The 60,948-nt window shown below is 35.9% G+C and overlaps 1 protein-coding gene across 1 annotated transcript; it reads right to left on the reverse strand.

The window, feature by feature from the left end:
• Nucleotides 1-26,392: 26,392 nt before the first annotated feature.
• On the reverse strand, nt 26,393-58,846 carry TMEM168 (transmembrane protein 168). The gene is made up of 5 exons (XM_049641709.1): nt 58,602-58,846; nt 52,635-53,891; nt 38,608-38,750; nt 35,774-36,048; nt 26,393-29,541 (listed from the first exon to the last, which is right to left on the reverse strand). The coding sequence occupies exons 2-5, from the start codon at nt 53,760-53,762 to the stop codon at nt 28,994-28,996; spliced, it is 2,094 nt and encodes a 697-aa protein (XP_049497666.1). The 5' UTR covers nt 53,763-53,891; nt 58,602-58,846; the 3' UTR covers nt 26,393-28,993.
• Nucleotides 58,847-60,948: the final 2,102 nt, after the last annotated feature.

Consider the following 60,948-nt stretch of genomic DNA (forward strand, 5'->3'; position numbering starts at 1 on the left):
TAAGCAGAACTACTCTTTGAAAGATAATTCTCAGCCACTCTGGAAAATAGTTTGGCAGTTTCTTAAAAAACTAAACCTAAAACTACCATACAATCTAGCAGTTGCACTCTTGTGCATTTATCTCAGAGAAATAAAAACTCCTCATATAAAAACTTAGGGGCTCCTGGGTAGCTTATTTGGTTAAGGTCCAGCTCTTGATTTCAGCTCAGGTCATGATCCCTGGGTGATGGGATGGAACCCCCTGTCAGGCTCTGCACAGAATGTGGAGTCTGCTTAGGATTCTCTCTCTTCCTCTCTCTCTGCCCTTCCCCTGCTTGCTTGTTCTCTAAATAAATAAATAAATAAATAAATAAATATTTTAAAACTTACAAATGAATGTCTATAACAGCTTTATTCCTAATAACCACAACCTGGGAAATAACCAAATGTTCTTCACTGAGTGGTTAAACTGTGGTACATTCATACCATGGGATACCACTCAGAAATAAGAAGAATGGCTTATTGAGATAGGCAGCAACTTGGATGAATCACCAGGGAATTATACTGAGAAAAAAGCCAATCCCAAAAGGTTACATACTATGTATATGATTCCATTATATGACACTTTTGAAATCACCAGATAAAAATGGAGGATACATTAATGGTGGCTGGGGGAAGTCAGGGGATGGAAGAAGGAGGTGGGGCAGGAGGTACAGTAGCATAGGGAGTGGAGTGTGGTTATAAAAAGACAACACAGGGATCCTTGATGAAAATATTCTGTATCTGTTGATCCATTCACTAGCCAGTGGACATTTGGATTGTTTCCATTCTTTGGCTACTATGAATAATATTGCCATGAATATTAATGTATAGGTCTTTATACTGATAGGTTTCATTTTCTTGGGTAGATACCTGGGACAAAATTGCTACATAATTGTAAGTTAATTAAGGTAATAGTAAGTTACTGTTTAACTTTTGAAGTAATTGCCAAAATGTTTTCCAAAGTGGCTGTGCCATTTTACATTCCAATCAGCAACCTGAAAGGATGCCAGATTCTTCACATTCTTGCTAATACTTGGTATTCATAGTCTTTTTCTTTTTAGTCATTCTGATGGGTGTGGAGTGGTATCTCATTGTGGCTTTACTTCGCATTTTTTTAATGACAAGTTGTTGCATATCCTTGGACTTATTAGCTATTCATATATTTTCTTAATAAAATGTCTGTTCAAACCTTTTGCCCATTTTAAAATTGGGTTACTTATGATTGAGTTTTAAGATTCTTTATATATACTGAATATAAACCCTTTATCAGATATGAGATTTGCACATGTTTTCTACTAATTTGTGGCTTATCTTATTATGATACTTTTTAAAGAGGAAAAGTTTTAGATTTAAAAATTTAAAGTCTAATTTATCAACTGTTTCTTTTGTGAATCATGCTTTGGTTGTTATGTCTAAGATATCTTTTCTGACTCAGTGTCACAAAGACTTTCTCCTATGTTTTCTTTTAGAAGTTTTATATTTGTAGCTCATATATTTAGATCTATGATCCATTTTGAGTTTATTTTTCCGTATAGTGTCAGCTAAGGGTCTAAACTGATATTTTGCCTGTGAATACCCAATTGTTCGTGCATTGTTTCTGAGAAGACTCTTCTTATTGAATTGCTTAGCACTTTGTCAAAAATCAGTTGACTATAAAGGCAAAAGTTTATTTCTAAACTTCCTCATCTGTTGTACTGATCTATTTGTCTATTCTCATATTGACGCCATACTGTTGTGATCACTGTAACTTTACAATGAGCTTTGAAATAAAGTGTAAGGCCTCCCACTTTTTTTCTTTAGAATTGTTTTGGCTATTCTTGGTTCTTTTCATTTACATACAAGTTTAGTATTTACTTGTCCATTCCTACAAAACAAAACAACAAAACAACAAAAACAAAACCTTGCTGAGTTTTTGATAGCGTTGACATTGACTTGATTCAACTCTATAGATAATTTTGGGGAGAATTTCTGTTTTAAAAATTTTCAGTCTTCCAATCTACAAACATGTGTCTCCATTTATTTAGGTCTTTAATTTCTTTTAGCAAAGTTCATAGCATACAGGTATGTGTCCCTTTTGCTAAATTTGTTCCTAAGTATTTTTATCTTACTCTTTTTGATGATACTGTGAATGAATTAATTTTGTTTCCAGATTGTTCATTGCTAGCGTATAGAAATATAATTTTTTTGTGTGCATATTGTATCCTGAAAACTTGCTACACCGATTTATTAGTTTTAGTAGTTTGTGTGTGCATGTGTATAGATTCTTCAGGTTTTTCTACATATAACATGATGTCATTTGCAAATAAAAACAGTTTTACATCTTCCTTTCTAATCTGAATGACTTTAACTTGTCTTCTTACCTTGTTATGATGGCTAAACCTCTGGTACCATGTTAAATATAAGTAGTAAAAATGGATACCCTTCCTTTTTTCCTGATTTCAGGAAGAAAACATTCATTCTTCCTCTGGGAAGTATTATGTTAGCTATCTGGTTGTGTTTTGTTTTTTTGCGTGGGGAGAGTTGTGGGGTTTTGTGTTTTGTTTTGTTTTGTTTGTGATTTAAAGACTAAAATTTTCAGCATTATGTGCTGTCTTATCCTATAAAATTAGGAGGACCTCAAATGGCCTAACCACAACTTCTCCTTCCTGTTCTGTTCCCATGGATAAAGTCCCACAGCTAAACAGTCCTCCTTATCAAACAGAACAGGTGGAGTTCATGCTTATGTCTCAGCTTTCAGTTCCCTGCCAGCCCATGGAATTATTCAAACAAGCCAATCACATTCTCTTGCAGGCACATTGAGGCAACTCACCCTTTTAATACTACAAAGCCTGCCTCTTAATAGCTCCTGGGTATTCACTCTGGTCTCCACTGTGCTGTTTGGCCTTTAATGGCATGGAGTGTCCTCCTCTCTGGGGCAGTGAGCATATGTGACTAATAAACTGCCATTGATGTCATCTGTCAAGACCAGGTGTTGTGTGTTCAGTCATCCCCAGAACCTTAGGGTAAGAATCCCTCCCATACCAATAGGGTGAATAGGAGGCAATTAATACATCTTGTAGACTCCCTCTATCAGGCTAAGGAAGAAATCTACTTGTAGTTTAAGTTTTTATCATGAATTGATGCTGGATTTTGATGAATGACTTTTCTGTCTATTGAGATAAGCATGTGTTTTTGCATTTATTCTATTAATATGCTGTACTACATTAGTTGGGTTTCATTTGTTAACCAAGTTTACATTACTGGGATAAATCCCACTGGTCATCTTTTTTATATGTTGCTAGATTTAATCTCTAGTATTTTGTCAGGAATTTTTGTGTCTGTTTATGCTACCCTATTTTTCTCCTTTCTTGTAAACTCTTTGGTATTGGTATTAAGGTACAATTAACCTCTTTGAATAAGTTTAGAAATTTTCCTTCCTCATTATTTCCCTGCTCATCGTTGCTTTTCTTCTGTTTGTTTTGGGTTTAATTTGCTCTTTGTTCTTCTTAAAGAAGAAATTTACATTATTAATTTTTGACACTTCTTTTTAGATATTGGTAAGTTAGAGCTATATGTTTATTTTTAAGTACTGCCTTAACCACATCCTATACATTTTTAAGTGTGCTTTTTTTTTCATTTGGGTCACAAAAAAATTCTAACTTGCCTTGTGATTTCTTCTTAGCCTCCTAGATTATTTATAAACATGTTATTTAGTTTCCAAGTATTTGGAGATTTCTCATTTATTTGTGCTATTGATTTATAATCAAATTTAATTGAGGTCAGAGGACATACTAGTTCTCCATATGGTCTGTCCTGGAGAGTGTTCCACGTGTACCTGAAATGACTCTGTATTTCTCTGTTGGGTAGAATGTGGGTGGTTATATGCATCTTAGTTTATTACAATCTACACCAGGCTAAATGGATTGATCGTGTTGTTCAGATCTTTTAGATCCATTTTGATTTTTATGTCTATTCGTTCTATCCATTATTGAAAGTGGGGCATTGAAATCTCTATAGTTGTTTGTCTATTTGTCCTTTGGATTTTATCAGTTTTTATTTCTTCTGATTTGAGACTCTTGTTAGGCAAGTATAAATTAAAAATTGCTTTATTTTTATGATATATAGATTCCTTACTGTAAAATATCTTTGTCTCTGGTAAGAATTTTTGAAGTCCATTTTGTCTTAATGTAGCTATTCCAACTACCTTAGTATCCTTTTATTTTCAAATTTTTTTGTCTTGGAATCTGTATTCTGTCTCATAAATCGTATATAACAGGATGGTGCTTTGTATACCCAGCCTGAAAATCTCTGCCTTTTGATTAGAGTGTAATCACAGTAATGTAATTATTGCTTTTGCTGGAAATATGTCTTCATTTTGCAATTTGCCTTCTAGATGTTTTGTGTATTTCTTATTTATATGTTCCTCCTTTGTGGCCTTCTGTGTCAAATATCGTATAGTATGATATTTACATTTCTCTGCCAATTTTTTTAATGATACTTGTGGAGTTATTTTCTTAGTGGTTGTGCTAAAGATTATATATGTCATAATGTATCACTCTCTCTGTCAGGTGAATATAAACTTAATTCTGATAAAATAAAGTAATTTTGCTCCATTGCAGCTTCTTTTCCTTCCTCCTTCTTTGTACTATTATTGTCATAGAGATCAATTTAGTTTATAAACTCAGCAACACAGGGTTATAATTACTGCTTTATACAAGCTTATGTCCTTAAAGTAATTAAAAGAAAAAACATAAATATATACCAAATATAGTCATCCACATATTTACCATTTCCGGTGCTCTTGGTTTCTTTTTGTACAGTCAGATTACCATTCTAAGTAATTCCCTATCAGTAGGAAGGACTTTCTTTATTATTTCTTTTTAGGCAGATATATGTTTTCTCAAACTTTTCTGGGTACAGAATTCTTGACTGGTAATTTTTTTCTCCAGCACTTTGAATATGTTCTTCTACTGTCTTCTTCCCTCCACTGTTAAGGTAACGTTTTTAAAATATATTTTTTAAAAATATAATTTATTGTCAAATTGGCTCACATACAATGCCCAGTGCTCATCCCAACAAGTGGCCTCCTCAATACCCATCACTCACTTTCCCCTCTACCTCACCCCCATTAACTCTCAGTTTGTTCTCTGTATCTAAGAGTCTTTTATGGTTTGCCTCCCTCCTTCTCTATTTGTAACCCCCCTTTCCCTCCCCCCATGGTCTTCTGTTAAGTTTATCAAGATCCACATATGAGTGAAAACATATGATATCTGTCCTTCTCTGACTGACCTATTTCACTTAGCATAATACCCTCCAGTTCCATCCACGTTGCTGCAAATGGCATGAATTTATTCTTTCCATTGGCAAGTAGTATTCCATTGTATATATAAACCACATCTTCTTTATCTATTCATCAGTTGATGGACATTTAGGCTCTTTCTATAATTTGGCTATTGTTGAAAGTGCTGCTATAAACATAGGGGTTCATGTGCCCCACTGCACCAGCACTCCTGTATCCTTGGATAAATTCCTAGTAGTGTTATTGCTATGTCATAGGGTGGTTCTATTTTTAATATTTTGAGGAACCTCCATGCTGATTTCCAGAGCGGCTGTACCAGTTTGCATTCCCACCAACAATGCAAGAGGGTTACCGTTTCTCCACATCCTCACCAGCATCTAGTTTCCCAATTGGTTCATTTTAGGCACTCTGACTCGTGTGAGGCAGTATCTGGTTTTGATTTGTATTTCCCTGACGAGGAGTGACGTTGAGCATCATTTCATGTGTCTGTTGGCCATCTGGATGTCTTCTTTGGAAAATTATCTATTCATGTATTCTGCCCATTTCCTCACTGGATTATTTGATTTTTGGCTGTGGAGTTTGGTGAATTCCTTATAGATTTTGGATACTAACCCTTTACCTGATATGTCATTTGCAGATATCTTTTCCCATTCTGTCAGTTGCCTTTTAGTTTTGTTGATTCTTTCCTTTGCGGTGCAGAAGCTTTTTATCTTGGTGACGTCCCAATAGTTCATTTTTGCGTTTAATTCCGTTGCCTTTGGAGATGTGTCGACAAAGAAAATGCTGCAGCTGAGGTCAAAGAGGTTGTTACCTTCTTTCTCCTCCAGGGTGTTGATGGTTTCCTGTCTCACATTTAGGTCTTTCATCCATTTCGAGTTTATCTTTGTGTATGGTGTACGAAAGTGGTCTAGTTTCATTTTTCTGCATGTTGCTGTTCAGCTCTTCCAGCCACATTTGTTAAAGAGACTGTCTTTTTTTCCATTGGATACTCTTTCCTGCTTTGTCAAAGATTAGATGGCCATACTTTTGTGGGTCCAGTTCTGGGTTGTCTAGTCCATTGGTCTATGTGTCTGTTTTTGTGCCAATACCATACTGTCTTGATGACTATAGCTTTGTAGTAGAGGCTAAAGTCTGGGATTGTGGTGCCTCCTGCTTTGGTTATCTTCTTCAATATTACTTTGGCTATTTGGGGTCTTTTGTGGTTGCATACAAATTTTAGGATTCTTTGTTCTAGCTTTGAGAAGAATGCTGGTGCAATTTTGATTGGAATTGCATTGAATGTGTAGCTGTCTTTGGGTAGTATTGACATTTTAACAGTATTTATGTTTCCAGTCCATGAGCATGGAATGTTTTTCCATTTCTTTGTGTCTTCAATTTCCTTCATAAGCTTTCTATAGTTTTCAGCATATAGATCTTTTACATCTTTGGTTAGGTTTATTCCTGGCTATTTTATGTCTTTTGGTGCAATTGTAAATGGGATCAGTTTCAGGATTCCTCTCTGTTGCTTCATTATTGGTGTATAAAAATGCAACTATTCTATACATTGATTTTGTACCCTGCAAGTTTGCTGAACTTATATATCAGTTCTAGCAGCCTTTTGGTGGAGAGTTTCAGGTTTTCCATGTAGTGTATCATGTCATCTGCAAAAAGTGAAAGTTTGACTTCTTTGCCAATATTTGATGCATTTGATTTCATTTTGTTGTCTGATTGCTGATGCTAGGACTTCCAACACTATGTTAAACAACAGAGGTAAGAGTGGACCTCCCTGTTGTGTTCCCTATCTCAGGGGGAGAGCTATCAGTTTTGCCCCATTGAGGATGATATTAGCTGTGGGCTTTTCATAAATGGCTTTTATGATCTTTAAGCATGTTCCTTCTATTCTGACTTTCTTGAGCACTTTTATTAAGAAAAGATGTTGTATTTTGTCAAATGCTTTTTCTGAATCTATTGACAGGATCATATGTTCTTATCCTTTCTTCTACTAATGTGACATTGATTGATTTGCAAATATTGAACCAGCCCTGCAGCCCAGGAATGAATCCCACTTGATCATGGTGAATAATTCTTTTTATATGTTGTTGAAATCAATTTGCTAGTATCTTGTTGAGAAGTTTTGCATCCATGTTAATCAGGGATGTTGGCCTGTAGCTCTCCTTTTTTGTGGGGTCTCTGTCTGGTTTGGGAATCAAAGTAATACTGGCTTCATAGAATGAGTCCAGAAGTTTTCCTTCCATTTCTATATTTTGGAACATCTTGAGAAGAATAGGTATTAACTCTGCTTTAAATGTCTGGTAGAATTCCCCTGGGAAGGCATCTGGTCCAGGACTCTTATTTGTTGGGAGATTTTTGATAACTGATTCAATTTCCTTAGTAATTATGGGTCTGTTCAAATTTTCTATTTCTTCCTGTTTGAGTTTTGGGGGTGTGTGGGTGTTTAGGAATTTGTCCATTTCTTTCAGGTTGCCCAGTTTATTGGCATATAAATTTTCATAGTATTCTCTGATAATTGCTTATATTTCTGATGAATTGATTGTAATAAATCCATTCCATTCATGATTTTATCTACTTGGGTCCTCTCTCTTTTCTTTTTGAGAAGCCTGGCTAGGTGTTTATCAATTTTGTTTATATTTTCAAAAAGCAAATTTGGCTCCTGCTTTGTGTTTGAACTCAAAATCTGAGTCTTTTGTACCCTAAAATTCTGACCTTTGTATCGTCCTATTTTTGGCACTCTTGGTCTGTGTTTCCTGTTAGTCCTAAAAACTCCTGAGCCTAGGCGATTGTGCCCTCCCATTATACATGGACTAATCTTTGGAAGAAGAGATGAACTTTATGTTACTTATTCATAAAAGAAATGCTATTTCCATGGCTTGCCAGAAAACCTTCATGATAAAATATAATCATTGACTCTTGACATAATTACCTTTTTCTTTATGCAACTAGCCATCTTTCTACCAACCTTTTAGAGCTTTGGTTTTTAAATACTCTGTTAGCAAATTACTAAAGAAACCAGACTTCTGGTTAGGCTTAATTTTTAAGCTGCTAGGACCATTGTCTTCATTTTATTTTCCAAACTATCAAATATAAAAATTAGCCTAGCGGTGTGGGGCTTTTCTGACCCATACATGATTCATGCAGTCATGGGTCTAACACAACGCATTTATACATTCAAAGGATATAAATTACAATCTTTGCAATAAGTACCAAGAGTCAAAAAAATGAATAAAACTATTTTACATGCTTCCTTGTTAAAAGAAACATTTTATTTAAAAAAATGGATATCATGGGAACATCTTTGCATTAATTGCTCAGGAAAAGTATATGAGTGGCTTAGGAGGCGTACTCTTTCATGTAAGTGAACATAATGAGAGACATGGCTGGAATCCATTCTGTCCATTAAGATCAAGTCAGGAGACAGGAGTCACACTAGCCATTTAACTGAATACATGAAGAATACATGAAGAATAAGGTATAAAGTGAATTAAGTGAACAAAAAGCCAAAAAGAGAAAATGAGGAAGCAACTATAGGAAGCAGCTTCCACCTGTAGGCCTAGGTAAACAAAGGGAAAAGGTGGATGTATTAAAACTTAACTTAAAGACTTGGTGAAGAAGCCAAATGGAGCTGAATCTCAGATTTCCAAAGAGTCTCCAGGCAACTGGTCCTGGGTATCTCTGAGGAAGTGTGGTTATAGGAAGTGTTGTTAGGGTTTTGCAAGTGTATGTCATGGGAAGGAAGTGTCGTCTTGGGGTGAGGAGGTGTTTCTGGGTTGATGCTCCAAGGAGCAGAAAGCACACTGAAAGCAAGTGGTTCCTTCTTTCTCCTTCCAACTTACACTCTCCCTCTATCACCTCCCCACACAAACACACACACATCACTACTGCCACCACATAACCACCACATGTACATACCACATACATCTACACACATACCACACACACACACACACACACACACACACACACACTACCAAACATATAAACAAGCCACCATATACACACACACCACACACACATCACCACATACATATCAATCATTGCAAACATACACCACATATACACAAACATCACTACCTACACAGACACACCCACACACTATAGTTGGCAGAGCTTAAGAGGGAGCCAGCTGGCAAAGCAGAAATTTGGCTTGCAAAGTCCCCATTCTGACATCATGTAACACAGTAAAAAGGGTGGATTTGGTGCTGAGCAACAAAAATTTTATAACTGACATATTCATTTAATTCTCAGTAAAACCTTTCCCTTACCTGTCCAGTGTCTTTGTTTCCTATGTGCTTGAGATCACTGGAATATTCCAACATGAAATAATCAAATGTTATTGTGGCTTATGTTTTCCTATAATTTTAACAAAGGTTGAATCAAAGTTGACTAGGACTTTCTATTATTTGGAGGGATTATTAGGAAAAAAGGGAAAGGTTACTTTTCACTTCCATAATTGACCTAATTTTATTGTTTACCACCTCAGATATGTTGGAGATACATGGGGTATAAGTTGTAAGTAAATAAAACAAAGCTGCCGCAACTAATAAAAGAGATTCCCAACAATTTCCTAAGTGTCTAACCTGGGGAGAGAGGTGCAATTTTAATGGTGGCTATTTCAAATTAGATAGCAAGAGATAATGGAAAAAGAAATGACAGTTGGAGCAAACAGACACAACATTTCTTCATTCTCACCTGCATTTGTCATTCAGCTGAGGCCCACCAGCCTAAGCATGGTAGCACCTTCCAATATCTGGATGGAAAAGCCATGTTGGACATATAGGAAATGACAAAGGACGTATGTATCTAAAATAATAGAGCTAAGATATCCTTGAATTAAAAGCAAGGTGGAAATATGGGCCACCTGGGTGGCTCAGTTGGTTAAGCATCTGACTCTTGATTTCATCTCAGGTCTTGATCTCACAGTCAGAGTTCCAGCCCCACACTAGGCTCTGTGCTGGGTGGGAAGACTACTTAAAATACAAAAGCAAAGTGGAAATAATTTTACTATTATAACCCTCAGAGAGTACTGTTGAATAATCTTTGGTACATCAAAAGAAGGACATTTTAATTACTTTTTTCCCTTTGAACAAGATTTTAAAAACTAACAGCAGCTTTGTTAATTTAGGTATGAGAGAATCTTTAAAATTGCTGTAAAAATATATACTGATACGTCTTGTTATGTGATCGTACTTAATATAAAACAGGATGTTTTTACTTATGCTAAGGAAAGCTTGTTACATAAATGCTTTTAAGCATAGAACCCTCCTCCCAGTCATAAAGAAAAATGGTCTATAAATTCCTAAGGATATTGAAACTCATTTGGCTTTAAGAGTTTTGAGGAATATAGGAAATACAGGCTGTACTACATATTTTTCAAGAATGGTGGTTATCAACGTAATATAGTCTTGCAGAAGGGCAGGGCAGGTGAGTATGGGTTCTTTAAAACTTTTCCTAGGTGACTTTGATATTTGCCCTCCCCCCACACACCAGGTTTAAAACCAGTGGAAGAAGGAATCATGGAGGTAGAGAATTGGAATATCAGAAAAGATGTTACACTATACAAAAAGATTTTTCATCTGATGATGCTTATGATTATTTTATTATTTTGCACTATAAACTGTCTTACATAATGATAACCAGAGCGCTAACAGCCACCACCACCAAGAAAGAAAAAGTCATTGATAACTGGGGATTAAAATGTCCTATCAAGGCAGGCAGCCCACTGTGACTGGAATCTGTCACAGGGAATATTAGATTGCACAAAACAGTAGAATGGGAATGAGGACAAAATTTAATTAGGCAAGGGCTTGTCATGCTGAGATAAGGCCAAGGGACCGCGATCACAGCCTGTGGTGCTGCCCTCAGGGTGAGTGCAGGAGACAGTAGACGTGCCAGGAACGGAGAGCTGCTCTGGGAAGGGGCACTTCTCTGGGGACAGGGCCCTGGATACAAGCTCTTGTTTCTAATTTTTCTGTAAAACAGCTAAAAATGTTTGTCCTGCCAGGTCACCAGCCCAGTTGAGGACTTTTCCTTTTCCTGATGAGGTTTGTAATTCTACTCCTGCAATTTCAGATTCCCTGGACTTGGAAAAATAGTCTCTGATCCAACCGGGTTTCCACATTTCTTGACATCATTATCCCATGTTTCTCCTGTATTATCCATGTTAGAAAAAATTATTTATCAGAATAACTTTATGTTACTATCTGTGGTCTCAATTTTTTTTTTTATTTTAACTTAATTTCATTTTTAAGTGAACTTTACTCCCAATATGGGGCTCAAACTTGACCCTGGCCTCTTGACCCCGAGCTCAAGAGTCACATGCTCACCAACTGAGCCAGCCAGTCGCCTCTGGGGTTTTGAGTTTTTAAGGTAAAAGTTTTCATAAGAAACTATTTAAAAGGAATGTAGAAATATATTAAACCCTTGTTATTTTTAGAATATCTGTGGTGTCCTCTGCCCTCATTTGCAAAATGTCCATGTCATGTGTCAATTTAAATGAAGATAATCCACTGTGGTCTGTAGGGTTATTGTGAGGGTTAAATGAGATGATCACAGTCCTGACCAGGAATTCAAATGTCAGAGGCTGAAAGTCTACAGGGTGAGTATTTTGTGAGAGAAGAATCCACTGACAGTGCACTAACCGGGTTTGTGATTGGCTCCATTTTGCAGATTCTTCAAGGTTTCCTGCATATACTAGAATTTCCCCACATATTCTTCTTTGCCTTTAATGAAAGAGAGCATTCTACCCTCAATTTGAACACTTCAGTTAAAGAGCAACAGCTTAGGCCAGTGGTTAGAATCAGGCTTCAGAGCTAGACCACCCAGGTTCAATCACTCCTTTTCCTACTGAGTGACCTATGTAAGTTAGCTTACCTCCCTGTCTCATTTACTCCCCACCAAAATATCGATAATAATAGTACCTCCTTTATAGGATTGTTGAAAAGATTAAATGGGCTAACATATGTCAAGGCTTTCAACAGAGGTTGGCTGTTCGTCAGTGTTAAGCTATTCTCTAGTGGTAAATTCAAAAATATCTCCCAAATCAATCTGGCTTCTGGAAATTTATTTTTAACTTAGTTCCAGTAACGGCAAAGCTAGCCTTAACAGTTTTGCCCGGCAGTAAGAGCAAACTTACAAAACCATGTTTAAAACCTCATTTTCTACTTTTTTTTAAAAAAAATGACTTAAAAAAAATTATTACAAGAAATTCTACAAAGCCCAATGAATTATTAAGTCTGTGGAATTGGCATCTCCATAATCCACTTTGAAAATTAATATATTCAGCTCACTTTAATCTGCTTTGTTCTGACATGCAACAATTTCCAAATCTGTTATCTTTCTACCAGTGACAAATACCTAGTGATGCAGATGGCCTCACTGCGATATTGCCAGAAGAAACCTTGGCTGAAAGACACCATAGAAATACAATCAAAGAAAGCAATGGTATCTTCATTTTCCAAAAGTATCTTCATGATATGTTGCCAATTTTTAAGGTCATTTCAAATAAAATATCAATTATAGCTGCCACATTCAACATTTCATAATTAGTAATTTGTCCCACAAAACAACACTGCTCATCAGTTTTTTTTTTGCTTCTTTGTGAATTATTCTTTGAGATGCTTTATATAGATAATGTAGTATGCATGATGATGTAACTAGTTCATCTTATAAAGCCTAATTTAAAATACATATATAAAGAATGGTAGAAGCTCATATGATGAACATAGGCATTAAAAATCAATTGCTGATATAACTTGGGCATAAAGTTAATGAGGCAGTTCATGTTTTCTGGTAATTTTTCATCTATTGCACGGGATTTTCCGTTAGAAACAGAGTTTAAGGGCCAGTGTGTCATCTGTTTATTTTTTCTAGTGACAACTTTTCTTTCTCCAACTTGTTCTCTTACAATAGTCTTGGGACAAGCTACAGTCACTTCAGCATTATATTATATATTAAAATACAGTGAACAGATCAGTATAGAAGGTATTAGGAAATAAGCAGTAAAAAAGTGAAGAAAATAAAAGTGAATGTACCCGGAAATAAGTGACCTGAAGGAGAATGATCAAAATCTTCCTTTTGTATCATTTGGGCAACAAAGTTCTCATTTTGTGGTAAATAGATGAAGCATTCCTAATTCTGAAAGTGTATAAAAATAGATTGAATACTTTTAAAAAGCAATATGGTTGGACTATAACTGCGGTGTAAAGAATCATAGCCAACATCAGTTTCTTCCTGGGAAGTCATTAAAAGAGAATTGATTAGCAGGTTTGATATTCTTTGGCATAAATTAGATTTTATTTTGGACAAATCTTGGCTGGAAATGAATTTGCAAATTAAAATGTCTTCTAATGTAATTACATTGTCTTCTAGTATAAATCATTTCAGAAATGAAAACTCTAGTTTTAACAAGAAATGAATGCATATTCTTAGCAGAATTAAATGGAGACCCAAATAGAAACCAAAATGCATATGCATTGTGGAGCACAGAATGGAAAAATATAGGATGCATAGCATTTCCAAAATGCTTTGAATATGAGTAGCTGCACACAGGACTATAGCCTAAGTTTGGCACATTTGTTTTAAGGATCTATTTATTTGTAGCTTGAGAAATCTCAGGAATTTGAATTTTTTTAAAGTGGGGTTTGTTGCAAAACTTTTGTCCATCTGTTTCTTCTAGGCAATTAAGAACTTAGGATATATTTAAATAACATGACTAACCTATGTTCATTAAATGGTGGAAATTGTGTCTTTGTGGGAAGTGTGTTGAGGTTGGGATGAACTTGAACTGGTTTGAATCCTGTTTTGTCATTTACTATTTGAGCAACCTCAGGCAATCCTCATCTCTAAAATGGGGATAAAAAAACCCTACCTTGCAGGTTCATGGTGGTGATGAAAAGGATAGGCAAGAGTGGCCTGCTGGTGCTCTGGGCTCCCAAAATATTTAAGAAATGGTGATTTTCAAACTTTACGGGAACTTTGTAAAAAGGAAGTCTTAGAACAAGGCATATTGTTGAACTCAATGACTCTCTTTTCTGTCATACTCCCAGATTCTCTCCTCAAAAGTCTTAAAACAGTAAATGTGGCTTTAAATCTACTTTCTTTCTATATATCATGCCTATTTTATGTTCTGTTTTTCTCCCTTTTTTGCTTTCTTTTAGAGTCAGTGATGGTTTTTACTCCATTTTTTCCTTTTATCAGTCTGAAGATAGTCCTTATTTTATGGGAACAGATTTATGCAACTTTTTACCCTAGAAATTACTAGTTAATTAGTATTTTAACCCTCCCACAGGAAAACACAACCAGTATGTTATTATTTTTGCATATGCTCTTTATTTTAATTTTCTCTGTATTTTATACTGCGCAAGACTTACTATTGCTTAACATAGTGTTCATTTAGATTTACACACTTCTATATGGCTTTCTTTGAAGATTTTATTTTATTTTTGAGAGAGAATGTGCAGCAAGGGACAGAGCGAGAGGGAAAGAGAGAATCTCAAGCAGGCTCAGTCTGACCCGGTTCTCAATCCCATGATCATGAGATTAGGAGCTGAGCCGAAATTAAGAGTTGGACACTTAACTGGCTGAGCCACGCAGGGACCCCTTGACTTTCTTTGAAATTCTTTCCTTCTACAGTTAGTCCTTTAACTGGTATCCTTTTCTTCTGCACCCCCCCCACCGCAAAATATACTTCCTTCCTTCCTGAAGATATTCTGGTAGCAAATTCTCAATTTTTGCCTGTAATGCCCTTACTTCATCTTCAGTCCTGAAGGATATTTTTGCTGGGTATAGATGTTAGTCATTATTTTCTCTCAGCATGTTGATTACATAATTCTTTTGTTCTTTGATTTTTCTTGTTGCTGTTACTGAAATGGACTATTTGTATACATTTTGCCTCTTTAAAGATACAGTCTTTAAAAAAAAATGTAACTACTTTAGATTTCTTTTTTTTTCCCCTGCAATTTTATTATGAAAGTCTAGATGTAGATTTTTTTTTAATTTCAACTTGGGGCACCTGGGTGGCTCAGTAAGTTGAGTATCGACTTCAGCTCAGGTCATAATTTCACAATTCATGAATTTGAGTCCCACATCAGGCTCACTGCTATCAGCCTGTCAGCACAGAGCCCACTTGGGATCCTCTGTCTCCCTCTCTCCCTCCCTGACTTGTGCTCTCCCAAAAATAAATAAATATTTTTAAAAAATAAATAAAATTTCTACTTGATCAAGATCCATCACTGAAATCATTCCTTTTTACATCATAGCTGAAATTATAAGATAATTCCTAGTTAGAAACCCCCTGTTTGCAAAAATCTAGTGTTAACCACAATTTTCTGCAGTCATAATACCCACTGTACTCAAAGAAAACAATTTCTTGGCTTATAAAATAAAGGATCATTGAAATTTTAAAATTTATTTTCCATCTCTCTTCTGAATGACAGAATGTAAATATAACACTTATTAACTTCTCAAGCTTTCCATTCCTATAGGTGGGAGGTTAAAAATGAAGGGTAAGTGGGGCACCTGGGTGGCTCAGTCGTTTGAGCCTTAACTATTGGCTCAGGTCATGATCTCACGGTTCATGGGTTCAAGCCGCATGTCAAGCTTTGTGCTGACAGCGTGGAGCCTACTTCAGATTCTCTGTCTCCCTCTCTCTCTGCCCCTACCCAGCTCACATGCTCTCTGTCTCAAAAATAAATAAACACTAAAAAAATTTAAAGTATGTCCAAAAATGCAAGCAAAGCAATTGAATGGTTTTAATGTACCCCTGTTTTTGACTATGGAAAGCCTATTGGACCTGAAAAATCGCTTTTTAATCTACTGTAGCAAGTGTGACCAGTGGAAGTGTTGGCAATTATGACCCCAAAGTTAAATGGTTGCATTCATGCATTATCCAGAAGCGTCAAATGTAAAGACCTGGGGCAAAGTAGTTCAAGTGCTTCAAAAGCAATCATGGATTTTGTTGAAATTCTTACCTGAAAGCCTTTTTTCTCAGCCAGGAAAAAGCTGTCATTCCTATGGTAGGAATTTCTAAATTTAAGTTCCAGAATAAGCTAAACTGTATCTCTTGGTGGTAACTGTATGCAAGGGGAAGAATCATTTTCTAAAGTCGGCCCAGGTATTCTGTTGAAACATTGTCTTTTTTCAAGAGATAGGGAGAATGGCTCTATGTGAGGAAGGTCTGAGTTCACTCATGTGGTAGAGGTTTTATCCTTCATGGTTCTATAATTCTCTACAAGAGGGATCCCAGGAACCGTGGATTTGAAAAGTGTTTTCAAGTTTCTTATATATATTCTATATCCTTGGAGAAAGTTCTGTGGTTTGGTTGTTACCTAAAATATGCCTTTACCACATATATTAACTGACAAACTCTTTCCAGATATCATTTGACCTGTAAAAAATTAATTTCTATATTTTGTGTTTGGACAATGTAAATAATATTGCCTCAATGCTGGCTTTACTCTAGAATTTGTTTAAAGTACCAGTGAAGCAGGGGTATAAAAAACAAAGTATTTTAAAGAAGTTTGACATATAATAAAAACATTTTTAAATTTCCCTTGTGACTTTGACCCAGGAGTTACTGAAAAGTATGTTACTTTATAGTATTGGGGGATTTTTCTAGATGGCTTTTTATAATTGACTTTTAATTTATTTCTGTTATGGTCATAGAAAATATTTTGACTGCAGTCATTGCATTTTAATGAGACTTGTGTTTTGGTCCAGCATATGGTCTATCTCGGTGAATATTCTGGGTGCACTTGAAAAAAAATGTATACTCTGCAGTTATTGGGTGTACTATTCTGAAAATAGCATTTAAGTCAAATTTTTTAAAAGTGTTGTTCAAATTTTCTGTAACCTTAGTGATTTTCCTCTAGTTATTCTAGCAATTACTGAGAGAGCAGTGTTTAAATCTCCAAATAGGATTATGATCTGTCTTTTTGTTTGTCTCTGTCATTTTACGCTTCATATATTTTGAAACTTTGTTATTAGGTGCATGCACATTTAAGCCCTTTGGATAGGTAGGTCTTTTGATCATGTTGAAATATCTCTATTTCTGAAAATGCTCTTTGATTTCAATTCTGAATTGGCTGATATGAACGTAGTCATACCAGGTTTCTTAGGATTCATATTTGCATCTTTTCATCATCCTTTTTCTTTAAAGCTATTAGTATCTTTGTATTTAACATATATTTCTTGTAAATAGCGTATTGTTGGATCTTGTTTTTCATCTAGTGAAGTGGTTCTCAACCAGGAGAGAATTTGTTCCCCAGGGCAAATTTACACCTATCTGGAGACAATTTTGTTTTTTGTCATAACTGAAGGGAAAGGGGTGATGATACTCGCACCTAGTGGGTAGAAGTTAGGGATGCTATCAAACATCCTGTAATGCACATGGTGCATTACAAAGAATTATGTGGTCCAAAATGTCAATAGAGGTGAGGCTGAGAAATTGATTTAGTTTGACAGTCTCTCACTTTTAATTGAAGAAATTAGTCCATTTACATTTAGTATAATTATCAATAATGTTAACTTTATAATTTTTTTTAATGTTTATTCATTTTTGAGAGAGAGACAGAGTGTGAATGGGGGAGGGGCAGAGAGAGAGGAAGATACAGAATCTGAAGCAGGCTCCAGGCTTTGAGCTCTCAGCACAGAGCCTGATGCGGCGCTCAAGCTCATAGACTGTGAGATCATGACCTCAGCCCAAGTCAGTCGCTTAACTGACTGAACCACCAAGGCGCTCCAATAATGTTAACTTTAAATCTGGTATCTTGGTATTTATTTTCTATTGTCCTATTGGTTCTTTGTTTCTTTGTTCTCCTTTCCTACATTCTTTTGAATTAATCAGTTTCTTTTTTAGTATTCTATCTCCTCTATTAATTTTTTTATTATGCCTCTTTGTTTTAATATAACTATCCTGTTCATCAAAGTTTTTATGTATGTATATATGTATGTATGTATGTATGTATGTATGTATGTATATCAGAATGGGCACATAGTTTCCTGTTTTACTCATTTGGATATAATCTGTTTCTATCATTGTCTATTGTTCAAACTGTCCCACCTCTGGCCATTGGGAGTTACCTTAAACTGACATTTGTGCCTTTTTAACAGCTACCTCTTATTTTTTGAGTATTGATTGCTTTCTGGAACTAACAGATATTCCAGGCTTATCTTGTTCTTTTGCTACTCCAGCAAAAGTTACAAGAAGTAATGTTATTTCACCAAAGAGCCCTGGTTTCTTTTAGTGGAGAATAATATTCAGAAGCCACAATATGGGATATAGGTATATTCATTGCTTTTTGGGCACTGGTAATCTCAAGCTCTCTTACAGACAAAGCTAAGGATTATATGTAGAAAAATATGCATATATAAATGTTTACACATATTTACATCTCTGTTAATTTCTCTATCAACTACTTCCTCTTCCAACCCAAGATCTTAAAGGTTATTATAGTTCTCCACATTTCCATGTTCGCAATTCCATTTTTCAACAGAAAAATATGCTCCTATCATCCTTAATAAATTTTTATATTTGGTAAACCTCTCCTGTGTAGCCTGTCTCCATTATCCTCTCTCCCCTATCCCTGGTGCACCCTTCTTAACACATGCCAGATCACTCATTTTTGAGGTTCTGACATGTTATGATATCCCATGCCAGGGACTGTCCACCCCACCATGAGTGCAATCCAGGTATTTTTTTGTTTCTAATATATTTATCACTCCTAGAATATCTATTTGGTTCTGAAATTTCCTCTTTGCCTATTGTATCCATTATTTCCTATAAATTTCTCAACACACTGTTTTAATTTTTTAAAACATTCTTGTCTTCCAGTAACCTATAAGTGTCTGTTGACTGTGTACTCTTTTTAAAAAATATTTACCTTCTTTTATTGTTTCTATTTTTTTATTATTTTAATTCCAGTAAGATTAATACACAATGTTGTATTAGTTTCAGGCATACAGTATAGTGATTCAACAATTGTATACATCACTCAGTGCTCATCATGATGAGTGTATTCTTAATCTCCTATACCTATTTCACCAGTTCCCCTATCCACCTATTCTGGTAACCATCTGTTGGTTCTGTATAGTTAAGAGTCTGTTTTCTTGTCTTTTTTTTTTCTTTGCTCATTTTTCCTGTTTCTTAAATTTCATGTGAGTAAAATTATATGGTATTTTAAATTGATGTATTTTACTTAGCATTATACCCTCTAGATCCATCCATGTTATTGCAAATAACAAGATTTTATTCCTTTTGTAGATGAATAATATTCCTGTGTTTGTGTGTATGTGTGTGTGTGTGTGTGTGTGTGTGTGTACACAACATCTTCTTTATCCATTCATCTATCAATGGACACTTAGGTTGCTTCCATAATTTGCCTATTGTAAATAATGCTGCTATAAACCCTGGAGCACATATATCTTTTTGAAGCAGTGTTTTCATATTCCTTAGGTAAATACCCAGTAGTGGAATTAGTGGATCATATTGTAGTTCTATTTTTAATTTTCTGAGAAACCTCCATACTGTTTTCCACAGTGGCTGCTCCAGTTTGGATTCCTACCAATAGTGCATGAGAGTTCCTTTTTCTCCACATCCTCTCCAATACTTGTTTCCTGTGTTTTTTATTTTACCATTCTGATAGGTATGAGGTAATATCTCAGTGTGGTTTTGATTTGCATTTCCTTGATGATAACTAATGTTGAGCATTTTTTATGTGTCTGTTGGCCATCCGTATGTTGTCTTTGGAGAATTGTCTATTCATCTGCCCATTTTTAACTAGATTATTTGTCATTTTGGTGTTGAGTTGTATAAGTTCTTTATGTAATTTTGATACTAGCCCTTTATTGGATATGTCAGTTGCAAATATCTTTTCCCATTCAGTAGGTTGCCTTTTTGTTTTGTTGATCATATCTTGTACTGTGCAGAAACTTATTTTGATGTAGTCCCAATAGTTTATTTTTGCTTTTGTTCCCCTTGCCTTAGGAGACACATCAAGAAAATTAATTGTTTTGGCTGATGTCAGAGAAATTACTGCTTGTGCTCTTTTCTAGGATTTTTATGGTTTCAAGTCTCACATTTAGATTTTTAATTCATTTCAAGTTTATTTTTGTGTATGGTGAAAGATAGTGGCCCAGTTTAATTCTTTGTCATGTAGCTCTCCAGTTTTTCCAACATCATTTGTTGAAGAGAGGGTCTTTTTCCCATTGCATATTCTTTCAGGCTTTGGCAAAGATTAATTGACCATATAAATGTGGGTTTATTTCTGGGTTCCCTATCCTGTTCTGTTGATCAATGTGTCTATTTTTGTGCCAGTACAATACTGTCTTGATTACTACAGCTTTGTAGTATATCTTTATATCTGGGATTTTGATACTTTAAGTTTTGTTATTTTTTTTCTATTTTTATTTAAATACTAGTTAGTTAACATACAGTGCAATATTGGTTTCAAGAGTAGAACTCAATGGTTCATGACTTATATACAACACCCAGTACTCATCATAACAAGTGCCCTCCTTAATACCCGTCATCCATCTAGCCCATTCCCCAACCCACCTCCCCTCCAGCAACTCTGTTTGTTCTCTATCATCAAGATACTCTTATGGTTTGTTTCCCTCTTTTTTGTTGTTATTGTTCTTTAAAAAAAATTTTTTTTTACATTTATTATTGAGAGTCAGAGAGAGACAGAGCATGAGCATGGGAGAGGCAGAAAGTGGAGGAGACACAGAATCTGAAGCAGACTCCAGGCTCTGAGCTATTAGCACAGAGCCTGATGCAGGGCTTGAACTCACAAACTGTGAGATCATGACCTGAGCCAAAGTTGGACGCTCAACCAACTGAGCCACCCAGGCACCCTTGTTGTTCTTTTTAAAGATTACTTTGACTATTTGAAGTCTTTTGTGGTTCCATACTTCAGGATTATTTATTCTAGTTCTGTGAACAATGCTGTTAGTATTTTGACAGGTATTACATTAAATGTGTAGATTGTTTTGGGTAGTTTGGACATTTAAACAATAGTTGTTCTCCCAATTCATGTGCATGAAATATCTTTCCATTTATTTGTGTCATCTTCAATTTCTTTCATCAGCATTTTGTAATTGTCAGGTCTTTCACCTCTTTGGTTAAGTGTATTCCTAGGTATTCATTTTGGTGCAATTATAAATGAAACTGTTTTGGTTTTTTTTTAAGGTTTATTTGTTTTGAGAGAGAGAGCACATGTGCATGCGCATGGGTGGGGGAGGGGCAGAGAGAGAGGGAGAGAGAGAATCCCAAGCAGACTCTGTGCTTTCAGCACAGAGCCTGATGTGGGGTTCAGTCCCATAAACCATGAGGTCATGACCTGAGCTGAAATCAAGAATCAGACACTCAACTGACTGAGCCACTCAGATACCCCAAGACTGGTTTCTTAATTTCTCTCTCTGCTACTTCATTATTAGTGTACAGAAATGCAATGGATTTCTATTGATTTTGTATCCTGTGGCCTTACTGAATTCATTTATCAGTTCTAGTAGTTTTTTGGTGGAGTCTTGAGGGTTTTCTATATATGGTATCATGCCATCTGCAAATAGTAAAATTTTTACTTCTTCCTTACCAATTTGGATGCCTTTTATTCCTTTTTATTGTCTGATTGCTGTGGCTAGAACTTCCTGTTGATTGCTTACTCTTGATAATGGATCCAATTCTTCCCCTCTTCCTGTCTTGTAATTTTTAAATATGTATTCTGTATTGTCCATAAAAGTACAGTGGAGAGTAAAGTGTTAATTCGTGTTCGTTGAGGGAGTGCATGCCTTTCATTCACTGGTGATTAGGGTGAGGAACTTATCCTTCAAATTCTCCACAAGTTCAGTTGAGCTAGAGCTTGGCTGCAGCTTTAATTAGACTGAGATCACCTTCAGTTAAGCCCAATCCCTATCTGCCTTATCTGTTTTCTCTGTCAAGAGACTGAGCAACTTGATCATTTTAATGTTTGAACTGGAGTGAGAGTTGTATTTCAGTTTTAGTTTGGATTCAAATGTGGTTCCAGCTCTGGCAATGAAGTGTCATGTGCAAAGCTACATACACTCTCTTTGTTTCTGAGCCCTCCTCCACTGCCAGTTTCTTGGAAAAATTCCAGGGTAAGGGGGCATGCTTGTTGGGTCAAGCTTTTAATGCCCTTTCAGGCCCATTTCACCAGCCCACAATGTTATCAAAAGTTCAGCCAGTTTCCTCTTTTCTGCAGAATCTTTTCTATGGCAGTTCCACTTCTAAATCACCAGCACCCAGACAGTCATTTGCCCCAGGTATAAAAAATGCTTCAGTCTGTATTTACTTATGAAGAACTCCTCTCTCTTTAAGATTTATTTCATCTAGACTTGCTTATATATAGTACTCTGCAATAGCTCCAATAAAGAGTATGTTTATTTTATCTGGAATTTTTCTCATGTTTCCAGTGGATCAGAGTTCTTTTGTATTTTATGTCCTCACCAGAAGTCAATTTCACCATGTTTTAGTGAAAGTGAAATTTATATTCGCTTCAAGTTCAAGATAGTGAACACATGCCTTTATATCATCTCCAGTTCCCATTAAATTAATAGTAAAGGAACAATTAATAGTAAAGGAACATGATAGCATCAAGATGTAGAGAAAGGGAGGGTCTTTCATCAGACCAGTGATTTCGGTACACATTGAGAAGACAAAGAGTGATAGAAGAGTGTGAACCGGGAGGCAGAGAGGAGCAAGCTGTGGCCTAGTAGCCCCACAGAAAATACTTCTGAGGAGGAACCTCTGATCAGTCCGGGTCAACCCCAGAAAGACTTCAGCATCAGAAATTGCTGAGAAATTAAGGAAGGGGCTTAAAAGTGAGGCTGATATTAGTGCAATTAATAATCAAAGGTCTTTATATTGACCAGCTGCCCTTCTTGGGTATACTTATGTGCTTGTAGCCATGTGTTTGGCCCCTTGACAAAATACTCAACAAAGTCAGTCAGAGAAAGACAAATACCGTATGACTTCACTCATATGTGGAATTTAAAAAACAAAACAAGCAAAGGGAAAAAAAAAAATGAGAGACAGAGGTGGGGGGTGAGGAGGGCAGAGGGGAGAGAGTCAAAACAAGAAACAGACTCTTAATTACAGAGAACAATTTGATGGTTATGAGGGTGGGGGTAGTTCAGTAGGTGATAGGGATTAAGGAGGGCACTTGTCATGATGAGCACAGTGTGCCATATATGGGACTGTTGAATTATCATATTGTGCACTTGAAACTAATATAACACTGTATGTTAACTGAAATTCAAAAAAAAAAAAAAAGTTCTCGAAAGTCTGGGATATTTATACTTGAGAGTAAAACCTTCCTTTTCTTGGCATGTGGGGATCCTCAGAACAAAATCTGGCTCAAAGCTGAGTCTGAGACCCAATTTCTTAGCCATGATTGTGTCATTGGGGGTAAGTTACTTAGGTTCATTGCATCACTTTCCTCGTTTATAAAAGTATATCAATCATAAAAGGTGGTTGTAAGGACTTAAAGAAATCTTGTAAACACAAGTGCTTTTGCACAGTGCCTCAAACATAAAAATAATTCAACAGATGACAGTCATTGTCATTGTTATTGTTAGTGATGAATTAGTTGCTTTATGTAGAAAAGAAAGGAATCCGAAGGTTAGGTGTTGGGGAAAAAGAGGAGTACTTCTTTTAATTATGTAAAAAGAAATAGGGGAGAATGGGTATTAATGTAAGTGCATGTGGATCACAAATTAAAACCCTAACCCCATTTTCTTTACCAATACCTACTTACGTAGAAGGAATCAATTTACAAAAAGACTCCAAAGAACCTAGAAATGTCTATTATAAAATTGTATTAAAATGGCATCCATCTGAAATTCCAAATCTACAGAAACAACACTGTTTTGAGAAAATTCATGTGCTGTGGGTATTTCTAAGCCAGAAGATGAATTTTTTTTCTTAAAACAAATTCTCTACACAGTGTCATTAACATCCAATATTATATTCAAAGAGTCTTCAGTGTGCTGTGGTGGGAAGAACAAATGGCCAGCTACAAAAATAAAAGTGCTTTATTATTTTTGCTTCTTTAAAAAGAAGACTTTTAAGTCTTCTGTTTTATGCTAAAAAGTAACGTAAATTTTGCTTATCAACACATTGGTTTGTTTTAATATAAGAATACTTTTACTTCACATGTAGTAAACATTGAGGTCTAGGAAGTTATACCATGTTCTTCACCTACCCTTGGCACACTACTAAAACCTTCGATTTGGGATAGATCAATATTTTTAGGTAAAGATCGAAAGCAATAACAAAAGTTTACTAAAATTGTTTTATTCTAATTAAGTTCCTACTTATAAAATGCCGAGAGGTCATCACATAAGATGACTGGTCACTTTGATTTTTTTTAATGTTTAGTTTTGAGAGAGAGAGGGAGAGGAAGAGGGAGAGAGAGAGAGAGTGAGCGAGCATGCTAGGAAAGAGGGCAGAGAGAATCCCAGTCTCCATTCCATCAGTGCAGAGTCGTCCTGGGCTCCAACCCACGAGCCATGAGATCATTACCGGAGCCAAAACCAAGAGTTGGGACGCTTAACTGACTGAGCTACCTAGGGGCCCCTCAGTTTGATTTTTTTTAATCAATCAAAATTGTTTTTATGTATTAATATTTAAAAACATAGTGATTAACCTATCGTTTTCAATTTTGAATCAACTTTGGTCTAAGAATAATACTTCCTAATACACATAAATGTAAATTACTGTCAATAAAATAGTTGCTCATAGCAATTACTACTTGTTTCATACTTTGTATCTATATATTGCAACTCGTGAATAGGGAAGATACTCCAAAATTGAGACACTTGTAGTTTCCCTAGCTTGTTCTGAACCTGTTTATGTTTATAGGCCATTTTTTTCTGACTTTATCGTCTAATTGTCACTGATGAGCAGAGCCAAATTTCTTTGTTCATCAGACTTTCTTTCAATAATTTCCATTTGTGAGAAGTCTCTGACCATCTATATGTTTCTAATGGGATATCAAAGATTCAATCTTAATCGTATAAAAATCCTAATAAAAATTAACCAACAAAAAGCCATCTTTTTATGACATCAGTTATGTTTTCATTCAAACCTGAGTTTCTCCTTTTCTGATCTTGACACTTACTACTCTTTAAAAATGTGAAATGTTTGGGGCACTTGGCTGGCTCAGTCAGTGCAGCATGGGACTTTTGATTTGGGGGTCACGAGTTTGAGCTCCATATTGGGCATGGAGTTTATTTAGTAAGAAAAAATATATTTTAGAAAATGTGAGATGTTTTCCTTTCACTGATTCTGTAATAGTCTTTAGTAATTATCAACTTAATGAGGATCTGGATAAAATATCCACTTAAAATCATAAAGAACCTTAAGTAATATACAATCAAGTTATCCTAATTTCTCTTTAGGATTCTAAATTCGCTCAAAAATATTTCTTGAATACCTCCTATTATGGGCAAGACACTCTTCTGGGTTAACTGTGTACCAGAAATATCAAGATGTATAAGCTTCTCCCTGAAAAGAGAGGATAATCTAGTATGTTTCCAATAGAGGTGTTCAAAAGTACTGACATATCTTTTATTTATTTGTCAATGTTTATTTTTGAGAGAGAGACAGAATGCTAGTGGGTTAGGTGCAGAGAGAGAGAGGGAGACAGAATCTAAAGCAGGCTGCAGGCTCCAGGCTCTGACCTCAGTACAGAGCCCAACGTGGGGCTCAAACTCACGAGCTGTGAGATCATGACCTGAGCTGAAGTTGGACGCTCAAACGACTGAGCCACCCAGGCGCCCCAAAGGTACTGACATATCAAACTCCTTCGAGCATTTTCTATGAAATATACCTAACCACATTCTTAAACCGTTTTCTTCTGGCATAATGTTAACTGTCACATTACCTGTGGAAAGGTAATGTAGAACATGACTTTGGAGGAGCCTAAGCTCTAAATGTGAAAGAATACATATAAAAAGACAGTACCCAAAACAGCAAATATATTTAGACCAAAATTTACAAACAAAATGTATAGTTACAAATAGATTCTAATGAAGATTTTACTTTAAAAAAATCTACCCACTAACACATTAAATATAAATGCATTTTAATCAGCAATGCAATTTTTAATAGACTTATGAAAACAATGGTCATAAAAATGGTCTTCTGTACAATTTTGTATGTATTAAGAAGAGCAAGATAGAAAGCTATGCAAAGATAAATCCAAATATCTCAGAGAAGAGTTTAGTCAGAGCAAACTGAAAATTTTTTAATGAAATAATAGCGTAACTGAAAATTATAGGAAGAGGAAGAACTTGACTCCTTAATTCATCACAGAACAGTATACACTTTTTTAAAAGACATTTTTTAGGGGATAGTGCTTTTGTGGTTTTAGCAATGTATCATATAAGGAGACAAAGTGAGTCATTGTTAGGTTGATAAACATCTCCATGTTAACTGTTTTTTAGTGGGATGGTATGGTTTTGCTCTAAAATAATTCCTACCACTCCAAGTAACTTCTTCATAAACATATGGTATATAAAATGAAAGCCATAAGAAAATTGGCTTTATTAATTGTCAGATCTAGTTTTTAATCTTTGGGTTAAAGTAACCAATCTATCCCTCCTATAAATACTTTCTCCATACTGTCAGTTACTTTGATGTTCTAAAATGGTGGCTTTCATTTAGGATGTTACCTCTTGTCATTTTATAGTTTTTTGTTTGAGGAGAAGAATTCATCAAAGTGGATATTCTGTAACTTTGTGGTTAACAAATTGGCTCAAGTCACATTTCTAGCTCAGAACTTTTTTCGTCACAGAGAATTATCTATCAAAATATTATCTTTGTGGCTGTAAAGTCATCTGTAGGCTACCTTTTGAATCTGATTTTTAGTACCATCTTGAGATTATGTTATAAAGAATGCAGAATATATACCTTTATATCTGGCTTTCTCAGAGTAAAGAGACAGCTTTAATTAAAGTTAATTTGCTTAATATTGGCCTGGAAATTTAAAAGATTCTATTTAACGTTAATTTAACTGTTTTGTAGCTATAAGCTCATAATTTTAATTCGTGTCTTTTCTGCTGTACTATTTCATTTGGATGTTGATACAAATACATAACCAAATATTGGAAAACTTCAAATCAACCTGCTACCAACCATGAACTCTAATATATGGGTATTTTTTATGACTATCACTTTTGATATATTAAAATCATTCAGTAACTGTTTTTGCACATTACATGAAAAATTAATTTTTAATATTTTATTGAAAGCATTAGGAAAGTCTTATTTTAAACACAGAAATAATCGGACTGTAACAATGCTGCATAGATAGTGGTATACAAGTTCCCTGACACTAAGTGACTTCTACCTAACAAAAACTTCAATTTTCAAGTCACCAGGTAGAAAATGGTAGAGGCATTATTTCCCCTCTCTGAGGCTGGAAAAATGGCTTCAATGGTGAGAAGTCACACTACTTAAAACAACAAAGATTAGATTATCCCCTAATTTAATTCCACTCCCCTCTTGTTATTTCTCAGATATGAAAATTTAGAATGTAAGAATTTTTGGAAGGGAATAGGAGGTAAATTACCTCTTAGGGGATACCCTGATCAGTGCCTGCTTTAATCAGACAAAACACTGAATTAAGTTTTAAAAATTACGACCACACCATTATGCATAACTAAAATTGCCAACATGAACACTTTTTTTTAACATAATACATTACATGTATACAAGAAAAAAAAATGACCTGTTTCCAATCCTTTGACTTTCAGTAGGAAAAAATGTCATCACTAATGGAAGATTTGAAAAACAATTTTTCATGACATAGCATTAACTCCACAGAGATCAGAATCATTTCTGAAGAATGAAAATAGCCTAAATCAGTGAGAAACTGCTAAATTTCTTTTAAATGTTTACTTTTTGAAAGGGAAGACAATTTATTTGGAGGAAATTTGTAGCTGGAAACATTGTTCATTAAAACACTGTTACCCTGAGAAAAACTCTTAAAATTGCCAGTGCTTTCGGAGCCCCCACGGTAGTGCAGGAAGGAGCAATTTGTAGGCATCTAGCTTCTTACAGTTACCTACATGAAGAATGTTTTGATCTTAAACAGTGATCTGGGCTTCACTGCTAAACTGGTAAGAGGCCACAAGCAAGACATCTGAATGTGGTAGACCCTAAGTACATTTGTGCACTCGTTTCTTCCTTTATTCTTTTTTAAGAGCTTGTAATTCTTAAATGGTCTTGGACCCAAGCCTACTGTTCACAAAAAAATAATCTTTTGTAAGCAAATTCAAAGTTTACTTATAACAGGAAACAAACTGTCTGGTCTACATTCTCTAACCTATGCCTAGAAAATAAGGCATTAGTAATTCTTCACTGGCCACTGCAGAGCATCGACAAGTGTTTTCTTTCTAATCGGAGGCATATGCAAACATTCCTCAAAGTGCATTGTTATTTTTAACATCTCTTATGCATGTACACAGCATCGGCATTTATGACTCCTTACATACTTTAGGATAAAATGCTTATTCCCAACATCTTACATACACCATAATTACTTGAGAAAAGACAAAGTGAAACAAGCTACAGAAGTAGCAAGATATTTTTCACAAATAAAAAAATAATATACAAAAAATGGCAAGTTAGTGATGACCGGTAGTATGAACTCTCAGTAATATTCCACGTTGGGTTCCAGATTAAGATTTGACAAGTTTGAAGCCTTGTCCTGTGTCCAGCACAGTAGGAAGAAACCAACTCATTTTTAATCTTTTCAAACACCGAAAACAAGTTTTGCAGATCCAAAACAGGTTCAGACCACACAACCAGTTGGCCAAATGCACTAGTGGATACGTGATACGAGGGAAGTGTAACATCCAGTGCTTGGCCACGTCACTGCCCGTTGGCAGGTGCAGAGTGTAGTCACTCCACCGTTTTGACACACCATACACCGCTTTCACAGTGCGTCCCTTTTCGGTCCAGCAGATGTTATTACTGGGGTTGCAGTTATATTCTACCCAGTCTTTTGTGAAGTCGCCCAGCTGTGGTGGGTCAGCTTCTTCAATATCGATGGTCTTTGTCATCTCGGCTCCTTGGACTGCAATGTACTGATCGTTGATTTTTCTCACTTCTTTCACCCAAGGGGTTGGATTCTCACTGTCTAACACGATAATGAGGCGAGAACAGAAGGAACCGTTCTTTTCTCTCCACCATTCTAAAAGTGTGTCGAGGCGCAGTATGTCTCCACCTGTGAACAAAAGAAAATTCAACAGAATAATAATTTCTGAAGGCTCCTCTTGGTATATTTTTTTTAAGTCCTTGAAATTAAATATGTAGGCAAAAAAAAAAAAAAATAGATGGAACTTCCTTTTAAAGTATCTTTTAGAGGAGTTTTTCTTTTTTTAAAAAAAAAGAAGTTTTACCTTTCAACTTCAGGTAAAAAAAAAAAAATCCTTATTACATTAAAAGAAGGGATATGTTATAATTAAGAAAATTGTTTTCTAAGGTTCAATTTAGTGAAAAAATTAAAATTTAGTGATAAAATTAATATTTAGTGATAAGAATTAAAAGCTAATCTTCTACATCAGGGGCAGCAAATTATGGCTCCTGGGCGAATTCAGTATGCCACCTGTGTGTGTATGGCCTGAGAGCTAAGAACGGATTTTACATTTTTACATGGTTAAAAATCAAAAGACAAAAGTTTGTGACAGTGCAAATCATAGGAGACTTAAATTTCATATTATTATTTCCATAAATAACATTCATTTACATTCTGTCTATGGCTGCTTTTGCTCTATAATGCCTGAGCTGAGCAGTTACAATAGGGACCTTGGGACCTACTAAGCCAAAAACACCTGGCCCTTTACAGAAAAAGTCTGTCGACCCTTGTTCTACATCACTGATAAATTAATGTTACCTTGCTGCGTATGTAGGCACCTACCTAAGGAAAAAGAAACGCTTTTCCTACCTGTACCAAGAGTGTGTTTAGAATGGATTTTTAAATTCATTTTATACCTGAAAAACAACACAGGATTTAAATATATATATGTACATACCCAGAAAGGTCTAAGCAAATTTGCCTTACAGCTAGTAGTTTTTACATTTGGTTCATTATACATAGGTTTTTTTGTTAATTTTGATTTTTAGATAGATTGCTCTAAAACACTATCTATCTTGACTATTTAATTTTTGGCATCTTCTTAAAGTTTTGTGCCCTAGGCAATTGCCATCCTCACTCACCCTACTCCTGGCTCTGTCTCAATGGTACATTAATATTAATACAATCATTCAAATTCCAGGAATTTATCCTAAGGAAAGGGCAGAAAGGGGGACAAAAATTACTTATAAAGATCTTCCTCTCACTGCTAAGACAGTGTAAAATCTGAAACAACCAGGGGAATGAAAATAAAGTCTGAGGGAGTTTTATAATAAAATGGTATTTATAGAAACATTTTAATAATGAGAAAATATGATACTAGGAGAAAAAGCATGACACGGAAGTCTATCTACAACAATAGCTGCAGTGGTTATTGCTGGGTGTTTGGATTTTAGGTGGTTTTTGTTACACTTTCCTGTATTTTCCACAATTTTCACATTACGTATATGTCACTTTTATGATTAGAAAAAAATGTTAACATGGTATAATTTACTAGCACAAGCTCCAACAACCTCAGATACGTATTTCTACCTAGAGCAACCATCCTCTTTGCGAAACTAACAAAACGACAACACTGGAGAGAGCGGGAATCCTTTAGAATTTGGACTCCATGAGTAATATGACCTCTGAAGCCAGGGCATAACAAATTCTTTTTTTTTTTTTTAATTTTTTTTTTAACGTTTATTTATTTTTGAGACAGAGAGAGACAGAGCATGAACAGGGGAGGGGCAGAGAGAGAGGGAGACACAGAATTGGAAGCAGGCTCCAGGCTCTAAGCCATCAGCCCAGAGCCCGACGCAGGGCACAAATTCTTTATGTATCATTAATACTCTTCTTTTCAGCCTGCTGTATCTTAGACTTCTGACAATGAAAAAGCTGTTTCATGAATTGATATCCTACTCCTGCTTATCATTTCAGAGACACTATTTCAATATATGCCCTCCACATATTACTAATGTGTTATTTCACAGAGAGCTCCAGAAGATACCTTTTATTATATGGTGAAATACTAACTTTTCATTATTGCCAGTTCTATTCAATTTCTCTAGAGATCAGGGAATGATACAGATTACAAGAGCTATTATACAAATTCCATCTGCCACAAAACATCATTGTCTAACTTGCCTTCTACAACTATTTCAATAAATATTCTAAAATGCACATTCTACACTAATTCTCTTATATACATGCTCTTTAGATATCAATAAGAGATTTAAAGGAGCATTAAAGCCTTTTCAATGAATATTTCTCTTCTGTTTTGTTTTTGCTCTACTCTCTCCTGTAAATAGGATCTATGTTGCATTTGGCTTTTGGCCCAGATGCAAAGTACTTACATTTATCTCAGCTAACAACCATCTAATGCGGTTAAAGTAATTGAGACTGTTTTTTTAAAGACTTTATTTATCGGTGATAAACTGCTTTACAGATTACCTACTTTTTTTTTTCCATTTATTTCTCTCTGGTCATTATATTAATTGTTTTTTACCCTCAAACAAAGAGGCAAAAATATCAGGTTCATATTATGAAACCCCATAAATGTAAGAAGACTACATATTCTAAGAAGCACTTTGAGTAAAGGTATGTGATATAAGGGCAAACACAAATTTTCTTTTTCAGAATGGTATTTAGTTCTGGACCTGCTCTTAACTTGCTAACTCAGGTAAAATCCAGTCATGATGTTTCCTATTTTACAGGTTTTTAGAAAGACAACTATTAATAAATTCTCAGGGCTTAAAGTTCTTTGTCACGTGGGGTGGAATGGATTAAAGCATTTTCCTCAGAGCAGGGGTGCTCAGTACTATTTTTGAGTACTATCTGCTTTTGAGTGCTATGTCTCTGGCAGCCCAGGGCAGGAACTGACTGAAAGGAAGGCTCTGCCTCTGCCCCTGGTTCGACCTGGTTACCTATGGGCTTGGTGCCTCAAGCTGAGAGAGTATAAAGTTGCCGAATTAGGGACGAACCTACACCTACCCCTCTTGGAGAAGGTAAAGCCATCTTAAGTGGTGCTTTCTCCATTGTGTTTTTCCACTTTTTACAATAATGTCTCCAACAAAGAAAGTTACACATACAAGAATAAATCTTGGCTAAGAAAGGAATTCTATAATGGTTAACTTACTGGTGACATAATTTAAAAAATATTATAAAGATACCATTCCAGAATGTAACTGCTAGACATTTAACTAAAATAAAGCCATACCATAGAGTTTTTAAGTCTTCATAAATTATTGCTAACACATAATGAATTTAAGAACACTGATGACTATGTTATTTATCTTGATGTCTATAATTTTTTCTATGAAAAGAAAAAGCTGATATAAATAGTGAACTGAACATCTAGAATTTATTTCTTTTTTTTTTTTTTTTTTTAATTTTTTTTTTTCACCGTTTTTTATTTTTTTATTTTTGGGACAGAGAGAGACAGAGCATGAACGGGGGAGGGGCAGAGAGAGAGGGAGACACAGAATCGGAAACGGGCTCCAGGCTCCGAGCCATCAGCCCAGAGCCTGATGCAGGGCTCGAACTCACGGACCGCGAGATCGTGACCTGGCTGAAGTCGGACGCTTAACCGACTGCGCCACCCAGGCGCCTCTAGAATTTATTTCTAAAGACATCTTTTAAAAGATACTTGAGGGGCACCTGGGTGGTTTAGTCAGTTGAAATCCGACTTTAGCTCAAGTCATGATCTCGTGGTCCATGAGTTCAAGCCCCACGTCAGGCTCTGTGCTGACAGCTCAGGGCCTGGAGCCTGCTTTGGGTTCTGTATCTCCCTCTCTCTCTGCCCCTCCCCCGCGACTGCTCTGTCTCTGTCTCTCTCTCTCTCTCAAAAATAAACATCAAAAAAAATTAAAAAATAAAAGATACTTGAAATAAATTTTAAAAGATTTAAGAGGAAAAATAGAAACTTTCTGAAAAAATGTTTTTACTAATAAATCCTTTATGTACACATACAAGCTTACTTTTTATATTACTTTTTTAAAATACTTAAAAATAAGGATACATGCATGACCACCAAAATTATGCCTTTTTCCTCATTTGATTTGGGAAGAGTTTATTATTATAAGCCTTGCAATAAGTTTTCAATAATCAATCTGTAGTTTTAACTCTGAAATTCTATTTCTGTCAAGATTTTTGAATTGAATAGAACTTTTTCTCCTGTGCTCTAAGGAAAGTACACAGAATGCTATACTTTCCCTAGAATTAAAATAGTCATAAAGGTTAAAAAGGGGTTTTCTACATTGAGTTCTAAAAAGTTAAAAGGTCAAGTAAAATACTGCACAAACTATATTCAACTAACTTTGATGTTGACTACCCTCTTCTACAGTATTTCAAAAATGGATGAACGATGCTAACAAAAATACGTACTTAACCAAAACATGCAATTTCTCTACCTTAATGGTTTTTGTCTCTGGCAGCACATGGTACAATGGGGAAAAACATATTTTATGGGCAAAGCAGGTCTGGATTTGAATCATAGTGCCCCCACTTACCAGTTGTATGACCAGAGATAGGTAACAACTTTAAGCTTTCATTTTATTCTTTGAAAAACGAAGTGACAGAGGTGACAGTACTTACCTCAAAGTATTTCAAGTAAAGATTAAATCTAACGTATATCAAGTACCAAGCATAGTAACTATGCTTCAAATGTGCCCAATAAATTTTGCCTTTACTCCTAGACAGCCATTAAGTTATTAAATATTTACTTGTAAAACTAAAAATTACAACAATACTTTTATGATAAAACCCTGGTTATAAATCTGGCATGAAATTAGTAAGACCATGATGGTTTAAAATCAGCTCTATTTTAAACCTTGAGTTTGTTCCCTTTCTTCTGGAGTTGTGTTGGGAGCTCTGCCTTTGTCCTTCCACAATACTTGTTTATGTAAGTCCTGCATCTGAACATCAGTTTCTACTTATGTTAGGTCTATTTTACTACTTTATTTTAAAAAAAATTTTTTTTGCTGTTTGTTTTTGAGAGAGTGAGAGAGAGAGAGAGAGAGAGAGAACGAGCAGGGGAGGAGCAGAGAGAGAGAGGGAGACACAGAAGCCAAAGCAAGCTCCAGGTTCCAAGCTGTCAGCACAGAGCCCAACGCGGGGCTCGAACCCACGAGCAGTGAGATCGTGACCTGAGCCGAAGTTGGACACCCAACCAACTGAGCCACCCAGGCGCCCCACTATTTTCCTATTTGTACATGTTCTTAGTATAAAACATCTATAATATTTATGAGAAAAAGCAGGATATAATTAAGTTCTAGAAGAACTATTTCTAACATAAAATAAGAAAATTACTCTTCTTCATGATTGATTCAATGATTTCATCCATCTATCAGTTACTTAAGGATCCCTAGTACACGCAAGGATCTGTGCTAGGTGCAAATAATTCATAAGACAAAGCCCATGACTTACATGCTCTCTAATCTAGTTAGAAAGCCCAATGAACAAATTTACATATAAAATAGATCTCATTTTACCCTTGGCAGGGAGATTTAGGATTACTCCCTCATTTTACAGATGTGAAAACTGAAACTGAGGGAAGTTAGGTAACTTGTCAAAAATAACACTGTTGTGGCAAAATCAGGGCCAGAACCAAGGTCTCCTGACCTAAGTGCTACTCCCACCATATCACATAGCCTGTTATTTAAAATCCTGGTGAGGGGTGCCTGGGTGGCGCAGTCGGTTAAGCGTCCGACTTCAGCCAGGTCACGATCTCGCGGTCCGTGAGTTCGAGCCCCGCGTCAGGCTCTGGGCTGATGGCTCGGAGCCTGGAGCCTGCTTCCGATTCTGTGTCTCCCTCTCTCTCTGCCCCTCCCCCGTTCATGCTCTGTCTCTCTCTGTCCCAAAAATAAATTAAAACGTTGAAAAAAAAAATTAAAAAAAAAATAAAAATAAAAATAAAATAAAATCCTGGTGAGCTTTCTAACATAAACAAAACTGGATGTGTGCAGAACTAACATTTAAAGACTTGGAAATCAATTTCCATAACATTTAAAGACTTAGAACTACTAGTCAAGTTAATCAGCTTCTGAAAAATGTAACTGTATTTAATAATTCTGAAAATACGTTAAAGGGAAACTGACAATAAGTCTCAGATTAAGCAGATCTTTTTTCTCCTAATCAATACAAGACATAATTCTCAAATCCTTTATAGAGATTATTAATATTATGCTAAACAGGTATGCTAAAGAAAAAAAAAGTTCTATGTATACTTAGTAAACTGTGAAGTAGAAAATGAAGAATTTTGGAAATTTAATGTTTGAGTGTGAAGGGTATATTTCCACAAATAGGTCTATCTTCCTAAAAGTGAAATTGCCAGAGGTGCATTTACCTGCAAGAGCCCACTCTCCTGTGCTGTGGGTATGCCCACTGTAATACAAAACATATGTATCATGTCTAGGTCCATCCACAGTCCGAAGTTCAAGGAAAGCTTTCAGTTTGGAATGAAGAGTATCAAAGGACAGTCCACTTGTGGAATAGTCACATCCATAGGTCTCAATCATATGATATGCAAAAAATCTTTGGATAGCATTGAGCATGCCAGTAGACCTCAAATTTAACTCCTGTACATGTTCTGGTGGAAGAAGTGTTGGCTGACCATCAGGACTGAAGGAAAAAAAAAAAAAAAAAGATGATTTTGGTGTTTAAAGAATGTTCATTCTATATTACATTCTTATTCTTCATTTATAATTAAGAATCGTAATAGTTGCTGATAACTTTTTTAGTTTAGTTATCATCTTTTCTAAAGTTCCTACAGTGCTAAGAATTAAGCTTGAACATCAAAGGCTAGTTTCTAAAAGTTACATTTTTAACGATTAAAATAATCACCAAACTGAAAGCTAGGAAAAGATATCCAAATGTTGACAATACTATTCTTTGTTCTATAGTCATATCCTTTTCCCAAATGACTGATAATTGAATAAGACTTTCTAAAAGTAAGATTATATTGATTTTACCCTGTGTTTTAAGAACACCCACATGGGAACTATAACGAAAGAACTTTTTTCCTTGAGAAAAAAATTTTAACAAAGTAAGGAAGCAATATGTTTTTTATTTCTATATTGAAAAAAGACACAGTCTTTATAAAATGCATTCAAGTTCTACTAACTTAAGGAACATGAATGACAGAAGAAAGTATCTGTTAGTAAATGGCATTTTAAAACAATTATTAAAATTTCGGTCCATTGCCTTATACTACTGAACACTAACTAAAGACAGATCTGATCCTAGAACAAACATAAAATGGTACTCTAGTAAAGATGATAAACCAAGTCTTAAGGCTACAAGAATCAAAATAATATCAATATTGAAGTGGAAAAAAAAAATCATCACTCCCATCCAGAAAAGGAATTTAAGTAATTTTGAAAACTTTACATTTTGCTGCAGGTATTATCAATAATATTCAAATAACACTAGTTTTCATTAAAATAATAAGGCATTTTGTTCTTATTTTGTATTTGTAACACTTAGCAATCAAAAAGTAAAAGAATAAGCAACACATTAACAAAAATTAGAATAAAAATCTGTGCAAATTACTACTTCCACATATTCTCTCTGCTGAGCTGTCACTTCTTTATGGGACCCTTTTAAATCTATTTCTTTTACTTCTCAAAGAATTTGCAATTTTTTTTTTAATGTTTATTTTTGAGACAGAGAGAGACAGAGCATGAGCGGGGGAGGGGCAGAGAGAGAGGGAGACACAGAATCCGAAGCAGGCTCCAGGCTCTGAGCTGTCAGCACAGAGCCCGACGCGGGGCTCGAACTCACAGACCGTGAGATCATGACCTGAGCCGAAGTCGGAAGCTCAACCAACTGAGCCACCCAGGCGCCCCAAGAATTTGCAATTTTATAAAGCCTTTAACATGGAGGAAAATGTTTACTACAAATAGTCTATTTTTGGTTTTTATGTCAAATATTTGAAATCAATTTTTTATTTCAAGTCTTCCCCCTACCCCACCCTAAAAGCCACCATGGAAAGTATGAAGAATACTTGGTGGTCAAAACACATCAACAGCAAAGAGGGGTGCCTGGTTAAGAGTCTGACTCTTGATATGGGCGCAGGTCATGATCTTACTGGTTTGTGAGATTGAGCTCCAGGTCAGGCTCTGTGCTGACAGCACAGGACCTGCTTGGGATTCTCTCCCGCTCTCTCTACCCATCCCCTCCTTGCACACACACTCACACTCTGTCTCTCAAAACAAATAAATAACATTAAAAAAAAAAGCAAAGAACTATTTTTTTCTATTTCCAAGGTACTTAACTATGAAAAATATTTTAATGTAGCAATTTTTACAGATTAAACCAATTTGCTACACATTTAGGGACAAGAATTATGTTTGGAATAAAACTACAATCAAGTATGTTTAAAAAAATTTTTTAATGCTTACTTATTTTTGAGAGAGAAAGAGAGAGAGCATGTGCATGCAGGGACAGACACAGAGGGAGACACAGAATCCAAAGCAGGCTCCACACTCAGAGCTGTCAGCACAGAGCCTGGCGTGGGGATTGAACTCACGGATCGTGAGATCATGACTTGAGCCAAAATCAGACGCTCAACTGACTGAGCCACTGAGGCACCCCTCAAAGAAATATGTTTAACTTCATTGCCAATTTCCTGAATTCCTGGTATTTGTATGCCAGTTTCCAACGGGCATACTGTTTCTGCATTCATATTCTCATTAGCTCTTCATAGCATTCCTCTAAGATGGGAAGAATAGGTATTACTGTTTGCATTTTAGATAAGGACACTGAAGTTCAGAGAAGTTGTGATTTGCCTAGGGTAACACAGAACTAGAATTTAGGGCTCTCAGGTCCCGTATACATCTATTAAATTTCACCATGTTGTTTCACAGGACATTTTCCTAAACAAGAAAGGGTAGGACCTTTTCTAAAGAAAGGGTAGGACCTTTTCTTAGAACAATCATATCTTCTCATTTTTAGCTCAAATATAAGCTAATCACATTTATAAAAAAATTTTTTTTAACTGGACCCTGAAGATTATATCATTACCAAGAATAAATACAAGTTTTTAAACATTTGGGGTAAATTAAAAAGAACTGCAAGAGTATTATATTTTGAAAATATTACACATTTGAAAAAATGAGCTATCACATTTTATATTCATATTCATACAAATATTAGGAAAATTATACTAGATTACTATACCTGCAGAAGTTGGTAGGAATCACAATAGCATATCCGACAGATGTTCCTCCTAAACAGTTACCTAATTCATGGAAGAGTCCATGAGCCATGGATTCCAATGGTAAAACTATCAGAAACATGCTCAGGAAGATTCCATTTGTTGTCTAAAAGAAATTTAAAACAGCATGTTTATACAGTGTGTGACTGCACTTATGTGTGTGCATATGTACATATATTTATATACATGCATATTTATATATTTTCCCTATTTCCAAATAAGATTAAAAGAATAATCAATAGCCTAAAAACAGTTAGAAGTTGAAGCAGAGAAGTATATATGGATGAGCAATGAAACCTAAATTAATCTTGAAGCTTCCTGGAAGTTGTGGCAAAGCAAATATGGCACATCATATTTTTTTAATTTGTCAGGTAATATCCCACCCAAACTAAAAAAGAGAACACAAATGTAACCTTCTTGATATGACACAAAAAGCCAGAAAACAAATCCCTTCCTGTTAAAAACCACATGCTCTTAGTCACTTTTCAAATAACATATTCAAGCATTGGTGGTAGTGCTGAGCATAGCTGCCTTTCAAATAATATACTCCATTACTTTATCAGAAAAGTTACTTTAGAAAGGGCTTGTTTTTCCTGTGAAAAGTTCAAAATTAAGTGAGTAAAATCTTACAGAAAACTTAAGATTCTAAAGCTATCAAAATGAACCCCATTCTTATATTTAAACTTTTTAAGTTTTCCTTTTAAAAGCTCTAGACTGTAAATACAAAACTGTAAAAAAAAAGTGTAATATATATTAAAAATATATTCATATATATTACGTATGTTATAAATATGCATATACATAATATGTCATATATAAAGGGTATTTAAGCATCCTAAAAGCCGAAGAGAAAAAGGCAGGCAGTAAGAAATATTAAAAAGAGGAGGCAAGATTGGGTAGTCACTGATATAAAAAATAAACAAATAAATAAAGGACCCATTTAAGTGAAAAGAAAATGGAAGGATGACAGTCACTGGGTCCTGATCTACAGCTTTACAACACTGATATTATTCCACATTCTTTCTGTGTTGCTGCTGGACATATTATATACGGTTCTGTGCTTCTGTGCATGAACACACATTTTTCTAATGCTAACAGATGATTGATTCCATCAGAATTTTAATAAAAAAATAGGTGATTCCCATAATCGAAAAACAGATATAATACCCTATTTTTGGTACATTGTGTGTTCTCAATTACATAAAATATAGTACATGCTCAATTTAGAAACATTAGAAAACACAAATAAGTAAAAGGATAAGTGATTAAAATCATTGCAAATACTGTCCTCTACACATGCTTTTTAAAATATTATCGGACTTCACACAATATATATATTCATTTTTTTTACCAACGTAGGATAATATTCTGTAAACTTTCTAATATATTGTAAGCCTATTAATAAATTCTACATCATGTGTAAAGAAGAAATGGCATTACTATCATATGTATAAAATTTTAATTAGCTGAATCCCTATTGCTAGATTCCTTTTAATTTTCTATTGTAATAAAACCAGAATAAGTATTGAGTTCTCTGATTATTATTTTAAATCCCTTTGATAATTTAAGTTTCATCTTCGGTGAAGTGTTAACTATTTTGCCCCTTTTTCCATGGGACTGCCTTTTTATTATTTACAGATTTGTTTTGCTCTCAGTATGTTTTAGGTAAGACTTTTTTGGGATATATGGCAAATGCCTTTCTCCTCCCCTTAATGCTGTTTTTTGCTTAGCATGTTTTTAATTGTAATGTCATTTTGTGTAAGTTAAATCTTTCTCCACCCAAAGGTCAAGAAGATTATTTTACATTACCCTTTAATGGCTTTATTATCTTGACCTTTGCATTTTTTGGCCTGTAATCCAAATGTAATTGATTTTTGTTTGATTATAATCAACTTCACTTTTTTCTAACTGTACACTGAATTACCCAAAAAATCTCAACCATTTCACATTATTCTACAGTGATGTTTCTATCATAAATCAAGTATTCTGGGATTTGTTTTTGTACTCTTTTCTGTTCCACTGGTCTTTTTGTCCTTTCAAATATTTCCTTTGGCCTTTATTTCCTCCTTTCTTTTGGGACTCCAATAAAATAGAGACCTTCTCATTGTATCCTTTTTTGAGACTTACTCCTCTGTGTGTTCCCTATTTTTCTTTTGTGCTCCTTCTTGCATAGCTTCTTCTGAAATGTATCTTTGAATTCACTAATGCTCACTTCAGCTTTATCTAACGTTAGTCTTGCGCAATGAATTAATTTCAGGTATTTTTAGGATTCTAAAACTTGCTATTTTTAAGTCTGCCTTGTCACTATTTTATAGTTTCCAACTTTATGTACTATCTTTGCTTTTTCCAGCTTTGTAAATATGATGGTTTTCTGTGTTTGAGAATTCCATGATCACAAGACTTTTTGGTCATCTGTCTGTTGGTCCTGCTGTTTCTTGCTCTTGATACCATGTGTGTGTGTCCCTGGTTATATTTCTGAGCAGGACACTGTATGCAAAAATACACACACATATATTTCAGGCCTAGAATAATCCACTTTCTCCAAGAGGATTTTTGTTGGTTCCTTCCAGGGAGCTGGGGCTATTACAACTACGTATCTTAATCCAGATTGGACCACTTAATCCAGGTCCCATCACTAACAGAACACAAGGTCAGGATACAAATTCATGAGCACCCTGTAATGTACACAGCTTCACGCTTTTCCTTCAGTGTGTCATCTTAAAATGGGAGGTAATTTACCAGAGACCCCACCTCTGAAGTTCTAGACTGACTTGCTCCTCTTGATGGAAATAGAAGTGCAGTTCAGATTTAAACTTTCCTCCACTAACATGTCCACAGGGCCCAGTGTTGAGTATTACTATCCCAGAAGGTATGACGTGTATTTTCATTTATTCAAGTCTTCTTTCAAAACCTTCACTGGAGTTTTCTATTTCTTTGTAAAAATGTCATAAGTTTCTTTTAAATCTATTTCTAGGCGTTTTATGTTTATTGTTCTTTTTTTAAGCCTATTTATCAATTTAGAGGGAGAGCACTTATGAGCAAGGGGGAGAGGCAGAGAGAGGCAGAGAGAATCCCAAGCAGGCTCTGTGTTGTCAGTGCAGAGCCCCACATGGGGCTTGAACCCACAAACTGTGAGATAATGACCTGAGCCAAAACCAAGAGTCAGATGCTTACCCAACTGAGCCACTCAGGCACCACATGTTTGTTGTTCTATGAGTGGAATGATTTCTATTGCATTTTCTGATTACTGACTTCTAGGATATTGATTGTTTTTTTATATTTACATGTTATTATTTGCTACCTGAATAGTATTAAACATATATATTCTCACTATACACCATTTATTTCTTCTTATAGTACTTATATTATACAATTCCAAGAGAATTTACACAGTTTTTATACTGGCTAGGTTAATGATAACTCTATCAACCAAATCAACCTTTTATGAGAGAGTTTACAATGTTAAAGATGCAGTACAATTCTCACAACTATTACTACAGCATTTTCACCTGATTTTTCAGTTTGCTCTTCGGTTTGCCGGGTAGTCATCTTATCTACAAATACTAATAATTTCATTTCTTTCTTATTTTCCAAACATTTACTGCATATGTTGCTCCGGTATAACAAAAAATCTTTTGTGTACAGGGGTTTAATTGATCAAAGGATTACTTCTACATTTTGTCAGCCATTCATATAAAAGAATTACTAAATAACATGACCAATATATGACAACTTTATTATTTCTACCTTTAACTTTATGTAACTCGTACTTTTCTGATCAAGATGGTAATATAAGAAACTAATTCACTATGTTACCATTTATAGCAAGGGTCATAAACACCTTCAGGATTATGTGAAGCAGCTGTGATAAATAGTGGTAAAGATTCTAAAGGAAAGTGCATTGCTGCCTAAAGGCATACATTTTCTTTTTTTTAGAGGCATTTAAAAAATTTATTAAAATATAATTGACCTACAGTGTTATATTAGTTTCAGGTGTACAACACTGTGGTTTGACAATTCTATACATTATTCAGTGCTCACCAGAGTAAGTGTAGTCACCATCTATCACCATACATTTTCACAATATTATTTATATTCTCCGTGCTATACTTTTCATCTCTGTGACTTACTTATTTTATAACTGGAAGTTTGTACCTTTTAATCCCTTTCATCCATTTTGCCCATACCCCCACCATTCACTTGCCCTGTGGCAACTACCAATTTTTTCTCTATATTTAAGAGTCTTGTAGTTTTGTTGATTTGTTTAGATTCCACATGTAAGTGAAATCATACGGTATTTGTCTCACTTATTTAAGGCACATATTAAAAGATGTTCTGGCTTGGGGCGCCTGGGTGGCTCAGTCAGTTGTCTGACTTCAGCTCAGGTCACGATCTCATGGGTCATGGGTTTGAGCACCACATCCAGCTTTGTGCTGGCAATACAGAGCCTGCTTTAGATTCTGTCTGTCTCTCTCTCGCTTTAGATTCTGTCTGTCTCTCTCTCTCTGCTTCTTCCCCACTAGTTTTCTCTCAAAAATAAACATTAAAAAAAATCTTAAAAAAAAGATCTTCTGGCCAAATAAAACTGGTCTACTCAAAATTCTTGCAGGTATGTTGATTTATTTATTTTACTATACAGACATAATTAAAGGATTTAAAAAAGAGAATTAGAAAAAAATATCACCCTCTTAAAAAAAATTTCCTATACATTTTTCCTAAAATCAGGATAGATTTTAGAAGGATGAGAAGTTCAGGTGTGTAAGCAGCCTTTTTGTACTAAGTTACTAGGAAATTTCAGGACATACAGAAATACATATTAAAGATAATTCATAAATAAGGGATTTGATATTCTAGAGTTGGGAACTAAACTTTGACACTGCAAATTGTAAGAGAATGTTATACCATCAAAAAATGTTAACTTGGGGCACCTGGGTGGCTCTGCTGGTTAAGCTCTTAAGTCCAACTCTTGATTTTGGCTTAGGTCATGATGTCATGGTTCCTGAGATAGGGTCCCATGTCAGGCTTAAGATTCTCTCTCTCCCTCTCCCTTTCCCCCTCCCTGGCTTGCAGGAGCTCTCTCTCTCTCTCTCTAAAAAAAAAAAAAAAGAAAAAAAGAAAAAAATTGTTCAATTCTCATTTTGTTTAATCAAAACATTTTTCTTTAGTTAAGGCTACTTATTAACCTTCTATCTCCGCATCTTTCCTATTTCCTACAGTGAAAAGAATGGAAATTTCCATTTCCGAAAGCTGACCGAGAAATATTTAAGTTTGGCCTTATTTATCAAATCTTGTCAAGGGTAGAGACTACCCTTTGTTTAAATATTCATGTGTATACAATACCAATGGTTATCACTGACTTCTTTTGAATTACCTTAAAGAATTTTATAAATCTAAGATTTTTATTGTGAAATTAAAATATAGTTTTACCGTTAGAAAAAAGCATTGCATTGAACAGTTTATAATTTAACAATGAACTACAGTAATGATAAACTTCAATTGCCAGTCTGTGTATACCTTAAGTAGGAAGCCTTATTAAATAATTTAAAATTCCAATTAAAATGTTAACTGATAGTGATGTTATTCAACACTCTCATGTCAGTTATACAACACTGATAATATTTAATATAATAGAGCTAAATAAGCAGATATTTAGAGGTTTACTGATCACAGATGGTTTGCATACAACAGATGATCTGTTTTTATAATCTTAGAAAACTGGTAATTTTATATTGTCTTTAATTTTTAAAAGTCAAATTTGACAAAAAAATCATTAAACATTTTTATTAGGTTATTTTGAGTAAGCAAGCTTAGAAAAAAACAGTATTAAATATACTATCAAGATAACATACACAAATAAAAGTGAGCAGTTTGGCAACACAAAAATATTAGCAGTCTTCACAGATGGCAAATATGTCCAAGGGGAGAAAAAATATATTTAGGATGTTTTAGCCACGTGCCATTTTCAGAAAGCTTCAATTTTACTGGCATGCAAACGTTTACAGCTTCAACCTAAAAGGCATTTGTGACTCTTGGTATATTCTTATATTTTAAACAACTCCCTGTAATAAATATGATCAACTTACCCAATCAAAACTTTTAAGTGTAGGTACTTTTCAGGCTTTGTTTCTCCGAATCACCCTATGGACACTATCAAACTATAGGACATGATTCAAATTTTAAAGCAGATAGAATCTGAACATACTAGCAGACCAATAAACTGTAAGTAATATCCTTTGTATAAAAATAGTAACTAGCTATTCTCTATTCAGCTAGGCTTTCAAGTCATGGTCAAAATATTCAACCATTTCATATCATAAAATTTCTCAGATAATAGGAACCAAATCTCTTTATGCAGTATACAGATATCAATGTTGGAATTTCATTTTTAAAAATATGGCATTTACATAAGAGATAAAATTAACGTTCAGAGGTATTTTTGTAGCAGCCACATTAAGTAAACCAGATTTAGTAAACAGTGTACATGGAAATCTAAGGAAAATGGAATTCCAACTAAGAAACACTATATTAATAGAGGTATTATGCCTTTTAATGTGACAAACCCATATTTAAGAAATAATAGGCAACCTCCAAAAATGTGTTCAGTACAGGAAATTTTAAGAACATTAGGAAAGCTACTTCACAGTTTTAAAGTCAAGTGATTTCTTTATACAGAGGCAATAGGGTCTAGTGGAAAGGGCTCAAGCTTTGGAGTTAGACTTTGGTTCAATCCTAGCTCAGCCATGTACCATCTGTGTGTACCTGAACAAATTAATTAACCTTTGAGTCTCAATCTATAAAAGGGGACTAATATTTATTTTGTGAGCTTATACTACAGATTAGAAATATGTGAAATATGGCTAGTACAATAAATGGTAGCTGTAATTTGCAGTGAAGCATTTTCAAATTGAAATCAAGTCATTATGAGCACGCCAGCAGAAATCTCAAAGATGATTATTTTTTCAACTAAATGACTATTGCTGATAGGAGATATTGATGTAGAGTTAAAGTTCTCTAAATGCATTAGAAATCTTATATTTTTTCTTCTTTTGAGTATCTCAAAATAGAAACAGCAAAAATAGACATTTTTTCCACTACAACCCTAATAAAGGTGAAACAACAGTGGTATGGGAATCAAACTCAGTCTACTGAATCTTACTTTTCCCATGGGCAAAATAAAGAGATTACATTAAATAATCTCTATGCTCATTTCCAACTCTAAAAATATATGGAACTAAGTAAAGTGGTTAAGAGCTGTGAAGGCAGATTGCCTGGATTCATACCAGCTCTGCAGCCTTGAGGAAGTTTCCTAACCTCTCAATCATGCTTATCTATGAAATGGGAATCATAACGGTACCTATCTCAGAGTGTCATGAGAATTAAATGAACACACAAAGTACACAGAATGGTGTAGAGCACATAGAAAACAGTTAATAAATGGTAAGTCTTATTATTAAAATGGAAAACATTCTCTCCGGTCATTAAAATTTTTAAAGATTTTTCAAAGCTGGAATATCATCCAGGGGAAAGATGAAATACTTTGTTTTTACTTCAAGAAAAACAAAATTAGGACCATTGTTGGTGTTTTAGAAAAAAAAAAAAGTACTCCTGCTTCACAATGTTCTGGCAGAAATGATGAAACATCAAATTAAAAGAATGCTTTCTAGCTAAAAAGAATTTGTGCCCCCCCCCCACCCTTTGCCATCTAGACGAAAATAGCTCAAAACTTTAGGAAGAGAAATGAAACAAAACAAAAAATTATGAAACATGTGCACTTCTAGTTTTGGCAGAAGATTTGAAAACTCCCTGCTCCCCAAGCCAAGTGAAGTAATATGGCTGATCCTGCCATCTTGCTAGAAATGAAACTGCTACCTACATCTGTGGATTTCATCCCTTCCTTAAATGCGGGGCTGATCTTGTTCCATCTGTCACACCCAGTGATTGCCATTGTTTCTCCTATAGAGAAATCAACTATGATTATGGTTTTTCTGATTTGAGCCAAAAGGCTTCTACAAAAAGTTGCTTCAAACTCCCATGGAATCTGCAAATGACAATGGTTGGCAAGGAAAGGCACATAAAATCTCATGTGAATGATAATGAGAGAGAATCTCTAAACATAAGAGTGAGCCATGGGGTATACTTCCTTGGGTATCTGGATGCTTTCTTCCCCTTTTATCCTTATGTGAATTATCAATTATCACAATTTCTGAAAAGCCTATAGCTGAGCAATAATACTAGCACCAAATGTTGTGGTACTATGTAAGTCTGTCTTATTGACTTATTTTTTTAAAAAAAAGGATAAAAGAGGAAAGTAAATAGCACATTCAATGAACATAATACAAATTGCAGGAAACATCAGCTGTAATGTTCCATTTTAAAGTTAGAATGAGATTATGAATAGAACACAACAGAAGTTAATGGTAAAATTCCAGATTTTTAATGTAAATGACTTAGAATGATACTACTGACTCATTCTGACAATGTTATTAAACTCAGTAAAACTAAGGAAAAACAAAAAACCAAGCTACCCATGTAGGATTAGCTAAGATTCTATTCAAGTGAGGTCAAAGATTTCTTAGACATGACATCAAAAGATTCTTAAAAGAAAAAAACTGATAAAATGGACTGTGGCAAAATTTAGAACTTCTGCTCTTCAAAAAACATGTTAAGAGAAAAGATAAGCCGCACACTGGGAGAAATATTTGCAAGTCATATATATGATAATGGACTTCTATCTAGAATAGATAAAGAATTCTCAGAACTTACTATTAAAACAAGCAATCCACAATTTTAAAAGCTACCAAGACATGTTAACAGGTACTTCACCAAAGAAGACATAGTATAGTAAGCAAGCACAAGAAAAGATACTTAACATCAACAGTTACGGGGGTAACTGAAAATAAAACCACAATGAATTACCACCACACACCTATTAGAATGGTTAAAAAAAAACGGACAGACAATACCAAGCACCGGTTATTATGTGGAGCAACTGGAACTCCTATATACTGTGGGTGAGAATGCAAAATGGTACAGCTGCTGTGAAAACATTTTGATAATTTATTAAACATAATCCATGTTTATTTTATTTTTTTAAATATTTATTTTTGAGAGCCTGCACGCATGTGTGCGTGAGCAGGGGAGGGGCAGAGAGAGGGGGGACATAGGATCTGAGGCTGGCTCCGCACTGACAGCAGAGAGCCCGATGCGGGGCTCAAAATCATGAACTGTGAAATCATGATCTGAGCCGACCAAAATCAAGAGTCAGATGCTCAACCGACCAAGCCACCGTGGCAGCCCCATTATTCATATTTATGACATGACCCAGCAATCCCACACCAAGTAAAATAAAAATTTAGTTTAACAAAAAACCCTATGAATGTTTACAGCAACTTTTATATTAACCAAAAACTAATTTCAACATCAGTCAAGTGAGTAATGAATAAACTGTGAGATACCCATATAATGGAATACTGCTGCAATACAAAGGAATAAATATAATACAATACAAAGGAATAAATATAAACAACATAGATGAATCTATATGAATTATGCCAAGTGAAAGGAGCTAAATTCAAACAGCTATATACTGTATGATTTCATTATATGACATTCTGTGAAAGGAAAGCGTCTAAGGAGAGCAAACAGATCAGTGGTTGTCAACTCCTGGGGGTTGAGAAAGGGACAGACTACAAAGGGGCAGAAGGGAATTTTGGGGGGTAACTGAACTCCTCTATATTTTGACTGTGGTAGTGGTGGTCACACAACTATATGTATTGGTCAAAACTGCAGAATTATACACTGAAAATGATGAATAATACTCTATGCAAATTTTTCCTTAACAGAAAAATTTTTATATTATAGTTAAGTAAAAGTAACAGAACCCAAAACTAACATGCAAAAAAGCTTAAAATAAGAAAAAGTGGCCAAGCCCATTTTTGGAAATTAGGGTCCAAGCTACAATTGTACTCCACTAGGAAGCTAAATCTCATGTTTTTGTTTGGTTTTACTCCTCTAGTAGTAAAATAACCACAGATTTGACTCCTAAAAAATATGCTTTAAAAAATTAACCTACTAGAAACTGTTTTATAAATTCCAAATGCTCCTAGGTCATTAACTCAATAAACCCCATCATCCTACATTTCCATCTGCTCCCTTTATTCTCTCAATATCTTTTTAACATTTTTAGACTATCCACCACATCAGAACACTATTCAACTCTACATCTCATCAACTTATTTCAAGATCTCTTTAAATTTTACTTCTCAACAAGATCTTAGGCGAAAATTGCTGTGCTAAAGGGAAGACTATCATCTTAGTCCAGGTGCTTATCTTTTGCTCCTAGCTACACTAGATTTCAAGCTACCTCTACTTTCACTGATCCCATCTTTGGCTGACCAATCTTCTCAAAAGGTTTCTTCTTTTTTTTTTTTTTTTCCTCCTACACTGGGTCTGCCCCCACCCAATCAATGGAACTATTTTTTCAGTGGAAATTCACTAAAGGATATGAAAAAATGGGTTTGTATTATATTGTTACAAAGCTATCAGTATCAATATCATTTAGGAATGTTAAACATAGGTCAATTTTTAAAAAATAATTAAAATCTAAAGAATTTGATATAGGACTTAAAATTTACTTGGATTAACAATGATGTTATGCCAAAAGCGGTCCTGGCCTTATAAAACTCAAATTTTTTGCCTTTCACTATATAATTTTCTGATGCTTTCATCAATCAAAAGGGTTAGAACTTCTATAAATCCAGTGGAGTGTTTCCTAAATTGTTTCACACAGAGGTTTATAGGTATGGTTGGGGGTACCTCTTAATGAAGGGTAGAGGCAAGATTTTCACAGTCAAGTAAGTGTGGAAATGTTTCTCTTTCTTCTAACACTTTTTCTCTGAGTATACTCATTAACATCTCACAGAACACTGGACAGAGCACGGTTTGGGAAATCTATACACAAAATACTAAATTAAGTTTAAAAAATTTAATTGCATCAAAGACACAATGCCTACATCATAGGCAGCAGTGACCAAATAGTAACTAATTGGGGAATGCAGACAAAACTCAGGTAGATGCATGTTGCTCTTAAATAGCTAAATTAATACCTTGTTACTCAATGGGTATACTTTTGATCAGGAGTTTCTGCATCACCTTTAATTTTTTCAAGCTCTTTCCCAAAATCAATTTCAATCTTCAGAATTTTAACAACATCCCCACATGATTTCAATGCATGTTAAAGGCTGAGAAGCACTGGCCTACAACAGGAGTTGGCAAACTTTCTGTAAAGAGCCAGAGAGTTAAAATTTTAGGTTTTATGAGCTATGAGGTCTGTATTGTAACTATTCAACTAGGCTGTTTATTATAATGATAAAAAGGTCTAGAAAGATATAGTAATTAAAGATGAATATAGATACCTTAGAACAGAATCCCAAAATACATAAAGAAATGACAGAATTGAAAGGATAAACCCACAGTTTGGCAATTATACTGAGGATTTTCAATATCCCTCTCTCAATACTGATGGAATCAGACAAAAAATCAACAAAGATGTAGATAGAGAAGAATAACAACCAACTTAACCTAGCTGGTATTTATAGAACCCTCTACCCAATAACAGCAGAATACTCATTCTTTTCAAGTGAACATGGTGTTTTCTCCAGAATCAAATACATCCCAGGTCACAAAACAAGTCTTAATAAAAGACTAAAATCATACAAACTATGTTCTCCCATCACGTGTAATTAAATTAGAAATTAATAACCAAGAAACGTGGGAAATCCCTCAGATATCGCAATATCAGACAACCAATTTTTAAATAACCCAAAGGTCAAAGAGTAAATTTTAAGGGAAATTAGAAAATACCTTGTGAGACAGCCTAGTACTAGTAGAAGGTCACACACATAGATCAATGGAACAAAAAAGAGAGCTCAAAAATAAAGCCTTACATTTATATTTCATTGATTTTGGTCAAAGGCACCAAGGCAATTCAACAGAGGAAAGGATAGTCTTTTCCTAGAATAATTAGAAAGCCCTATTAAAAAAAATTAGATCCTTACGTCATACCATAGACAAAAATTACTGCCAAATGGATCATGCACCTAAATATCAAAGCTAAAACAATACAATCATTAAAGAAAACTAATTTATAGAAGAAAATCTTTGTGACCTAGGGTTGACCAAAGACTTCTTAGATAGAGTACTAAAAGCACAGTCCATAAAGAGAAAGCTGGTAAATTGTTCTTCATAAAATTTAAAAGTTGTACTCTTCAAAATGTGTCATTAAGAAAAAAAGATAAGTCACACACTGGGAGAAAACATTTACAAATCATAGATTTCTTAAAAAAGGACTTGTATGCAGAATATAAAAAGAACCCTTAAAACTCAATCATAAGAGAAATAACTCAATTTACAATGGGCAAAAGATTTGAATAGATACTTCAACAACAAAGACAAGTGAATGACTAATACATTAAATGATGCTCAACATATTAGTCATTAGAGACATGCAAATTAAAGCCACAAAGAGATACCACTCCACGCCTAAATTGAGAAGCAGTCTCAAGTAATTCAACTTTAAAAAAGAGTAGAATGGAAGGAGAGAATATGGAAATTGATTCTCTCAAAATCATTTTTGCTGACATAGTCTTTGGAAAGCTTTTGCGTACCTCCAGTGGTACACATACTACTGATATAAGAAGACCACTGGTATAAGAAAACAAGAAAGGTACAGTGACTTACAAAATAATTGGTTAGCAGGATTTGATGATCTGGAAAGGTGTCAAGCATGAATGAGCCTGACTTCAAAACAAAAACAAAAACAAAAACAAAAACAAAGTAGTTAGCGCTGGAAGGGTGGAAAAGGAGCTAACCTGATAGAGGGTAGGGAAAGGAAGTAGAACTCTTTAGGAATTTCTGACATTATCCTCCATCATCATCATCACGATCATGGTTCTAATAGTCCCCTGCACTGGCAAATGAGGAAGATGGTCTCAGGCAACACCCACAATGTTTTTATCATTTAGTTGACTTCCACACTGGCTCCCTGCCCTAGCCCACACTTGACAAAAAGGTACCATGCCCAGGCAAGTCTCTACATCCCCCTTTAAACACTCACATCCAAAAATCACTCTGTAGCAACTGCAGCGAAGAAGAAAATTGCACCAAGTACAGGTGACCTTCCTTTTTATCCTACATCCTAATCTGATGTACTCAAACTACAGCATTTCTCACTGTAATAATCATTTATATGCCTGCCTCTTCCTTCTCCCATTAGACATTGTGACTTCTTTCAGACAGAGACCTTGAGATCTTCAGCAACCTGTAGAGTATCTGACATACACTGCAGTCAATAAATGTTCAAAGAACGGAAGACTAGGCTTGTTAATATTATAAACTCCAACCATGCAATTTGAGTATCCTTGTCTACAAAAGACCTTTTTATTTTTTTTTAACATCATAGGCAGCAAAAAAGAAACCCATTTTTTCTTTCTTAGGAATGTTATATAGCTAATCACCTTTTACTTAAATAGGAAATGGCTTTATACATATAAAAAAAAAAAAAATGTGTTGTAGTAAAAGGACCAGGAGCTAGTTAACATGGTTAAGGCTAGTACCAGTGACTCTGGATATGTCTTCAATGGCTTTCAGTTTCTTCAGGCGTGAAATGAAAGGATTAAAGTGCAATCTCTAAGCACCCTTCAAATGTTAATATTCTAAAGATCTTTATCAGTGTTTAAAAACAATTAGAAGGTAGGAGGCGTGTCACTTGCTGAGTATTCCTAACATCTTGGTACCTCTCTGCTAAAGAACAAACTAAATTATACTGTCTATTCATTCAGTACTTCAATTCCATGAACAAAAATAAGCACCAGGAAAAAGAGTCTCCTTTTGAAAAGGACATGACTTTTGAATTCTAATAATTTAGCTCTTGAAGGATTTAACCACACATCATAGGTACTGACATAATAAACCAAACTATATATACACTTACCTGCCAGGAAACTGCTCCTAAAATTGCTGTTGCAAGGAGACTAAAAAAAACTAACTGTTCTGAAATTAAGCAAAAGTGACGCATCCCTTTGGATGCCATGATTCTATCAAGGCTATTGTTATCCACCCTGTGGGTAAAATACACTTTATGGCAGTCATTTAACTTGGTATGGAATCCCCAAAGAGTTAAGAGAAAAATAATATGGCAAATCATCCAGAAAATTCCAAAAATGGAAAAGCCTGGTATTACAAAATACCAGAGGTGAGTGTCTCTAAGTTTAAATGCTGAAAGAATAAAAAAGGTAAGCTCAATCATTCCAATGAAAACAACTGAAAGTCTTCTGCATATTCTTCCACGGTACAAAAAGGGTTTCCACCTTTCAGTCACTGAAAGTCCGCTAAAATAGATGTCAAGGAAAGGGTCGGTTATCAGGCAGATAAAAAAACATGCAAAAGCAATTGGATTTTGGGGAGTTTCCAATGAGGAGAAAAATAACAAGACTGCAAAAATAACTAAGTTTGGAATAGCTAAGAAAGACTTCATTCTCAGGTCAATAATCAGCATGGCCAAAGCTACGACAAGTAAAATGACACTCAGAGACTTCTCCACCAACATAGTTGTGCTGGCAATAGCAAATCCAACAAGTTCCAGAAATTCAACTGTGGTTAGTAAAGTGGGTCGATGACGGACATACCCAGAAATTCTCTCCACCAAAGCGCATAATATCCTTAATACTATGGAAGTTAGAAGCAAATATTTGGTTGATTCTTCTTTCACATCATTTTTAAAGGATGAATTGTCAAGAAAACATAGGAGGCCAAGCAAGAATCCAAACCAAAGATTCGAGAGACTTAAACTTGCCGCTTCCATTGAAAAATAATAATAGAGTATGCTGGCAATTCCAAGAACAAAAAGACCAAGAATAAAAATTACCAAAATTAAGGAATTTGCTGTTTTTTCCCATCTTACATAAAGACCTAGGCATATAGCAACCAGTAAGTTGATTCTGGCTAAATAGCCAAGATAACGCACTGAAGAATGCATATTCACTTCTCTGTTTACTTCTTCCAGTCTTGTCATTGCTAAATAGAGACAATGACTAAAGCAGTAACGCAGTGATTTACACATGTAATCTGGCAATTTGGGCTTTCTCCCCACGTTTCAAAAATTATCTGCTTGTATTTCATCCAGCAAATCCAATGTATCCGTAACTCCTATTTCCGCATTTCCTCTGGTGGAATTTTTGTTTATAGTGATCTAAAACGAAAAAAAAATATATGTCAGTGTTAATTTTATATAATTCACCCTTTCCACCTATCTTCTTTGTAAAAAATAATAAATGAAATATACAGTTTCTTCTGAAACCCAGTTTTAAATTTGACTTGCATGTATCTTAATGGTAACTGTCTCTGGTTTAAAAATTCACTTTATTCAAACCAAAATGGCAGTGCTTTCTACTTAACATATGCTAAGACTGTATGACTAAATCACCACCAATGAAACTGTTTTTCCAGAGACTAAGCCATTCTTGCTTCAATATTTGATTTTTCAACTACAGGCAAATATGAGATATTCAACCTGGCTTAGGTTGTAGCAGATGGATTTGGCACAATCACAGGCTACTCAGCAGCTAAAAAGAATGATGGACTTCATCCTCATCTTTAATTTGAAAGGCACTAATACCCAATAATAGCAACCATTACTATCTGCCTAAAATCCTCTACATCTTTTTACAAGGCAGCTCTAACATGCTATAAAATCTCAGTCTTTACATTGTTTAACGAATATACTTATTAGAAGTAAAGTATTAAAATTAGTCCCTAAAGTTAATCTGTAATTTTCCCTGTAGTTTTGTCTCTACTAAATTACTTGGATTATCAAACCTCCTTTCTAAATCTAGATACTATCTCTGTAGCAAACCAATTCCTGAACTTTCTAGTTAAAATTGTCAACTTGAAATGCTAACCAATATTTATTGTAAATTAAAAATCTTATAATTTTACTTTTAAAAAGTTAACAATTATTTGTTAAAGGACCCAGATAATTATTTCAATCTTTGAGTGCCCCCCAAAAGTTGCACTTAAAGCATGACAGTGGTCAAAAATGCTTTAACTATCTGCCAGATAACTGTTCAAATTTTCTACTACACTGTTTCAAAAGAACTGATCCATTCAACAGTTCACGGTCACATTAAATATCCATGGAGAACCCAACTGGATAAAAATTTTAAAAAATGACTTGTTTGTGATCAGCTTATTTATACTTTCTTAATAGGACACTAAAAGACCTGACAGAAACATAAGATAACCTGGAATTAATGTTAATTATCCATTTGGCTGGAGAAGAATGTCAATGAGTGACAATCTTACAGTCTCTGGGATGTTCCAAGTACTATTACTAATTCCACTTCTTACTAATTCTACTTCATCAAGTATATTTTTTACAGATAATCCTATTTAAGTATTCTGATTTTCCTCAATTACATTTTCATCCAATCATTTCTTACTTATGATACCATACACACTAAAGAAAATGTCTTCCTCTGTTTGGAAGGACAAAACCTTATTTTGGTTTTACCTTTTTTCCCCTAAGCTTAAGACACTGAAAAAAATCTAGAATACATTGTATTTTTTTAACATCACTCCTGTATGTTATATAATCATTCAGTGACTATGTTGGCATATGTATCCTCAGTTGATGGTACAGTCTGGGCTTAGACAACTGAACACTGCTGGAGAAAAAAAACAAAAAATTACACACCAGGCTAAATGGATGCCACTCAAATCACTCTTCCATTCTCTGTGACTATCATCCTCTCTTCTTCTAGTCAAATCTCTGACACCCATTTCTCACTGCATTCTCACTATATGACTGCCTCCGACAGAGGTGTCTGAAGAGAGCTTACTTGGGTTTCCAACCCTACAAACCCATGTCTAACCTACATCTCCTGATACAAGAAAAGAAGGATGTCCCTTCCCTATATAAGGGTAAATCTTTCAGCCATATTAGATATGTTTTTCCCTCTACCTCTTCCAGAACTTGTCTCCTCTCTCTCCAAACTCCCACTCTTATCCATTAGCACTTAAAAGAGCTTTGCAAATGTCTGAGTTTATTTGAGAGACAGTGAGAGTATATGCGCACAGGGGAGGGGCAGAGAGAGAATTCCAAGCAGACTCAGCCCTGTCAGCGCTGAGCCGGATGAAGGGGTCGAACCCATGAATTGTGAGATCATGACCTGAGCAGAAATCAAGAATCGGATGCTTAACCCACTGAGCTACCCCGGGGCTCTGCAAAGCTCTTTTTAAAAATAACACTGGGGTGGGGGGCCTGGTTGGCTCAGTTAGTCCAGCGTCTGACTCTTGATTTCAGCTCGGTCATGATCTCATGGTTTGTTGGTTCGAGCCCCTCGTCGGCTATGTGCTGACAGCTCAGAGCCTGGAGCCTGCTTCGGATTCTGTGTCTCCTTCTCTCTCTGCCCCTCCCTCGCCTGTACTCTGTCTCTCTCTCTCTCTCTCAAAAATAAATAGAACATTAAAAAGTAATAATAATAATACCGGGGCGCCTGGGTGGCTTAGCCAGTTAAGCACCCGACTCTTAAGTTCAGCTCAGGTCATGATCTCAGGTTCATGGGATAGAGCACCTCGTGGGACTCCATGCTGACAGTGCAGAGCCTGCTTGGGATTCTCTCTCCCTCTGTCGCTGCCCCTCCCCCCCTCCCAAAAATAAACTACTTAAAAAAAAATACCAAAACCCAGAAACAATAGAAACAATCCTCACTCATCCCCATCTTCTCTTCCAAGTTTAGTCTTCTGTCCTCTTGACAGATGTTATTTGATTGCTGCACTTCTCCCACCACTAAACAATGGTTCCCACTATACAACAAATTGCTCTGCCAAATTCTAAAATGAGCGGTAAGCTCCTAAAATCAATGCGTACTTTTCACTTATTATCCTGCACTTTTTTCAAACAACCTTTGACATTGCTGACTCCTCTCAATTTCTGAAACCTGTCCGCCCTTTAGCTTTCAAATACTAAACTCCAGATTTTCTTCCTAACCCATTGATCTTTCCTTCTAGGTCTTCTTGCAGACTCTTCATTCTCAATCCATCCTTTGGCTATTCAATCCCAAGTTTAGGCTTTTCTCTCACTATATACTTTCTATGAGCAATCTCATCTATTTCCATGTTTCAATTATTCTCTCTCCCTAATTACACACATATATTAATCTATGTGATAGAAATAAAAGCACCAACTCTGTTTGCTCTTAGAGTAAAACCTAGAAAAAAAGGTAAACGTAAATTGTACCCATAAATCCATATCGTAGAATTTACGCAACCACACTGCCAAAATCACCATGGCAGCATATTTTTAAATGGCTAGTTTACACAGTCTTTCCATATTCTGACCTTCTTCAAAAGACAAGCTGGCTGAATCAGAGAGTAAAGCAACAAAGCATCACAATCTTTTCAACTTGTCTGCAATTAGTTGGTTCAATGAGAAATTACTTGACAGATAAAAATGGAGAAGAGTCAATTTGCATAGAGGAAGTTCACTAATAACTCCCAGAGCCTATTTTATAAAACACACATACTACTCTAACCCTCCTCTCCTTCACCGCCAATATTTAATCCTCACCAAGTCTTATCCTTCTTCCTATACACATCTTAAATGTTTCTACTTCTTTCCATCCCCAAAGTCAAAATCCCAATTTTGGCCACCATTGTCTCATGCTTAAATATCTCCCTGTATCTACTCTTGCCTGCTCCAAGAAGCATCCCTTTTAAAACCAAAAATTTGTTAGGTCACTCTGTTATGTAAAACCTGCCAATGGCTTCCCATCATCTTAACCAATAAAGTCTACATTCCTTAAAATGCCTTATAATACTCGCCATATTGGCTGTGAATAACTTTCCTGCCTCATCTCTTACCACTCTTCCTCTTGAACTTTGTATTCCAGCCACGCTGACCTTTCAGTTCTGTACTACACCACTGCTATTCCCTCTTCAAGTATACTCCTTTCCCTCCTCCTATCCCCAACCCAGTCCTCACACCTGGCTCACTCCTACTGTTCAGGTGTAACTTAAATCATTTTCTTACTGAGATCACCCCTGACCCATTCATATGATCCCTGCACTTCCTCTATAATAGCAGAATACTGATCATCATTTAGTATCTGCATTCCCTATTAGATCACAAGGTCTCTGAAAGTTTGTCTTTATTACTGTGTACCCGTGTCTAGCAGAAATTTGGAATCAAGTAGGTATTCAACAAATACCTGAAGAAATAAAGTCTAATACAGAAATAACTATAATAACAATGCTAGTTATTGGACACTTACTAATACACAAAGAGAATAAAGAAGTTGTCCAATATCCCATGGCTCATAAGCAGTAGAGCTAAGGGAGATTCCATAAATGTTTGGAATTACTCTATCCTTCGCTGAATTCATCCAAATTCCTCCAAACCAGTTAGTTCTCTTCCATGTCCTCCCTCTAGGGAATGGCTCACTAGAGTCAAAGCCACACTTTAACATTTGCATCAGCTTTGGACTCAGAAACTATTTCTGTCCCATCTAGGGGGAAGCTTCAAAAGCTAAAAGAACCATGTTAACTCTTTGGGCCCATTAAATACGAGAAGAATGGCACCTTAAATATTAAATCTCTCAGTACTGGGGCAGCAACAGCAATTCTTCCAGAAAGAGCCCGCCTGTTCTCTACCACCTCTCTACTTTGGGAGAAGGCAACCACAACTGCGGACCCAGCTGACTGGTTAATCACGGAGGATAAGGAGAGGCACACCCCACCTTCCATCCTCCGACCCCCACCGTCAACTACTCCCGGGGCAGTTAATGGCAATCCCGGCCCCAAGAGACCGGCTGGGCGGAGCTTGGGGCTCGAACTATGCAGAGCCCTGGGCGGTGTCTGTGCTCAGGTCTCGCCACCCCGCTGTTCACCCGGACCCCCCTACCTGACTCGGCCGCCGCCACCAATGCTCTCTCAACCCACGGAGTCGGCTCTGGGGCCAACACAGAAAAGGGAGGGTCCTTGGGGCTGAGCCTGAGACTCGGAGCGGGAAGGTGGCACGCCGGGAGCGGGAGGAGGGGGGTCGAGGGCCTGAGGCCACACGCACTAGTACAGGCCAGTCTCGATGGAAACTTTCTCCGTTACCGGCCGGGCCGCGGCCGCCATGTTCCTGCCGCCGAATCCGCGACGGTACGGAACGCCGCCGGGGTCAAACCGGGCGGCGCGCTTCCTCCCTGAGGCCCGGCCCCCCTCCCCGCCCAAACCCACCGCGCCACAGCCGTCCCAGGTGCGTCCGGCCCTGCACTGGCGCACACACCCCACCTAGGGTGCTGGCCGAGTCCAGCGTCCTTCGTCTTCTGGGACTTGGAATCGGCCGCGAACCGGGAGTGGGAAGACCACAAAGGATCATGTAAACCGTGCCTATGAAGCCTCTAGGCCGCCGCCTCGGGCTGGACCGAAACTGGGGCCGGACGGGCGGGACGGCCACACGTGGGCTGTAAATACCGCAGGAGGCTTTGCTGTTCTTTAGTATTTGGCATAATGCATGGCTTTGTGTCTGCTGACCGGCAAAAGGCAAGCTCCTTAGGCTCGCCTTCAAAGCCCTTCTCGCCTCCTCTCCTAATTAAGACTCCTTTTAAATCACCGCCTGGGTCTTTACGCCACCGACAACGCTGAGCTCCCCCCCCCCCCCCCCCCCCCCCCCCCCCCCCCCATTCGTCCTCCTGTCCCTTACATGTTCACCAACCTCTCTTCCTAAAAGCCAGTAAAACGCCCAGGCCTGTTACAGGCAGCGCTTTACAACAGCTGTGGACCCGACGGTTTGGGGATTTGGATCCTGGTTCCCCTTCTCTATGCGCAACCTCAGTTTCTCTGATTAAATAAATAGTAACTAAACCTTCGTTGCAAAGGTGTTGTGAATGTACAGGGAAACTATATTTTTTCTGGCAGAAGGTAGGCCCTTAAAAAGTATGAATTACTCTTCCCTAAGAATAGCCCTTCCTGCCGGCCTTCTCTCCCTCCCATCATTTTCTACTCCTTGTAGCTCTTAGGTCAGTTAATCTCTCTGAACCCCAGTTTTCTCATGTGTTAATGGGATACTAATAATATCCACCTTACAGGGTTGTCATAGGGATTAAATGAGAAGATACATGTAGAAAAATCCCTTACAATCTTTAGATGTTTTATATCCTTTAGGATAAAGCTCAGAATCCTTCAACAAGTTCTGTAGTCTGGCTCTAATCCTTCAACAAATTCTGTAGTCTGGCTCTTTTTTACCTCCGGCTTGACATCACAGAACACTCCCTCAGTTGTCTGCACCCCAGCATGCTTTCATTTCCTCTGGGACATGTCCAGTTTTACTCACCATTAAACCCACCCAATGTAGTAGTGCCTGATACATAGTTGGTACATAACTATTTGTAAAGTAATAGTACACAGTAGGACTTCAATCACTAGTTCTCTCCCACTTATTTTCTGTTAGTGTCGTCTGTTCCTATATCTGCTAATAGAATGTGAATTTCTTCATTTTTATTTAATAGATGTTGGGGGTCAAGGTGGGCAGCACATCTATAGTGATGAAGCACTCTCAGGCTCAGATTCCTCATATGCACATGAAAAGTGTGAGATTGTGTCCAGACTCCTGTGTAACTCTAAATGCAATCGCTAGCCATCTCCCAAATCTGTAACTCTGGCTCTCTGGAGAACAAGTGTTCTAATAGGGAAAGATATGATACACTAGGCAGTGAAGGAAAGGTTAGTACCTGAGGTCCCCGGGTGGGGAAAAACACGTATTTTGGAACAATACTGGGAGGGTCTGATTACAACAAACCGCCTCAGACGTTAAGGTCCCTCTTAAGAATGTAACAGACACCACCTGCACCCACTCAGGTTTCCTTCAGGAACCTGACAAAAGACCTGACTAAAAATATCTAGACAATAAAATGTGTGACCCACAAGGAAGCGTATGGCCATCGACCACACCTCATACAATGGAAACAAGCCAATTAGGTATGGACAACCCAGCACCTAGAGTTGTCTAGCCTGTAAGAGTATGACCTGAGAAGGAATGAGAGGGAAGGGAAGGCGGCGATGACCAAAACCCTTGCCTATAGTCGCAGGTATTTACTTTCTAAGTCCCCCTCACTGCATAGAGCGTTTCCATACTATTCTTCCTTTCTGATCTTATACTCCAGTAAACTTTTGCCTGCTGGTCATTTTGTGTCCACCTCTACATTCTTCAAAGTAGCAAGACAACGAACCCCCGCTCCGTCTTGAGGTAAAAAAAAAACCTC

Source organism: Panthera uncia, chromosome A2 (assembly GCF_023721935.1).
Source record: "Panthera uncia isolate 11264 chromosome A2, Puncia_PCG_1.0, whole genome shotgun sequence".
Classification (NCBI taxonomy): Eukaryota; Metazoa; Chordata; class Mammalia; order Carnivora; family Felidae; genus Panthera; species Panthera uncia.

Excerpts from the sequence above, each read along its gene's own strand:
- TMEM168 (XM_049641709.1), bottom strand. The coding sequence starts at position 53,762 with ATGTGTAAATCACTGCGTTACTGCTTTAGTCATTGTCTCTATTTAGCA. Across the intron at positions 38,751-52,634 it reads TAGGAGCAGTTTCCTGGCAG|ACAACAAATGGAATCTTCCT; the intron begins GTAAGTGTATAT and ends AATTTCTTTTAG. Across the intron at positions 29,542-35,773 it reads AGGAGAGTGGGCTCTTGCAG|GTGGAGACATACTGCGCCTC; the intron begins GTAAATGCACCT and ends TTTTGTTCACAG.